Genomic DNA, 72,089 nt, shown 5'->3' with positions numbered 1-72,089 from the left:
AAACACTTGTAACAACAGGAATATATTAGTAATCAAAGGTCCTCAGCCTTTTGTTAACATGCCTAATCTCTTATTGTCTGTCAACAGTGTCCCTTTTTGATATTGCAGTATAGTTATAGATGGGGAACAGCCATCTTAAGTAAAAGAACAAAAATGGCTAAATCTCTGAAGATTAGTTGACATGACAGACAGAGCAACATAGGGTCTTAGTGATCCAGCTATTTTTTCATTTGCTAATTTTCTTTTTCTTGTTTTGAAAGTTATTTCTGTGTAAATGGAAAGCTTCTCCTAGCTACTATATATTGGTCACTCCAGGCAGATGCTGTAATGTCCCTGCTATTGGTAGGGAGATGTAATGATGTCAGCTTTCCATTGGACTGAGTAGCAGGCTGTTGCCATTTTTAACATTGATTGACATTACAAGGATGCCTGATGATATAAACCAAAAATAATAATGATAACAATTATTAGGGAGCAATACAACTAGGGAGCAATACAACTCTGTTCTTTATTTTTTGCTAAAATATACTTTGGACCAAACCCCGGGTATATTTCTCTGGGTATAAATACAAATTTATGCTATGAAAAGTGAGATAGACATGCCATCAAAGAATTTACAAAGGCAAATACCAAACTTTGTTAGGTGTGTGCAAACTTATATATTCCCTCTTGCACGTGGTTATTTTTTTCTTGACTATCTCAAAAATATTGGTATTGTAGGTACGTTTTCTTTTTTAATAAAAGGCTTTCATCTGTCATTGAGTCAGAAAGTTCTGTACAGGACTGATTATCATGGATATTTAAGTATTGGATTCAAATTATTTTTGGTTCAATAATTACCCTCTTCTGGGGACATTTGGTAGAACATGTCATTCGTATAGTTAATGGGCATTTCATACAATCCGGTGAATTTAGTCGTGTTTTTCATGATGATGTACTAATCACTTTTAATCAGTGACTCAGGAATATACTGTCTTATTACGTGCTAAGTGTAGTGAGACACACTACCTCTCACTTAAAAGTAATTATCGTTAATCTTCTATTCAAATCAGAAGGGGAAAGGCCATTGCCATAGAGTTGAGAACATTTAAAATAAAAATGAACAACTGAACTATATTGAACAAAGAACTGTTGAATGTTCATTGTAAGGTGTATTGTTTGGCTTGGTTGCCAGGAAATAAACTCTTGAGAAGTAATACATTACAATTAGCTTGTTAATCCAAGGAGCTCTAATATGCTCTGCTATGATTTATATAATTACATTAATTAAAGCCAAATTTATGTAGAACTAACTGCACTAAGTACCCAATATCATTATTTTAAAGAAGTCTCCTGAAATATCTGCATTCCTCACAACTGAAGACAAACATTTCTATAGTGGAATTTGAACCTGCTATGTGTTCGATAATTGTCAAAGACAAAATTAGAACAAGACTGTTAAGATAAGAAAGGCTAAAGACCTTCCCTCTAAGCATCACCTGCTTTGAAATAGAAAAAAAATCTGTATATTTTTCTAAGGCCAGCTTGAGAAAATAGTACTCCAGGGTCGTGTTTGCAAGGAAATTCTAAATTTTCTTTTCAGACATCTACAATCAAAATGAACAAGGTGGTCTTCTTAACTTGGATGAGATAAAACTCAGTAGGGTATATATGTCCATCCCACTCTCTCACTTCTTTCCAGCTTACCCTTCCCCCTCCCACCCCCGTGTCCTCAAGTCTATCCTCTACATCTGTATCTTTATTCCTGTCCTGCCCCTAGGTTCTTCAGAACCATTTTTTTTTTTTAGATTCCATATATATATGTTAGTATATGGTATTTGTTTTTCTCTTTCTGACTTCCTTCACTCTGTATGACAGTAAAATAGATAGCTAGTAGGAAGCAGCCGCATAGCACAGGGAGATCAGCTCGGTGTTTTGTGACCACCTAGAGGGGTGGGATAGGGAGGGTGGAAGACACAAGAGGGAGGGGATATGGGGATATATGTATAGGTATAGCTGATTCACTTTGTTATACAGCAGAAACTGACACAACAATGTAAAACAATTATACTCCAATAAAGATGTTTGGAAAAAATAAAACGAATATGGGATAAAAAAAAAAACTCAGTAGGAAGATCTTTGTACTTTTGAAACTTACTACATTTGCCTAGTATACATTCTAGGTAAATTTTCTTCACAACATTGAATTTGGAACCAAGTGTTCTTCAAAGAGACATTGTTTTTTGTACTCAGTGTTTTCTAGATGCCTTGTGCATCTTAAAAATTATTATAAAGTGCTTCGATATTTCACTAATGAAAAACCAAAATCCTTCAGCACCTAAAGAGCTTGCTTTCTTTCTTATATTAGGATCTGGTATTTGGCTTAAGTCTCTCTAAATTCTGTGTAAATCTGGATGGGAATCATTAAATCATAAAATCATTAAATCATAAAACAATTCTTGAAGGCATATTGCAAGATGATTGTCTATGATGGTACATTGCATCAAAAAATAAAACACAAGACAACTGTTAACACAAGACAACTGTTAACTGTTAATTGTTTTTTTGTTTTGTTTTTTACTAAATGCTTTGCATTTCATGGAGACATGTTATTAAGAATTATTCATTAAACAAAATTAAAAGTTGATACAATTTGAGGCAGAAAGCTGGTGTTCTCTGTTTTATTAGTAGGATTCAAAACACGTAATACACTGAAATGGCGAAATTGCTAACTGAAATAAATTCAACAGAAAACAATGAAGGAAGCAACAGAAGGAGGGGAAAAAACCCTAAAACTATACGGAAGAAAAGCATCAGGAGTAACTAAATAAAAGAAACACAAATAGTTCATTAGTAGGCAATAATTTTGGAAAAATTTTTCTCATTTGTAGATTATTGAGTACCTCCTTTAATTTATGTCATGCATTTCGCTTTGTGCACATCTTTTCATTCCAGTAGTGTAAGTAGCATTTTAGTACAACAGATATTTTTTTTAAATAACAATCCCTTACATTTTTATAGCAGGTTACATTATACCCAGTTCTTTCATGTGCTTAACTTTATCCAATCCCCACATAGCCATGACTGAAAAAATGATGAACTTTTATTGAAATGTTTGTTATTATTGTTTTTAAATTAATATTCAGTTTTCATCCTGACTGATGACTGTTTTTATCTCCCTAAACACTCAGATCCTACCAATAACAAATACAAAATGACTGATAGGAATAGGAAATTTTTCCTAGCTTCTTGTTCTAATCTTACATTTCTAACTTAGTATATCCATGTATATATAGCGAAGAAATGTCATTATCTCTTCTTTAATTAGAAAATTTCAGAATATGCCTTCCTTAGTTTTCATTAAAACACTGATAAATTATTTATATATTTGGCAGGTAACAAGCACATTATTTTTCTGTTTGTTAATTACCTCATCACATTTTTTCTTTCTCTTTTCATTTTTTTTGCATTTCAGTTCTTATGGTTCTGAACTCTTTGAGTCAGACTTGGATTAATTTAGATGAACAGACAAAGGGTATAGGAAGATTGTAGTATGCAATACACTTCCCTTGCTAATCTGATAATATTTTAGATCTCTGTGCAAAGATTTGTGTTAATGCACAAGCAGTCAACTCCTTTTTACATTTCTCATCAACATTTCTCCCTTATAAACATGAGTAGAACATCATCATAAGGATCAGTTCTTTCTCCTGTTTTAGGTATTAAGAAATAAAACTATTTCTGTTCACAGATGACATGTATGTCTATGTAGAAAATCCCAAAGAATCTACAAAAAACTCCCAGGATTAATAAGTAAATATAGCAAGGTTACAGGATACAAGTTCAATATATAAAAGTCAATTATATTCCTGTATACCTAAATAACTACATTCCTGTATGCCAATGGAGGGCAGTGGCATAAATGTGAGGAAATGCATATTACTCTGTAATTTCTTTTTACTTCATGAAGTATGCCTCGCATAAAAAATTATGGAGACTAATGTGACAAACACTGGTGTAACCCCTCAATTCAGCTCAAGATAAAATATATTACACATTCAGCTGAATTTCAAGGTGTACTCCTCCTATTTTAACCTGTCTCAGAGTTGATCACTATTTTAAATTTAGAGTGTGCCATTCCCACATTTTTAAAAATAATTGTACACATGTTTCTTCACAAATAACTATTTGTGTTATTTTACCTGTTACAAAACATATATAAATAATATAATTTATTCTTTTGAAAATAATTTTTTTAAAATTCACTATTATGTTGATGAGTTTTACTGATATTTATACAGGTGGATTTTGTTCACTTATTTTAATCAGTCTATAGTATTTATTTGTATAAGTACACTACAAGTTGTGTACCTATTCTAGAAATGACCTTTAAGTTTGTTTCCAATTTTTCACTATTGTAAATAGTGCTGCAGTAAACAATCTTTCACATATCTCATTTGTACATAGGTAAGAGTTTCTCTAGAGCAGTGCTTCTCAAAGTGTGGGCCCTGGACCAGCAGCATCAGTAACACCTGGGAACTTTTTAGAAATGGAAATTCTTGGAGCTAACCCCAGCCTTACTGAACTAGAAACACAGGTGGTAGAGACAACAATCTGTGTTTTAGTAAGCCCTTGAATTGATTCCGATGCAGGCTAAAGTTTGCTGACTCCTGCTTGGGAGAATATATCTAGGTATGAAGTTACTTCATCAAGCGTGCGTACTTACTCATTTTATTAAATATATATTCTGTGGTTCTTATCGATATTACATATTTACACTCTAACTAGTTATATATGAAAGCCTCTTTTGCTCCATATCATCTCTAACACTAGCGTTTTCATATTTTAAAAATTACCACTTTTTTTTTTTTTTTTGGTATGTGGGCCTCTCACTGTTGTGGCCTCTCCCTTTGAGGAGCACAGGCTCCGGACGCGCAGGCTTAAGCGGCCATGGCTCACGGGCCCAGCCGCTCCACGGCATGTGGGATCTTCCCGGACCGGGGCACGAACCCGTGTCCCCTGCATCGGCAGGCGGACTCTCAACCACTGTGCCACCAGGGAAGCCCTAAAAATTACCACTTTGATGTGTGTGTGAAATGGCATTCCTTTTAATGTACATATCCCTGGTTATAAGTAAAATAGAGCATTCTCTTATGTATTTGTCATACATGTATGTCACATATTAGTTTATTGATGCTTTCTCTTATGTGAATAATTAGCTCATATTATTTGTCATATATTTTAAAAACTAGGGTTTTTGTGTTTTTCTAATTGATTTGTAAAGATCTCGTATAATTTGGATACTAATGTGTATTCAGTTATTTGTGTTATACATATCTTTTCTTAGTGTGCTGTCTTTTGTCTTTGTTGGTGATTTTCTTTGTTGGTGGTTCTCTTTTCTCATATTTTGCTATTACATTTGGTCTCTTATTCTTCATTATATTACACACATTTCTTTAAGCTAAAATATACAGATCTAGTGCACTTTATGGGTACAGCTATGTTAAAATTTATTGAACCATTTTCTTATTGATAGATGTATCAGTCAAGATCCCAGCTGGAAGTAGATGGCGCACACTCAAGCTGAAGATAATTTAATAAAGGGGCTATTTTTAAAGGTGTTAAGAAAAAAAAATAGGGTGCTAGTAGCAACAGGGAGCTAGAAACACCAGGGAACCACTGACACCAGAGAGCTTGAATGGACAAGAAAAGGGAGCAGATATTAGAATTCAGAGAAATAGCAGGAGGAAGAGTGATTCTTGACAGGAATCACTGGACCTGTGGCCTTTGGTCAAGGGAACTAACCAATCCATGGCAATCTAGTGGGGAATGAATCTGTGAATAAATATTCTGGGTTTATGCTCCTCTTTTCCTTCCCCTCACTATCTAAACCCAACTAGAAACTTCTCTCAGAATGCAAGGGAATTCCTGATGCAATTTGTACACATCAGCCTCCCAGGTCAACAAGCAAGTAAAAAGATTGGTGAAAGGCACTGGTGTTCAAATGACCACCAGTCTTTTATTTCTATTCTTCGTTATACAACCAACGGTGCAATGTGCATTCTTGTTCATTTATACAATGTATTGGTACTCTTATATTGCATGATTGATCCCCAAATTTAGGATTGTGAGGTCAAAATACGTTATTTTTCTCTGTTTCTAAAGACGTAATGCCAAGTTTCTTCCCCAAAATACAGGAATTCATACCCCATAAGCAATGTATGAGAATGTTCTAAATCTTTGTGATATTTCAAATTTTACTAATCTAAATAAAGACTATAGGCACCTCATTTTTAAAATTTATACATGATGTTGACCATAGTTTATTGGCTATTCACATTTCTTCTGTATTTACCATTTCTCCTCTGTAAAGATTCTGCCTAGATACTGTTTTCAGTATTTTTTTTTATTTCTGAGATACACATTTTAAAGTAATAACTAGAATTATGACTTATAACATTATAGCAGAACATGTAAGATTTTTAGAAATTTCACGTAATGTCTGAAACATTTATATCAACATATTTCCATACAAATAACCCAAAGAAAGTTTAGTATTAGTTGTTTTTTGTTTGTTTGTTTGTTTATACTGCAGGTTCTTATTAGTCATCAATTTTATACACATCAGTGTATACATGTCAATCCCAATCGCCCAATTCAGCACACCAGCATCCCCACCCCACCGTGGTTTTCCCCCCTTGGTGTCCATACGTTTGTTCTCTACATCTGTATCTCAATTTCTGCCCTGCAAACCGGTTCATTTGTACCATTTTTCTAGGTTCCATATATATGCGTTAATATACGATATTTGTTTTTCTCTTTCTGACTTACTTCACACTGTATGACAGTCTCTAGATCCATCCACGTCTCAACAAATGACTCAATTTTGTTCCTTTTTATGGCTGAGTAATATTCCATTGTATATATGTACCACATCTTCTTTATCTATTCATCTGTCAATGGGGATTTAGGTTGCTTCCATGACCTGGCTATTGTAAATAGTGCTGCAATGAACATTGGGGTGCATGTGACTTTTTGAATTATGGTTTTCTCTGGGTATATGCCCAGTAGTGGGATTGCTGGATCATATGGTAATTCTATTTTTAGTTTTTTAAGGGACCTGCATACTGTTCTCCATAGTGGCTGTATCAATTTACATTCCCACCCACAGTGCAAGAGCGTTCCCTTTTCTCCACACCCTCTCCAGCATTTGTTGTTTGTAGATTTTCTGATGATGCCCATTCTAACTGGTGTGAGGTGATTCCTCATTGAAGTTTTGATTTCCATTTCTCTAATAATTTGTGATGTTGAGCAGCTTTTCATGTGCTTCTTGGCCATCTGTATGTCTTCTTCGGAGAAATGTCTATTTAGGTCTTCTGCCCATTTTTGGATTGGGTTGTTTGTTTCTTTAATATTGAGCTGCATGAGCTGTTTATATATTTTGGAGATTAATCTTTTGTCCATTGATTCGTTTGCAAATATTTTCTCCCATTCTGAGGGTTGTCTTTTCGTCTTATTTATGGTTTCCTTTGCTGTGCAGAAGCTTTGAAGTTTCATTAGGTCCCATTTGTTTATTTTTGTTTTTATTTCCATTACTCTAGGAGGTGGATCAGAAAAGATCTTGCTGTGATTTATGTCAGAGTGTTCTTCCTATGTTTTCCTCTAAGAGTTTTATAGTGTCTGGTCTTACATTAGGTCTCGAATCCATTTTGAGCTTATTTTTGTGTATGGTGTTAGGGAGTGTTCTACTTTCATTCTTTTACATGAAGCTGTCCAGTTTTCCCAGCACCACTTATTGAAGAGACTGTCTTTTCTCCATTGTATATCTTTGCCTCCTTTGTCATAGATTAGTTGACCTTAGGTGCGTGGGTTTATCTCTGGGCTTTCTATCTTGTTCCATTGATCTATGTTTCTTTTTTTGTGCCAGTACCATATTGTCTTGATTACTGTAGCTTTGTAGTATAGTCTGAAGTCAGGGAGTCTGATTCCTCCAGCTCCGTTTTTTTCCCTCGAGACTGCTTTGGCTATTCGGGGTCTTTTTTGTCTCACTGTTTTCATTTTTACATTGGATTTTTTTCTTATAATTTGGTGGCTATGTCGGTGTATTATTGATAGTAACACAGTTTGATTGCCTTAAGAGGTGCACATATTATCTCCTAGTTTATTGTTTTGCTTTATTTATGGTGATGAATGTGTGGAAGTGCAATATTGAGAAAGAATATTTACTATGAATACTTTAGGTGATTTTTTTATCGCTTGGACTTCATCTATATATACGCTTCAGTGGTTTAGTCCAACTCTGGCCTACATTACTGAGCACAATAAAGCTTTGTAATATTAATGAATGACACCAATTCAAACTTCATTAGTAGTGTAGTCTACTAATGTATAGTGGGCTCCTCTTGAAATGAATAACTGACGTGATAAAGAAACTCACAGAAATTTTCATGTATGTCAAGAGGAAAGCATTATTAGTATACATTTTTTTTTGCATTCTGAGGGCATGAATACCAGAGTAATTTGTTCTATAAATTAGACTTCAAACTAATTCTTTCAAAATGCAATTAACAATTGACAGCTTAATATGGAACTATGAAGAAATTTTATATTATTTGTGGTATATTTCTTGTTTCATTGTCTTACCTGTAATTTTCACTGGTGTCAACAGGAGCTATTAGTTTATTGATGTGGAAAGAGACTTAAATGTCTTCACTCACTAAGTTCTCCAGATCTTGAAATTGTCATTAATTTACTGAATGTATTAATATTTTCCCCTCTCCAAAGCATTGAGTCAGTTTATAACAAAGTATAACAATAAGGTTAGTTTAAATAGAAATTATGCTAAAAATCAGAGGTAGTGCATAGATGTGAATATATTTTGTTGTAGCTAACACACTCCCCTGTATTTTTGCTTTTGAGATTCCTGATAACCAGGGCAAACCAGAAAATACAATTAATGTAAGGCACTTAGCATATGCTTTGGAAAGACAAGGATTTTCCTGTGAGATCATTCTAAATAACTATGAGGTGGACTTTTTCTAGCCAGATTGAACATTTAGCACTGGCCCAAAAAACTATTTCCATTTTAATTTTATGCCTCAATAAAACTGTGGAAATATTTAAAAATCCCAAAGCCCATCTTTTATTTATCTAACAAACATTAGGATGCCATTGGTTTTTTTCCTGAGTTCCTATTAAGCTAGGTCAGTAATACTGAGAAGGAGACAAGATTAGGTAATGTCAGAAATGCATTATGCTTATATAGTTGTTGAGAAGATAGCAGAAGTAGAACAAAGTACAAAACAATTTAATGCTATAAATAAATTTTCAAGTAAAATGTATTTGTCTTAATGAAAATATGTTGCAGTATTATGCTCTTTATTTGAGTCATTTTTCAGCTTTTTACACAATTTCAATGTTTGCATTTATAAAGAGATATTTGGAAGTTCTAATTGGTATTTCTTAACAGACAGCCCAATAAGCATACAGGAAAGCATTAAAAGATTACAGAAGAATGAGTTTAATGTTGAGTTAAATTACATGGCAAGAGGTGAAATGAAAATAAAAAGACAAACACATATGGATGAGGTGGGAAGATTAAGCATTAGTCAGAGTAAAGGTGTTTATAAGCCAAAAACAGAACAGGAACAGAATATTTGTACATAGTAGCAACCTATTCACACTGTATTTTTAGGTGGCATTGTCTTTGATCATTATTTTCATAATACTCCTTAAAATAAGTAAAGAAAGCAATGAATAATAAAGGGTGATATTATCTTAGTTATTATGTGTCAAACACTTTTCTTGGTGATTTACATGCAGTTACCACACAATCTTCAAAAATCCCTATGAACTGGGTGCTATTATTATACTAATTTCATAGAAAAAGAAATTCAGGATCAGAGAGATTAAACCACTTGTTCAAGATTGCACAGATAGTAAGTGGTAGAGCATGAATTTGAACTAAGTATACCTGATTCCAGAGCCTAGGCAGTTACTCACAATGCTATATAGGTTTTGCAAGCAACTTTTCCTGGCCAGAGACTGTACTCCACATTTCAATCATATTATCTTATTCAATGCTCACAACTCTGGCAATTGCACATTTCTTTCAATTTTATAGAAGAGAAAATTGAATATGGGTCATTTCTTTCATGACATAAATCATGCTAGATAAGCTATAAACCCCACTTATATCATAGAATAACTATGAACTATATGTCCATTGTTCTATGCTCACATGGAGATAACAAAATGAAGCAAGATGTAAGAGGGACTTTACTTACTATTTCTAATTTGGACTAAATGACTAAATAGGGAAAGTTGACCCAAGCCAAATAAGTTCTTATTCCTTTGAGCTCCCATAGCAATTCTCTATGTATTACAAATATAGCAATTAAACTGAATTGCAGTGGTTTATTTATGATTCTGGTATCATGTAAAAAAAATAATGGGAAGTACCATACTTTTTCCAGCTGTAAATTCCAGAATACGGTAAAATGCCTTGTATGTATCAGATTCTCTGTAGTGTTGCCTATATACATTCAGCTCAATAAATTAATGAATGACAACCTCTGGGGTAAATATATTGTTGAGAAGCAAAATAAGAGAAAGAAACTGACATTCTCCATGATGTCCCTATTGGATATGTAAGGTTTTTATACTATATTATCAAAAACTAAGACTGGATAAGCTGATGAGACTCTTAGTGGGTAAACTTAATGCAAGCTTTAGTGTTTACAAAGTGTTCCAGTAAGATCAAGAAACAACCTGGGTACATTTTAGGCAATAGAAATTAAAGCAAATTTTAGATAGGAGTTCCCAAGATGACAGAGTAGAACGACCCTGAGTTCACCTCCTCTCAAGACCACACCAAAATTACAAATATTTACAGAACAACTGTGGATGAAAAAGACTGGAGCCTACCAGAAAAGATCTTCTACAACTAATGATATAAAGAAAGAACCACAATGAGATGGGTAGGAAGGGGGTCGCTATATATTCAAGACCCATATGCCCAGGTGGATGACCCACAAATGGGAGAATAATTACAATTGCAGAGGTTCTTCCCAAGAAATGAGGGGTCTGAGCTCCACATGGGACTCCCCACCTGGGGGTCCTGCACCAGGAATATGAGATCCCAGAACATTTGGCTTTGAAGGCCAGTGGAGCTTACTTTTGGGAGTTGCAGAAGGCTGGGAGAAAAAGGGTCTCCACTTTTAAAGGGTACACACAAAATCTCACATGCTCTTGGACCATGGGAAGAAGCAGTAATTTGAAAGGAGCCTGGATCAGACCTACTGGCTGATCTTGGAGAGTCTCTCGGAGAGGCAGAAGGCAACTGGAGCTCAATCTGGGGACATAATACTGGCAGCAACCATTTTGAGAAACTCAGTCTACTGCGTGAACACTGGTGCTGGAAAATGCCATTTTGGAGTCCTCCTTCTAGCTTATTAGCCTCAGGACCCAGCTCTGCCCCCACCCACCAGCCTGTAAGAACCAGTATTGGAATGCCTCAGGCCAAACAACTAACTGGGCAGGGATACAGCTCCACCTACCAGTAGACAGGCTGCCTTAAGAATCCCTGAGCTCACAGCTGCCCTTGGACACAGTCTGGTCCACCAGGGGGCCCAGGACTTGGCCCTACACACCAGTGTATGGGTACTGAACTTGGAACTCCCAAGGCCCTGCAGCCAGAGACCCTGGGACCCAGCTCTCTCCATCAGCAAGCCTACTCTAGCCTTGAGACCAGCTTTCACCCACTGGCCAGCAGACAGCAGCCCCAGGACAACTGTAGCCATGGCAGGGCCCAGTCCACCCACCAGTAGTCCAGCACCAGCCCTATGACTGGCTTGGCCAGCCCCACCCACCAAAAGTCCAATGCCAGCTCTGGGACCCCTGGGCCCTGCAGCCAGACCCCAGGACCAGGCTTTGCCCACCAGTGGGCCAGCATTAGCCTCATGACCTGGCTTGACCCACTGGTGAGTGGGCATCAACCTCAGGATCTGCTGGACACTGACTTCACACCAGTGAGCCAGAAGTAGCCCTGGGACACCGCCCCCTCACAGGGTTACACAGCCAGTCACCTTATGACCTGCCCCACCAACCAGCAGCCAGCAGCCTCCACACAAGGCAGAGCCTCGCAACAAACTGGACCACGGATGAGTCATGCCTACCGGACTGCCCACAGTAATCAGCCTGCCACAACAGAAGAACCCACACAGCCCACATTGGGGCACTACTAGAGCACTGGGGGCACCACTAAAGCATATAGTTCTGGTGACCAGAGGGGAGTATGCTGCTGGGATGCACAGTATGTCTCCTACAAAAGGCCACTTCTCCAAGGGTGGGAAATGAAACCTATCTACCAGATACATAGAAATAAAAACAACAAGTTAGGCAAAATGAAGAAACAGAGGAACATATTCCAAAGGAATAAGATAAAATTCCAGAAGAACTAAGTGAAATGGAGATAAGCAATCTACCCAAGAAAGTGTTCACGGTAATGATAATAAAGATGATCAAAGAACTTGGGAAAAAAATAAATGAACAGAGTGAGAAGTTAGAAGTTTTCAACAAAGAGTTAAAAAATATAAAGAATAACCAAACAGAGATGAATACAATAATGGAAATAAAAAATACACCAGAAGAAATCAATAGTAGACTAAATGATACAGAGGAATGTATAAGGGAGCTGGAAGAGTAGTGGAAATCACTGAAGCTGAACATAAAAAAGGAAAAAGGAATAAAAAGAAATGAGGACAGTTTAAGAGACCTCTGGGACAACATCAACCATACTAACATTTGCCTTTTAAAAGTCCCAGAAGGAAAAGAGAGAGAGAAAGGGACAGAGAACATATTTGAAGACATAATCATTGAAAACTTCCCTAACTTGGGAAAGGAAACAGACATCTAAGTCCGGGAGGTGCAGAGAGATCCAAACACGATCAACCCAAAGAGGACCACACAAGACACATTGTAATTAAAATGTCAAAAATTAAAGATACAGAGAGAATATTAAAAGCAGCAAAGGAAAAGCAACAAGTTACATGCAAGGAAACTCCCATAAGTCTATCAGCTGACTTTTCAGCAGAAACTCTGCAGGCCAGAAGGAAGTGGCATGATATATTTAAAGTGACGAAAGGGAATAACCTACAACCAAGAGTGCTCTACCTGGCAAGGCTCTCATTCAGATTTGATAGAGAAATCAAAAGCTTTACAGATAAGCAAAAGCTAAAAGAGTTCAGCACCATCAAACCAGCTTTACAAGAAAAGTTAAAAGGACTTCTCTAAGGAAAAAAGAAAAGGCCACAACTGGAAACATGAAATTTATGAAAGGAAAAATCTTATTAGTAAAGGCAAATATACAGTAAAGGTGATAAAGCAACCACAGACGATGCTAGTAAATTAAAGATGTTAAAGATGGAAGATATACCGTGTTCATGGATTGGAAGAATTAATATTGTAAAAATGACCATACTACCCAAAGCACTCTACAGATTCAATTCAATCCCTATCAAAATACCAATGGCATTTTTCACAGAACTAGAACAAATAATTTTAAAATTTGTATGGAAACACCCCGAATAGCCAAAACAGTCGTCAGAAAGAAGAGCAGAGCTGGAGGTATCACAAAAAGACAACCTACTGAATTAGAGAAAATATTTGTAAATGATATGACCAATAAGGGGTTTATATCCAAACTATATAAACAGTTCGTACAACTCAATATACATATATAAAAAAAGAGTAAAAAAATGGGCAGGGGTCTTCCCTGGTGGCGCAGTGGTTGAGAGTCTGCCTGCCGATGCAGGGGACGTGGGTTCGTGCCCCGGTCCAGGAAGATCCCATTTGCCGCGAAGCGGCTGGGCCTGTGAGCCATGGCCGCTGAGCCTGCGCGTCCGGAGCCTGTGCTCCGCAACGGGAGAGGCCACAACAGTGTGAGGCCCGCGTACCGCAAAAAAAAAAAAAAAAAAAAAAAAAAATTGGACAGGACCTGAGCAGACATTTTTCCAAAGAAGACATAGAGGTGGCCAACAAGCACATGAAAAGATTCTCAACATCATTAATCATCAGAGAAATACAAATCAAAACTACAATAAGGTATCAGTTCACACCTGTCAGAATTGCTATTATCAAAAAGATCACAAATAACAAAAATCAGAAAGATGTGGATAAAAAGAACCCTTACACACTGTTGGAAGGACTGTAAATTGATGCAGCCACTGTGGAAAACTGTGGAGGTTCCCTAAGAAACTAAAAATAGAACTAAAATATGATCCAGCAATTCCACTCCTGGGTATATATCCAAAGAAAATGAAAACACTAATTTGAAAAGATACATAAACCCCAATATTCCTAGCAGCATTATTTGCAATAGCCAAGATATGGAAGCAACCTACTTGTCCATCATCAGATGAATGGGTAAATAAGATGTGGCATATATATATATATATATCAAAGAATGAAATTTTTCCATTTGCAACAACATAGATGGGTCTGGAGGGTCTTATGCTTAGTGAAAAAAGTCAGACAAAGACAAATACTGTGCTGTATGATATCACTTATGTGGAATCTAAAAAATAAAGCAAACGGGTGAATATAACAAAAAAGAAGCAGACTCACAGATATAGAGAACAAACTAGTGGTTACAAGTGGGAAGAGGGGAGGGAGTGGGTAAGATAAGGGTAAGGAATTAACAGGTACAAACTACTATGTATAAAATACATTAGCTACAAGGATATATTGTACATCATAGGAAATATAGCCAATATTTTACAACTATAAATAGAGTATAATCTATAAAAAATTTGAACCATTATGTTGTGCACCTGAAACTAATATAAGTCAACTATACCGCAATAAAAATAAATAAAGTGTTGTCTCAGAATGAAGGAACTATAAATAAGGGAAAGCAGAGAAAGTGTGCAATTCTCATGATTAAAACAAAAAAATCTTGTTAGCAGACATTTGGTCCAGTTCAATACTTCCAGGTTCTTTTAGCATGAACCAAATATATTATGGACATTTTGGGTAGGACCAACTGTCCTGCAAGGAGAAACAGTCTGCTTACCAGATGGAAGAGGCATTCAGGAAAAATAATGTCCAAGTGAATGCATACCAAATGAGATGATATTGTTTAGTACAATTACTGTGTGGAAATGGATTTGAAATGATCTCATATATAGGATATAAAGGAAGAATTAGATAGAGAGTTATAGCTAATGTGGTTTATAATATAATTTCTGAATGATTATTTTGTTCATTCATTCATTCAATAAACATTTAATTGAAGGACTACTTTGTCCCAGATACTATTCAAAATGTGAGGGATATAACAGTGGACAAAATAGCAAAACAAGAGAATGTCTCATGGTTTTAATTCTAGCAGGGAGAGATGCACAATAAAAACATGTGTAAGGAAAATATTGGTATGTTAGGTCATGATGGATGATATGGAGGGAAATAAAGTAGAAGAAGTAGATAGGGAGTATTGGAAAGGTGATTCTAATATAAATAAGATGTTTAGGAAAGGCTTCAGAGAGGACACTTGTGAACAAACCTGAATAAAAAAGAGAAAACTAGCTGTACAGCTATTTGGGAAGACTTACCAGATAAAAGTTTAGTAAGTGCAAAAGTCCTGAAACAGAAGTTTGGTATCTTTGAGGACAGGAAAGGAGTCTGAGCTGACTGAGGTGGAATGAACTTGGAAAAGATAAGGGGGAGATGAAGCTATCAGAAAAATGAAAGACAAATCCTGTAAAAGCCTGGGAAAAATTGGATAAGAGGCAGGCTTGTTATCCATTCTCTCCTTTTATCAGGGAGCACCTGTGGGGAATAAAAAAGATGAACCAATCAAATATGATTGTAAACCTGCCAATAACAAACTTTCTGGCAAAGAAACTATCTGTATTTGCTGATGGGACAGTCTTTGTTTATGGACTCCTTCAGCAGGATATAACTGGTCTACTTAGGATTGCATATGATAAATTCAGAATTGATGGGTTTATAGGACAGAGGTCTGGGGAAAATGTCATAAACCTGAGAATAAAGAAGAGATATTTCATTACCAAAAACATAAGCCTTTGAGTAAATATTATATTATAGCTACTTATAGTACTTACAGATTTTGTACGTTAATCTGTACCAGATCAAATCCTGATGCAGGGCATTGTATCCTAAACCACCCACTCTTTTCTTTGCCTGTCCCTCATGATTACTTTTATCCTTGAAATTATTAGTAAAGCTTGGTACTAAGAACTTTTATTCACATGAGTCTGATTTGACAATTATCTAAGGACCTTATAGCAGACTACTACTCTTTCTCTGAATGAGATGTGATCACTGGACAGTTTTAAACAATGGCATAATATAATATAACTTGAATTTTAAAATGAATAATAGATTGATTGCAGAGGAGCAAATACAGAAGCAGGAAAAGAATATTGCAGGTGAGAGCCCATAGTGGTTTGGATCAGACTTATAGCAGCGTAGATAAGGTAAGGAGTGGTTGGTTTTTGGATACTATGACATCAAGAATGACAACACTCAAATTATAGCTCCTTAGGAGAAGTCTATAGGAACTGTTATTAGGTGATTCCAGAGAAGCACACAGATGTAATGGTTAGGTAGTTAAATCATTAAGGTATGGATGACAATAGATGATGTCGCTAAAGATAGCTAATTTAAAATATAAGTAAATTCTAAAGCTCTGCATTGGCAAAGCTCAAATAGCATAATTGAGCAGCAGATATGAAGGTAAATTCTGATTCTACGATAGGTTCGCTTTCTCTTTGCCCACTTTCTTTATGTGTGTGTGGAGGGATGGCATAAGGCAGGTTGGTACATGTGAGCTTAAAATTAGAAGAAGCAGAACTATATTTAAGTGAAGGGAATTTCTTTTTATTGCTGAATATGCCATTGTATGGATATACCATAATTTGATTATCCATTCATCTGTTGATAGACATTTATGATACTTTCAGTTTTTAACATTATAAATAAAGCTACTATTAACATTCATGTACAAGGTTTTTCTGTGTGTGTGTGTGTAGACATATAGGATATATATCCCTTTTCAAAATAAGTGTTCTAATCTATGACTCCTTTTTGGTATTTTTTTCACTTAAGGTAGGCTTTCATTGTTGGTAGCTGTTTTAGATCAATCTTAGGCTAAGTCTCCTTTTCTCTCTTCTATGCTTTTTTTCCCTAAGCTGCACTGCCTCTCCATGTGGGAGAGGGTTTCATGCATAATTTGAAAATTCGGTGTTCTCTTTCTCTTAGTTATGCTGTGGGTGTGGGCTTTGCTTCATTTCTTCTTCTTCCTCACGTTTTTAAGGAGTTGTTGGAAGATTTGAATTAAATGGTCAGTATTACTTTGGCTACCATCAAGATGTAAAGAGGAAGAGTGTGACAGGCAAAATAATGCTCCCTCAAAGATATCAGGTCCACATAGAGGAGAAGGTGATGTGAAAATAAAGCCAAAAGAAATTTCAGGATGTTGGCCTGGAAGACTGGAGTCCAGGGAATGTCACAATCCAAGGAATGCCACCAGCCACCAGAAGCTGGAAGAGTAAGGAATAGATTCTTCCCTTAGAGCCTCTGGAGGGACTGTGTTCCTGCTGATACTTTGATTTTGACCCAGTTATACTGATACGGGGTATCTGGCCTCCAGAACTGTGAAAGAATGCATTTCTGTTGTTTTAAGCCACCCAGGTGCAGTAATTTGATACAGCAGCCACAGGAAACTAATACAGATTTTTTTCTTTAACTTTACTGTGGGTTGAAGATAGTAAAGTCTAACTATAAAGCAAAAAAGAAAGACTTAAAACATAACTTCAGATACAGCTCCACTAAATGGCCAGTAGATGTGTCCATTCACAGGGCAGTTATTATTGGCAATTTTTCTCTTTAGTCTATATGTTGAAATTATGTTTCCAGGACCCTGTTCTACCCAACAATAGAAGATCAACATGTATTTGAAGGATGTAAAATGGGTCTGTGCTCTTCTGGTATAGTCTCTAACTTCTATTCCTGCAGTTCAACATTACCTCATTGATTACTCACATTATCAAACTGCACCCCCCAGAAAAAACAAGTTTGCATGATAGTAATCTCTTCAAAGAGATACCATTTTACCAGTGAAGTGAGCTATTAACATCATCATGTAGAATGATGGATTTACTAATCTGAAAAAGCCATACGTGTATTATTTTACTGACTCAGGTCTTCTTCAAGTAATGAGTAATGAGGTGGTATTATTATTTTTTTTTTTTTGGGTTACGTGGGCCTCTCACTGTTGTGGCCTCTCCCATTACGGAGCACAGGCTCCGGACGTGCAGGCTCAGCGGCCGTGGCTCATGGGCCCAGCCGCTCCGCGGCATGTGGGATCTTCCCGGACCGGGGCACGAACCCATGTCCCCTGCATCGGCAGGCGGACTCTCAACCACTGCGCCACCAGGGAAGCCCAGGTGGTATATTTTTAGGCTTAATAATTCAGCCTCCACGAGGATAAAATAAAGAGTCTATTTCAAAGACAAATTTTAGTTCCCACTCTTAGAACTAATAAGAGATCAGGAATGTTCTAGTCTAGCTCCACAAAAATCACAAAAACATAATGAAACATAATGAAAGCAAACAAATTGTAGCTAACATGCAAACAATTGGTCAGTAGTTCCAAATTACTTTAAAAATATGGGAAAATGTAATCATCTGGTATTTAAAAATAATTTCCCTGTAGATAGTGTTTTAAGTTGATCCTTTGATTATCCTGAAAACTATCCAAAGGATACAGGACTGTTCATAGGACAATAATTTCACAGATGGAAAAAAAAATGAAGCTCAGAGTAGTTTGGCCTGAGATCACAGAGTGGTGTAGCTCCCTTAATATTTACATGTCTAATGTTCTTTGCACTTATAACATCTTTTTGTGACAGGTCAAATTTAGCCATACTAACACTATGAACTCACTTGAGAAGAGAGGAAATAATTCTAAAACAATTCAAAATTAGTATCCGTGCATTGACTAATGTATTAAAATTATCAATCATATTTAAATTGGACTAAAACTACCATTTTTGGAAAATCTACAGCTTTCAAATTTTAACATAGCTTCTGAATATTTGATCCTATAAAAAATTATTCAATGTGAACTCATTTTTTTTAATTAATTAATTTATTTATTTATGGCTGTGTTGGGTCTTGGTTGCTGTGCGTGGGCTTTCTCTAGTTGTGGCGAGCGGGGGCTACTCTTCTACTCTTTGTTGCAGTGTGCGGGCTTCTCATTGCAGTGGCTTCTCTTGTTGAGGAGCATGGGCTGTAGGCACGAGGACTTCAGTAGTTGTGGCTTGCCGGCTCTAGAGCGCAGGCTCAGTAGTTGGGGCTCACGGGCTTAGTTGACCAGGGCTTGAACCCGTGTCCCCTGCATTAGCAGGTGGATTCTTAACAACTGCGCCACCAGGGAAGCCCGTGAACTCATTTTAATAAGAGTTCAAGTGTGTCTAATCATGACAATTAGTGGAAGTAGTATTTTCTTTATTAATATTATAAAGCAATATATTTTATGAAATTAATTTTTTCTAGGTCTAATGGCTTTGCTATAAACTAAGTATTCACTTAACTTTTTTTCATCTTTTCTCACAAAATGAATTAAATTCAAAATATAGACTTAAAAAATGGACACTAAGATTTGGTAACCGTAGAGAATCTGCAGAAAACTTTTCTGTTTCTTCTTTGCTTAGGAAACCCAGAAAACCGATATGAGCACTGTGTACGGCCCCGGGCGTCCCCGGGAGTCCCGACCAGCAGGACAAATCCTTGTGAGTCCGAGGAACCTGTGGGGGTTGAAAAAAGGGGGAAGGGCAGGAGACGCGAAAGAATGAAGGCAAGACAGAATCCTGATCAAGCCTCAAACTTTTATTGCTGCGGTAGCTGTATTTATACACTGCAGAGAAAGGGGGGCGGGATTCAGAATGAGGGAAGTACTTGGCTAATCATCATTGGTGCTGCGTGCGCGGGCTTTCATTTTAGGCGCGAACTTCTATCTCATAAATCAGGAAGAGAAGCAGGGTGTCGGCCATCTTCTAATGGCGAAAACTTCTTGGCTCCCAACATTTCCTCCCTTTTTATTTCTTTTAAGGAGGTGGGCATTAACCGAGTGAGGGAGTAGTGACCTGAATCCTCCCGTGGACAAGGTATGTGTGTCCACACTCATCGGCTCTTGGTATCTTTTGGGGAGGAGAGGCAGAGCCAAAGATAATCTTAGCTACTAAAAGCCAAAAACAATGTTTAGATACCAACCTCTATCATAATTCAGGTATACTCACAGGGAATAACAGAGATTACCTTGTATATACATATATACACGTTTTCCCTTGTGCATGCTTTGCTGCCACACTCAACTCGGTACCCATACCCTCCATCAAAGAGGGGGGTAGGCATGTCTCTGTTTCATGCCGCTCCAGTGGAGGGGCAGCCAGAATCATCCTTTGGTTCTGCTTCTGTAATGGTGAGGCGATGGTAATGTATGAGGTTAAATTTTGAGGTAAGTGGGGAGTGCTTTCAGCCTGTCCAACAACCAGCAAAGATGACAGGATCAGGGTCACAACGGATAGCTCATGTCGTCTCTGCCGCTCTTTCAATATTAGGAGGGTCTCCATCTTTTTCTGAAAAAGAAAAAGAAATACAATCTCAGGGAAAAGGGCCCTGGATAAAATTTATTACTTTATAGAACTTATAGGTTTAATAAGGCGCTCAGGCAACCAGCGTGCTCCACCTTCTTTGGTATTATATACACATGCGGATCCCCTCCCCCAGATGAGGAGTGGATCGGGTCCATGCCATTTAAAGGTCAAAGGGTCTTTCCACATAACTTGTGCATATTGATTTTTAGTTTCTTGATGCCAAAGGCGATCGGCGGCAGATCTACCATTATTATCTAATTGTAAAAAATTAATTACAAACAGGGCATGACTAAGAATATTTTTTGGGGAATTTTTTGTAGCAGTTAAATCATTATTTTTAAGCTTGGAAATGGTATTTTTAAGGGTTTGATGGGCTCTTTCTACTATGCCTTGACCCTGGGGGTTATATGGAATTCCCGTAAGATGTTTTATTTGAAGCCGGGTGCAAAAATCTTGGAAAGCCTGGGAGGTATACCCAGGCCCATTATCTGTTTTAATTATTTGAGGCTTGCCTAAAACTGTAAAACATTGGAGCACATGTGAAATAATGTTTTTTGTGGCTTCTCCTCCCTGAAGGGAGGCATATATAAAGCCGCTAAAGGTATCAATGGACACATGAATAAATTTTAATTTTCCAAATTTAGCAAGATGGGTAACATCCATCTGCCAGATTTCATTAGGTAATAGACCTCTTGGGTTTACCCCAAGATGTGGAAGAGGTAAAAATGTAACGCACCCTGGACAATTTTTTACAATTTGTCTTGATTGTTCTCGAGTAAGCTTAAACATTAAGCGAAGAGTATGTGCATTAACATGATGTAGCTGATGAAATTGAGTAGCTTGAGAAACAGAATCAGAGGTTACGGTGCACATCAGGCGGGCATTTTTATCAGCTAAATCATTGCCCTGAGAGAGGGGTCCAGGAAGATCTGTATGAGCCCTAAGATGATCAATAAAAAAAGGCGCTTGTCTTCGAAGTATAAGACTTTGAAGTTGTTGAAAAAGGGGAACAGCATTGGAAGAGGGTTTAATATATGGAACAGTTTCTAAAAGGGGGACGGACAAAGCTATATATGAGCTGTCCGTATATAAATTAAAGGGGATATTCTGTAACATCTCAAAAACCTGAAGAATGGCAAAAAGCTCAACAAGTTGTGCTGATAAAAAGGGGGACTGTACCCTATAGGGCTGATTATTTATAACAAATACAGCAACACCGGATGATGATCCATCAGTGAATACTAGGGCAGCATCTCCCAGAGGAACAGCAGAAGTGATTTTGGGAAATATAAACAGATGTTTTCTAGCAAACTGAAGGAGCTTATCAGGTGGATAATGATTATCAATATTACCCTGAAAGGAGGATAAGGAAACAAGCCATTTATCATCAGTTTGTAATAACCAACTAAGCTCTTCTTTGGTATAGGGGAGAATCAAATGATCAGGATCTCTGCCAAAAAATTGACGGCTTTTTTCTCTGCCCAAAGTAAGAACCTGTGCTACTAAGGAAGGGTAGGTCTTAAGCACTTTATTAGGAGATACGGACAAATGTATCCACAAGAGGGAATGATCTTGCCATAGGACTCCAGTGGGTGTATGTGCAGTGGCACAAATAATCAAACTAAAGGGACGACCATAATCTAAAAAGGTAATCTGTTGACATCTAATGGCCTTTTCTACTAATTGAAGAGAATTTTTAGCCTCCTTAGTCAGCCTACGGGGTGACAAGGGATCTGATGGCCCTTGTAAAATTTCGAATAAGGGTTTTAACTCTCCCGTAGTAAGTTTAAGATACGGTCGTAGCCAATTAATATCTCCCAAAAATTTTTGAAAATCATTGAGGGTTTGCAAATGTGATACTTGTATGTGTATCTTTTGAGTGGTAATTATTTTTTTGTTTAATTCGAAACCAAGATAATAGTATGGATCTTTTAATTGTACCTTATTTGAAGCAATTTGAAGGCCAGAGGAAGCAAGATTATCTTTTAAATCTTGATAACACTTAAGGAGTTCATCAGTTGATTTTCCAGCCAAAAGAATATCATCCATATAATGAATGATATAGATACCAGGCCAACGAGCCGTAAGAGGGTCTACAGCTTGTGCAACAAATTTTTGACATAAGGTGGGGCTATTGGCCATACCCTGCGGGAGGACCTTCCATTGAAAACGTGGCATTGGGCCTTTAAAATTAATTACTGGGAGACTAAATGCAAAACGCTCTCTATCCTGAGGATGGAGAGGGATAGTAAAAAAGCAATCTTTAAGATCAATAATGATTTTAAAATAGCCAGCTGGAATGGCAATAGGAGAAGGCAAGCCAGGCTGTAAAGCTCCCATGGTAAACATTGTTTTATTAATTTCCCTAAGATCTTGGAGAAGTCGCCATGAGCCAGATCTCTTTTTTATCACAAATATAGGGGTATTCCATGGCGAAGTAGTGGCTTCTAAATGTCCAGCGGCCAATTGTTCCTGCACTAACTTTGTGGCAGCTGTAAGTTTTTCTTCTGTTAGAGGCCATTGGTCCACCCAAACGGGATCATTAGTTTTCCATCGTATTTTGTCCGCATGGGGCACAGGAAGGTCAATGGCTGCTAAGAAAAAGGCGAACTGCCTAGGCCCTGGCGATTTATGTTAGATACCAGGGAAATAGGTCGTGTAATACCCTGATTATTTTTTCCTAAGCCTAAGCCTGGTAGAAACCCTTGGTTTAGCATTTGTTGGGTCACCACCTCATTGGGGCTGGCCATGATTAACTTTAATTGTGACAGGATGTCATGTCCCCAAAGATTCAACGGGATATGTGGCAAAATATAAGGTTGTACCTGTCCAGTATTACCTTCAGTATCTATCCATGTAAGAACTTTAGAACTCCGTTTAGGATTGGTAGAATGTCCTATGCCTTGTAAATGAGTTATAGACACTGTACAAGGCCAAGAGGAGGGCCAATATTTTTCCGAAATAATTGTTGCATCGGCTCCTGTATCGACTAAACCCTCAAATTTCTTTCCATCTAACCACAGGGTTAGGAGTGGCCTTTCAGGAGTAATTTGTTGGACCCAATAAACATCGGAGGAGCCAAAAGCAGCATCTGCTCTAGGACAATTAGTATGGCTCTTATTTAAAGAATTTAGGGGCAACAATACTAACTGTGCTATCCTTTGACCTTTAGGGATTGATATAGGGCCTTGTAAAGCAGATGCCAAAAGGGTAATTTGACCTGAATAATCATTATCAATAACACCAGGTATAATTTGGAGGCCAGCCAAAGCGGAACTACCTCTTCCTAAAATTAAACCAAAAGTATTTGGGGGCAGGGGGCCATAAACTTCTGTGGGAATTGGTTGTACTCCTTGTTCTGGGACTAATATTGAGTCGGTGGAGGCACAGAGGTCCAATCCTGCGCTTCCGGGTGTGGCTCGACAGAGGGAGCCAACATCTGGGTGCAGGGAACTTGTCCAGATTTTTGAGGAACAAACCGAATTGCCCCTTGGTTTGGTTCCAAGGAAGGGGCCAGGGGCTGGCCCCGTGAAAAGTTTCCCTGTTTTTTGGGGAGCAATTGGCCATTTATATCCGTTTTTGAAAAACATTCTGAAGACCAATGTTTGCCTCTTTTACAACGAGGGCAAACGGTGGTGGGAGGAGCCCGGGATTGATATTGGGGTTGTTGTGGGTTAGCCTTTAATGACTGTCCTTGTCTATGTAATGAACAATTCCGGGCAAAATGTCCAGGTTGTTTGCAATTATAGCAAGTTTTTTGTTGTTTATCTAGGACGGATGTATCTTTAATAAAATCTTTTAGAGCAGCTCCAATCGCAAGACCAACAAAATGGGAGGGACCAATTCTGGAGCACAACTTAATGTAATCAGCCAGGCTACCACCACGATGAGCCCGAAGGGCAGCTTGGCAGGCCGGATTGGATTGGCATTTTCATAAGCTAAATGTTTAACAAAGGCATTATCAGTTTCACTATCACCCACTACACGCTCGGCGGCGTCCGTGAGGCGGCTAATAAACTCACAATAAGGCTCTTCTGGTCCCTGGCGAATTTTTGCCAAGGAAGTTGTGGGCGAACCCTTAGGCGGAAGACGGCGCCAGGCCTTAAGGCCAGCATGTTGTATTTGAGCCAACAAACCAGGGGGAAAAGCAGCCTGAGACTCATTGGATTCATAGGGGGGACGGCCAAGTAATTTATCTCGGGTCCATGATCGGGAAGTTCTGTTTTCAGCATTTCTTTGGGCAGTTTCTCTACAATTTTCTGCAAATTCAGTGCGCCATAAAACAAAATCTCCCCCAGAAAGGGTGGCCCGAGCCAGGGTAAGCCAATCATTTGGGGTCAGCCAGCGATCGCTTAATCCCTCCAAGATTGCCAATGTATAAGGGGCTGTGGGCCCATAATTATTGACAGCAGATTTTAAATCTTTTATATGTTTTAAATTGAGGCGGCGATATTTATGTTCAAAAGGGCCGCCCCCAGAAGAATTATGAATATCTGGTCCCTCATCAGGTTCAGGAGATTCTTCTCCCTCTTCCTCTTCCCCTTCCTCACTATCTTCAGCTTAAATTTCACCTTGAGTGGGTAAATTTTGACTGCGAGTAACAGGGAAGGCTAACTTAATGGATCCTGGTTTTTGTCGAAGCGGGGGTTTATTGGGACCGTTCGAGACATTAAAAGAAGTAAGCTCCACCTCAAGGGCCTTAAGCTCCTTTAGGAGATCCAAGCGTTCCCGTTTTTGTTGTAAAACGTCTCTCAAAGAGGAAATTTCCTGGGTTAAGGCCATCTTAGCCTGTCGAAGGGGATCAATCAGGGGGGCAATGGGAGCAGGGGCGCTAAAGGCAGGCATCTGATGAGGAGTATTATAAGATGGTGGAGGCTTCAAAAAAGGGGGAATCCCCAGGGATCATCATTGCGATGATAACGAGCAGCCTGCTCATCGAGAGTTTCCTGATCTTGGGGGGAAAGCTGGTCATCATTGGGATCACCCTTAATAGCAGTAAGGGAAGGATAAATCTTTGGGATAACTTTATCATCTGTGGGATAATGATGACCGGTTTCTGGAATTTTTGGGAACTCTTCATTTGAACCCATATCAATGGTAACGGATGGACAAGCTGAATGGAGACGAGAGGCTGCTTTAAGAATTGTTTCCCCGGTCTCTACAACCTTTTGGACATCGGGGTCAAAAAAATGACCCATGAGAATCTCCCTAATTAAATTCCAATACGAAAATGCAGTCACAGGCACTTTAGAAGGCCCAAAGGTTTGATAATAATCATTTAAACAATTTCCTACACGATTCCAGCATTTTTTATCTATTGTCCCTTCCTGTGGGAACCATGGGCAAACATCAGACAAGAACATAAAAAATTCACGCAAATCTTTTTTTCTAGCCTTAATCTTCCGCATCTTGAGGGAATCCTCGATCCCCTGAAGAAAGAGTTCATGGGAACTCAATTCCTGTCCCATATTTATAGCTCCGCTTACCTTATCCTCAGGTCACGACTGCCGAAGGGCGGCCAGTCCTCCGGGGACCTAATCAAGCTGCACTTTCGAGTAAGTCTCGCGGCGGCTCAGTGGGTGCCTGGCCAGGCGTTCGTAAGCGTGCTACCTCCGTCAGGATCCGTTCCTCGAGCCCCACGTTGGGCGCCAATTGTGTACGGCCCGGGCGTCCCCGGGAGTCCCGACCAGCAGGACAAATCCTTGTGAGTCCGAGGAGGAACCTGTGGGGGTTGAAAAAAGGGGGAAGGGCAGGAGACGCGAAAGAATGGAGGCAAGACAGAATCCTGATCAAGCCTCAAACTTTTATTGCTGCGGTAGCTGTATTTATACACTGCAGAGAAAGGGGGGCGGGATTCAGAATGAGGGAAGTACTTGGCTAATCATCATTGGTGCTGCGTGCGCGGGCTTTCATTTTAGGCGCGAACTTCTATCTCATAAATCAGGAAGAGAAGCAGGGTGTCGGCCATCTTCTAATGGCGAAAACTTCTTGGCTCCCAACAGAGCACTATCTACTCTGTGATTTACATTCATACAGCAGTGCAATGACTTTAACTGTTAATTGAAGTTTCTCTTCCTGAGCTATAGAATAGTAGACTGGAAAGATGTCTTTTGCCAATTGTATTGTGTAATGCAGAGTTGCTCTTGAATGCAATAGTACACGTTTTACTCCTTGGCGTTTCTCCTATTTTTTTCTTTAGCATTTCTAAACAAATAAGAAAGAATATCATAGCAGCTATTGTATGCATAAATGGGATATATGTTCTGAATATTCTTGATGCCAACAATGGAAAGGTCTATTTATTCATTTAGTTTCTTTTTTTGTTTCATTTTTGTGTGGTCTGGCATGAAATCAAATGAATCTATATCTTCACTGAATATGAGAATATTCATCCACTTATTTATTCAATAATTCACTTATTTCCAATATTTTATTCAATTACCAGTTAGTGATTGCCTACAAGTACCAAGCAGCCTTCAAAGTGCTAGAAATATAAATGAACAATTTACAGCCCCAGTTCTCAGGAGACTGAGTTTATTAGGCAGATAAGGGTACCTAATTCTATCACATAGAGTGCCACGTCAGAGGCATGTTTTGTTTGATAAAAGGGCGCTGAGGAGAAGCTTCCAACTTAACCTGAGTGTTTCAGGAAAAGTCTCTGAGAAGTAGTGTTTGACAATTCCTTAATGGTATTGATTTTGACATCAACACCACCTGAGGCTTATTTTATAGGCAATCTCATTTCATGAAATTCTTCCGTAAACAAAGAGCTGATATCCTTTGAATGCTCTTTCCGGAGGATATTTTTCTTGTTCTATGTTCATGCTTTAGGATGATATGTGAGAAACGAGAATTGAGAGGTGGAATTACTAACAGAATGAATACCTGTCTACCTGTGTTCCCAGATGGGCTTAACAGATGAAGACAGGGGAGGGCCCCATGTAAGTGACTATACAGTTCAAGCATTTTTTTTTAATTATAAGGTAAATATGTTTATATATATGGTCAATGGAAAAGGTAGCTCAGTGATGACAGTGTTCATCATAAAATATCATCATATTTAAACCCCAAAAGCACTGCCAAATAATTGATTTTAGAAACTGAAATCTAACACTTGAATTAATCATTATAATTTGGAAAGTTCATACCAATTATTGTCCTTGGCTTTTAGGTAAAAATAGATAATTTTCAGTACTCTGTATAGATCTTTTTATTTGTCCTTGGTTACAGTGTTTTGGTGCCCTCAATGACCATTCTATACATGCATTTTCCAGCACCTTGTTCAGTATCTTTGTTTGTTTCTTCTAGAGAAGATAGAGGAAATTGGGTATGAACTATCTCACCTTTCTGCTATCCGTGCATACAGACATTGATGCTGGAGCTCCCTACTTCCTTTCCTCCAGTCTCTGATGATAATGTTTCCTTCATGTCCTATTCAAGTTAACCCACCACCAATTTGGATGTTGATTCCACTCCTCTCCTACTCCTCAGACTTTGCTATGTCAGTTATCTCTTCCTCCTGCAGAATCTTTAAGCTCCCTTTTTTTCTCTTCTGACTTTTTCCCTTTGGCACTTGAACCACCTTTTTCATCCTAACAAAAATCAACAATAAAAATCACTTAACCCTAAATAAATACCTCTGGCTAAGATCCAGGTATTTTTCTTTTTTCATTACATGATCAGAAATCTTGTCTACTTTTGCAGTCTCTGTTTCCTCACTTCTCATCATGCTTAACGCCCCCCCTCCACCCGCGGTATGGCTAAAGTCCCTGTTGATTGTCATATTGCCAAACTCCATATTATGAAAATGAAGCTCTCTCTTGTATTTGGCAACCTTGCTCATTCTCTCCATTAACTGTATTTTCTGTCCTTGAAACTTTACTTACTTTGTTTCCAAGACAACTTTGTATTAACCATAAACACTGCTATAGTAGCCTCTCAACTCTTCTCTAATTTTTAAGGCCCATACATGTCATCTCCTGAGCTACAGGAGTAATCTAACTGAAATGCAAAGCTTACCAAATCACTCCCCTGATTAAATCAATCAGAGACTTCCCATCACCTAAAGAGTAAAATTCTTATACCTTAAAAGGTAAAAGTCAAGTCCCTCTGGATTTTACTTTGACTCTCTCTCCAGCTTCAGCTCCTTGTTTTTCTTATATTTCTGACTCCTAACTTTTGGTGCTCCAAGAATTTCATCCTTTATTTCCTATTTTCCTTAGTCAACCACTTTCCTGAATGACCTTATCTACTCTTACAATTTTTACCTTTTTGATAATCACTTCATAATTATTTAAAATTCACCATGTCAAACTGAAATGATCCTTTTCCATCTAAATATGTTCATTGTGGTTCATTTTTTCACTTATGTAAGTTATGTAAGTTAATTACTGTTATTAAAAACAAACAACTAATTAAACATAATAAAGTTCAATACAGGTCAGTAGTGAAGCTTTGCTTCTTAGGGTAATTCAGGGATGCAGTCTCCTTCTATCAAGTGCTGGGGTCTTGGAATACTTTCTCAGAAACCTATGCATCCAAAAGAGTGAGAGAAATAACAGCAAGATTACAAAAGGTTTGGATGAGCCAGGACCAGAAGTAGCAAATAGCAATTCTAGCTATAGTCCACTGGTCAGTACCAAGTCATAAGGCCACCTTAACTGCAGTAAGGGCTGGAAAATGTAGTCTGTCCATAAGCCTAGGAGGAAAAGTAAAGGGGTATGCTGAACACACAGCATCTTCTCTGCCATAATGGCTGCCTGCCAAATTTTTTTTTTTTCCTCCTTTACTTCTTGAATAAATTTCAAGTCTGCTACCACCTCTATCTTTAACCCAACTAAACCCATTCTCATGGGTCTGACCTCATCATTTCTCAAAAGAACTACTGCAGTAGCCTTCAAACTGCCTTCTGGTTGAACCCTTCCTATGTATCATCTACACAGCTACAGGAATAATCAAGTAAAATGAAAATTTTACCTATAAAACTCCCCTAATTAAATCCCCTTAGTGACTTCCCATTATGTACAGAGTAGAAATATCATAGAATAGAAAAATAATGTCCTCCTGACTTGGAATCTGCCTATTTCACCAGCTTCAACTCCAGATACTCATTGACTTTTACTTTACACTTGGCCAAGACTGAAACATTTCTTGTACGCTGAGCGCTCTATTTAGTGTCTTTGCTCATTCTACTTTCTAATCTGGAACACCTTTCACCTCCCTACTCCATAATCCCTCAGGATTAATTAGCTGCCTCTCATCAAAACCTGCATAATCCTGGTACCTTTATCAATCAATAATGTACTTCATTATACACAACCATCTGTGCAAGTGCCTAAATAATTCATTAAACTATGAGATACTTGAGAACAGGGGCTGTGTCTGACTTTTCATTCCCAGATCTAGCAGATACTTGGCTAATAGTAATCATCTATAAATATGTCTCAAATGAACAAACTGCTTGCGTTGAAGTAAGAGAGACTTACCTTGAAACTCAGTTCCTTTTCCTGTATCCCTTGAACGCTACTTATGTCTTGCCATTCACTTGCATAAGACTAGTTCCAGACCTTCCCTAGGCTGCTGACTGGAGTTTGGTTTTGTATGACCAGATGATACAAGATAATAATTATCACTCTATTAAATTCCCCACTCTTGTACCCTGCTCATATTATTGGATATCCTGGCACTACATAAACATATGACACTTGGGCAATATGTTATAAGCTGAGGGAAGCCCATCAACCTATTTGGAATTGGTCCCTCAAACCAAATCACTTCTTTTAGCCCATAATTATTTTGAACAATAGATTCCTGCTTGTAACCCCAGCAACCACTCTGCTCATTCAAGTAACAAATGATGTCTCACAACCAAGGCTGTTTCATATTCTAACGATAGACACTTAAAAGATGTGCATTTCTATTACACAGTGGGATCAAGAGTGTAACTATGATAATAGTGCAAAACAATACAAAGCAATTCAATTGGAGAAACAGAAGAATGTGGGCAGCAATCTAAGTGGAATTTCCTTTTCTTCTCTGAATTCTAAAATCATTGGCACCAATTGTGAATTGTATTTTACAAAGACAAAACTGAGTGGAAAGTGCTCTCCACTCAATCTTCCTCCATTAAGTTTTAGTCTCATTTCAAAATGGTAGTGCCAAGGCTGCTTCCTCCAGTACCTTGATTGATAGCTTTCAAATTATGATTCAGGACCAAGTACATTAGTAGTATTTGTACCTCATAAATAGTACATCATTTTTCATTAATTAATGCCATTGAATTAACTTGAATTATTGGAAAAAAGGAACACAAGTACATGGCTTAAAATGTCCATATGTTTAAATAAATACTGTTTAGAGGTTAAGTATCTAGAATTCTTGAATTTGAAGTAAATTTGATACCTTTTCTGATATGTAAAGAATGGATAGAAATTATTAAAATATCTAAATTTAGGAATATTTTGGGAAAATATTATTTACTTCGTGATTCACTTTTAAAGGAATGTTTATACAGTTCAGCTGAGGTATTTTTCATAATAGACAACAAAATAAAACAAAAGAATGTGTATATATGTACATACATATATATAATATATATGATATTATACAGATATTTGATATATATTATACCTATACTACTTCATATATGTCTTTGGAGACTTGAAAATATTTTTTCTTAATCCTTTTTGATTATTTAAGAATACATATGGATATAATTATACTTTTCTTTTTCAAATTATGAATTTAATAATTCAATATTTGTTAAGATATAATAAATAACTCTACACTGGGGCAAACAAATAGTATGTGCTTCATATCAAAGACCAACAAATCCATTTCCCAGGCTATGCATCACACTTTGGTCAGTTCTGCTACAGATTCTAACATTGGCCATTAATCTTCTGTCAATTATTTTTATAAATACCGTCTCTTCCGGGATTTATAAACAAATCATTTAAAACCAAAATAACCCAAGATTCATTAATTCTGTCTTGTACATTATAAACTACCAAAGGTAAATAATCATTCTTGAATTAACTCAGAAAAATAGAATATAAGAAAAAACATACTGTTTGATTCTACAGGAAAAGATCTTGCTTAATGATAACTCCGAGTATTAGGAAATAATTTGTCAATGTCAGTGTTTTTAAATCTCAAATTCCCCTAAGAATTTAGAAAATGTTCCATCATGTTTATTTTTGTACCCTCTAAACACACACAACCCCCCCACACACACACAAACACACCCTAAATTATTCAAGGCAGTTAGTCAGAACTCAGAAGACATATACTCATGCAAATCGTTCTAGACTGCCCAACACAAGATCATTTTATCCATACAATAACTAAACAAGAATTAGTTGAGAGCCATAGAGCCACTTTGAGCTCTGTGAGTTCTTGGGAAATGGAAGGAAGATGGAAGCAGTGCTGAACCTCCAGAAATTTTATCCTGAAGAGGAGGGAAAGAGGATGGGGAGGCCCCAGAGTGTCTGGTTGTTTCCATAACAAAGGGAAGGAGTAGTTTCAAAAAAAGGAAGCATCAGAAAACTGTGAACATTGTTATTATTTTTACAGACATTAAATACTTACTTATAAGGCTTCATAAAATTCTTCAGAGTGTAGTCCAGGTGTCATCTCCTCTGTCAAAGGGCCCTAAATCTCCCAACCTGAGTATGAATTGACATTGATCTCCTGTGTATTTCTATAACAATAATATTTTAGGAACATGCTGCTTTAGAACACTTATCACTTCACTGAATTAAAATTCTGTGAAATCTGTCTTCAGAGATTCTGGGATCCTTGAGAGTAGGAACTGTGCTTTTTTCACCCTTTTATCACCTTTACTGGTGCCACCACCACTATTGCAGTTTATAGCACCATGACTGGCATTCAATAAAACAGACACTAAATGAATGACTGAGACACAATCAGAGGACATTAAACGCATGTCAGGCTGAGTAATTTAATCATGGACTGTGAATAATGGGAAGCCAAAAAAGCAGGTGTCACAAATTCAGATTCCTAGTAGGTTCCCAAGAAGGTGACAAAAGTGTTACAAATTTTAAAAAAGAAAAGAAAATTTTTTCTAGTATTAAAAAGTGCTACAAGATAAACTATAAGGTTGATGACAAACCCCAATCAATAGTTGGTCCCAGTATCAGGGACACAAGAGGGAATAATGTGTACTGTGGGAATGCATTCCCTGGATCAAGAATATGTCTCTCTCATTTCCAACCTATTGTGGCAACAAGGAAATCTGGGTTCAGTATTGCTAGATGTACCAATTTATAAGAAAAGCCAGAAATTAAGTGTTTATATTTACTATTATATGACATATCACAGTATTAACATGTTGGCTTTTTTTTTTTTAAAAGATAAAGTGTGAGCCAAACCAAACACACTCTGTGAATGTGAAACAGAGACCACCAGAGTTTTAATGCCCTCTAAGTGCTCTTTGCAGGATTGACAAGTCTCCAAAAGTATTTTAGGAAGTTTGTTACATGCCAGGCTGTCTCAGCAGTCCAGGCTAACACATAAGCATATTCAAATCCGGTTCCCAAGGTGGTGAGTCCAGAAGCATGGTGACAATAGCTTATATAAAATAATTTTATAATCTTCCACTTTGTTTCCTGTATTTGACTCTCCTGAGTGAGCACAACAATGGCACAGCCAAATCAGTTTAGATACTAGAATCTCTACATTTCACATGTTATTGTCCCTTCCTTTTTTCTTTTATTTCTGGTATTGAATTACTATTTCCTACTACATTTCCCATAATTCTTCAGCACGTTCATTCTACCCAGCCAGCTCTTTTTTTTCAAACTTCCTAGATTCTGACAAGCCACAGAAATACCTGATTTCAAAGAGATGCTTGCATTCTATACTGATACCATCTAGGAGTGTAAATGCCTAATGTCACACTGCTGAGAAAGGTAAGAAAAATCATTACAGGTCTTTATATCTTCTAATCTTTTAACATTTTTTTTGAAGAGACAGAAATGTTTTATTTTTCAACCAGTATCTTAGTTACTTATTTTTGTTACATCTGTGCAAATCAAAATGCAATAAAATTTTTGAACGATAGAGCTGGAATGTGGACTCAAAATGTGACCCAATAAGATTGCAAGGACTATTTAAAGAAGTCTTCCATAAATCTGACAATGACTCTGACTCCAACAGCGTGGATTTGAATATAAATTTTGCACAAATAAATGAACTAAGAAAACAATTAAGCTGCTATCCTGTCTGATTGATATGCCATTATAGCAATGCAAGGACAAATTCATTTAAGTTAGGCTAGAGGCTTAATTAATTTTTTCACAACTATCATCAGAAACACATATTAAGTTTCTACTCTCAAATCATTTCATGATATGATTTTTTTCTCAAATTTTGCAAATAGGGAGTCAACATTTAAGTCAAAAATAAACCCCAGAATATACAAAGAAAATTTGAATTGGCTAAAGCAAAATTTAGTTACTCTGGTAGTAATAGGATTTTTTTTTTTTAACTAAATGTGAGTGTAATCTGATAAGCCTGTTTTCCAACTAGTGGATATCATGGTTCTGTATTAAATGTATGCAGTTGAAGAATATGTTTGATTGTTTACTGCCTGGGATTTATATAAAACTGGTATATTACAATATGCCATGTGTGTGGTTAACCCAGTTGCAAATCATTAAACCATTATGTAGTAATTAGCAGTGTTATAAAAAGAATGAGATATACGCATCATTTATTTTCAATACAGCTTTGCATAATTGGAATAATATGCAATTTGATCTATTAAGATACTAATTAAATTCAAAACACTTAATATGTACCAGAATGTAGTGCTCTGAAATTGCATAATTGTCCATTGTGTGGTCATTTTCTTCACTATCCCTTTCTCCAAAGCATGTGAGAGTAATCCATAAATTACATTCAGGGAAAAGGTAATATTAAGAAACAATGAGAACCACAAAGAAGTCTTGGTCAAAAGTGTTATACTTCTCCAGGCAAGTAGAAAAATCTAATTTGTTTTATACCTCCATTCTAAGCCCCTATTCTGTGCCTTTGAAGATGTGTATACTTAATAAAATGGCCCCAAAAAGAAAAAAGGGGAGCAGTTTAAGTGCATAAGTAATTGAAAAATTGGAAATTTTAAATAAAGTATTTCTGAAAAACCAAGAGGTGGTTTTTCTGCAACTTCTAATTAAGGAGTCTGTCTTTATGAAGATTCACATCCTGGCAAGATATCAAAGTCATATATTCTTATTATTCTTTTTCAATTTAGCTTCAGTGTACTATCAGATGAAATCTTATCACTGTATTCAGAATTTATCACTTAGCTGAAGAATTTAGCACTGTCTACAATATCAAATCCAACCTCAAACATTTCCCAAGGCCTTCACATATTAGCCCTTGCTACTTTTAGAATAGTAAGGATGATGGTGACAAAAATAAAAGCTAATATTTTTCCTAGGTATTGTGCTAAAAATGTGCCACATTATCTCATTTAATTCATAGAGGATAAAATATATGAGCAAACTCAGGCTGTGAGAGGTAACTTAAACTTGGTTTGAGTCTTACTGTTTCTGTGTTCCAAAGTTGAGTGAAATCTGAGGTTGTGTGATTCAGAAGCATTGTTCTTAACCTTTCACTATGCTACAAACTTCACAATATTCCAACACTCCTCAAAACCTCTTCTGTACTTGCTCTAAATGAATCAGACCAGACTCTTCCACGTACTTAGTATTGCCTTATTCTTTTCTCAATGCCTTAGTTTATGCTGTTTCCTCTCTTAAAGTGTGTACTTTGTCACTTAGCCAAGCATCCCTCCTCTTTCAAGGCATGAATCACATGCCTCCTCCTCCATAGCTCTTTCACCTCAAATGCATACCTCAGATCTCATTTGTATTCCCATAGTGCCTAGTATAGAGATACAAAGGTGATTATCTCTCAATAAATATATTTTCTGAAAGCATTAATAGCAAAGACATAAATAATCCATTATAAAACAAAGAATGTTGTCATGCACATTTGATTCCTTGTTATAAAAGATAGATTTGCTGCCAGACGTATTTCCTGTGCCAGATTTTCCATCATCAACAAAATTTTCAAAAAGATTTTCATTCACTTTCTGACTGCCCTTGGCCTGTGTCCAATTTTTTTTTTTTAGAGCTTCCAAATTTAATTTTAAATTCAAGTGCTACTGCTGAATACAAGCAGTATAGAGCCAGAGAAGGAGTTTTCCTTGAAGAGAAATGGGATCCATTTTAATTTAGAGGCAAATAAGGGAAGTATCCTGAGGTTGCCCCCGTTACCAGGAATGGTCAGCTCCATTCCTCTGCTTTTTCACCCTGGTTTTCCTGCTCCCTTTACCCTTAGACTCAGGTCCATTCACACTCTTGGGGTAAGTCCTGCCTTGCCCGTGATAATAAAGGAGAGCTCTTCTTGAGAATGTGGTGGATTCATTAAAGCTCCAGCCAATTTTATCACATGTTATTCTGATGTCTTTACCAAAATCCTAACCTCATGATGGCCAAACCTCCTTTTGTCTCTCTGGTATTATTGGCAGGGCATGGATGTCTGCCAAATCGTCAGGCTAGTGGCAGGAAGGGCGGCTGCTTTGGACCCTAGGCTGGCAGGACCAGGAGGCACAGTTGCCATTTCTTTAAGCTAGCCAACATTAGGCATATAGGTATCATTTCAAGGGTGATAAATTAGATTTGTGACGTAACTCTACTTACAGAAAAGGCAGTATGGTGTAGTGATTGAATGACTCTGGAGCCAAACTGCTTAAGGTCAAGTTCTAATTCCGACACTTGTAAGTTGTGTGTGACCTTGAACAACCTTGGACAACTTATTTGATCTCTTAATAACTCAGCTTTTTTCAACTGTAAAACAGGGATAATGATAAGTCCTACATAACAGTGTGTTTGTGAGGATTAAAAATAATTAATACATGTCAAACATATAGAGCAATGATAACACTCAACAGTGTTAGCTATTATTGTTTAATATTTCTTCAGTAAGTAAATGAATAAAAATAATAACTTTATTGTATAGTAAAGTTTTTTTGCTTGTCTCTTTCTTCCTCAAGACCAAAAACTCCTGGAGGGCAGAGAGCAGTTATTAATCATCTTTGTACAGCCTCAGCATTTTCCAGGAGGATGATTCATTATTTGCCCACAATGACTATTTGTTGAATGAATGCAAGTTGTAGTCATTAGAGAGAAAATGTAAAGTGAAGTAGAGCTTACCATTGTAAGAGTCCAAATTATTTAGGAATAATGAGACTATGATGTTTGTAGTTTTGTCCCCTTCAGTGTTGAAGTCACACCCATAGTAATGGCAATAAAGTGGAGAGGGGAATTGTGAATCAGATGTCAAAGTTCTCAAGAGAGAAAAAAGTATGAACCTACCTATAGAAGGAAAGGAGAACTGTAAGGCTATGAATCAGATATGAGACTGAGGTTTTAAACTGGAAAAAGCTAACATTTAATAAACAATATTTACCGGAGAAATATGGAATCTTCCCAAGAAAGGATTAATTTACAAAAAACAAATTCAGCAGAAAGCAGATAAGAAAAATATTCATATTTTTATACCATACATTTGATATTTTTAATACACTAGTTACAGCTTATTAGTTTAATGTGTGTGATCCACGTACTCGTGTGTTATCTCTGTATCCACAATGCTTACAACAGTATCTTTAATAGAGTACAGATGACTGTGGGACTCTGCATTTTGGGTGGTAGTTGAGAATAATGAAATGAAAAGAATAGAGGAAGAAGCTAACTTTGATGTTATAGGCATATTCAGGCTGAAAATCAAGTATTCAGACACCTGGTATGATTAATCTATACAGCAGTCCACTCAAAGTCCTAAAAGAGGTTTTTCAGAGAAGTTCTTCTGCCCAAGAGTTCTTAGGATAAACATTTGAATAACTGACTAGCACTGAGGATGCTTCTTTCCAGTGGAGTCAACAGTGAGAGGCCTCCAATGCTAAAACTGTATTGTGATCAGGGGTAAATGAGCCTTGAAGACAACTCTGCTCAGGTGATTGAAGGGAGAGTTGTACCAAGAAGCTCCCTCCTCAGAATAATTGACAGTGAAGCTTTCTGAAAAAGGACCAACCAAGATGCTGTATAAAACGTAAAGCTCAAACCATATGTGAGGCAGTAATAAGTGTATATTATCATTTTGGTGCCTCCTTTACCTTCCATGCTGCCCTTTAGCGGCAATATGAACTGATTTCTCCTGTGTGGAAATGTGAGGGGAAAGAAGACAAGGGTAGATAGATGAAGTAGTGATAAAGACTGAGGGTCATCTCAAGGGAGTGACCCTCACAAGTGCTTACAGGAGCCAGTGACCATTCACCTGCTGCATAGAGCTACCCATGGCCAATCACGGTTACCAGCAGTAACACCAACAATCAACAGAGAACTATACCAATGGCCAGTTAAGCAAAGAGATGCCTGCCTCTCCCCACATTGATTTTCCTCAGATTCTTCTGCTCTTCAATAGAAATGTTTCTGACTAGTGAAAACAGAGAGGGAAGATGATGAGGGATGCACCTGTGAACACAATTGATCTTTCACTCAAACACCTTTTCTATTCAAAGTCTTTTGATTTAAAAAAATCCCGTTTCACAGTGCCAACTTTTCTAATATACAAAGACTAACTACAAACTTTGATGTCTCCAGTTGAAATGTATAGCATAACTTTTTTCTTTATTTTTAATAGCTTTCAGTGGTCTCATTTTTTTTCAGCAATCCCTTTTATGTGTTACATAGAAATACAGCCAGATAAATGAAAGGCAACTTTTCCCCCAGAGACATAACAGGAAGGCTCTAATTTAAAGAGAATGTTAGGGTATGTACTCATGTAATTGACAAACAGAGAACCTACTCTAAGATGTGGCTTTTAGTATAAAGTCTATTAGGCAGCATCATGGAGGAAAATGTTTTCATCTGTGATATCGGAGATTTCCATTCTAATCCCAGCTGAGCTGACTATTTTTTTACATAAATTCTGGCATGTATTATATCTTCTCTGGGCCTAAGACATATAGAATGAGGAGGTTCATCTAGAAAATATTTAACATCCTTTCCAAATATGAATGTCTATGACCACTTAGTGTTGGGAATGACCCCAGACTATTAACAGAAGTAAAGAGCCCTCTGACCATTGGGCAATTTCTTAGTCCATTGTGAAATCCCTCTAAAGGCATTTCATGTCAGATTGAAATATAAAAATGTTTCAAGATAGAACAAGCATCAACCTAAAAGGAGTATTTTAAACTTTTATTCCATATAGGAAAATACATTACAGAGAAAGGGCAAGGACTAAGTCTGTCTTATTTATTGCTCTCTTTCCAGTGCCTGGCTCAGAGCAACATGTAAGCAGCAATCAAATAACTATTGGTTGAATGAATGAATGCAGATAATTTGCTACAGTGAAAAAAAAGTGTTTTTTAAAAAAAAGGAAAAAAAAAGGATAAAATACTTCACTAGCTTCCTTTGATCCCATGTCATCTCTACCCTGTGAGGATGTAAGCCAGTGCAGTTATAAGGCAGAATGGATGTACCAATGTAGTCTCTACCTCAAAATCTCGACAGCCCAAGGCACTACGTCCATGAGTGACCACTGCATTCCTACATTGGATCCCCAGTCATTGAGTAGGGGCATTTAATCCCTGTGCTGACTACTAGGTTTCTGCATTAGCCAAAGCTTAGCCTCTTTTGCTGATAATTCCCTCTAATGCCTTATTTCAGAGCCCGAGTCTTCTATCTTCCTATTATTATGAGCATCACTCAGATTCAGATTTCTGCCTTGGTCACTGCTATAAATTCTGATTTCAGTAAGTTGCCAGCTTCCACCATGTCCCAGTTGTAATTGGGGACAGGAGTAGCATTTTCAGATTCCTATAACTGTGTATAGAAGCCCATCACTTAAATTCCAATTCAAAGCAAGGCCCTGTTATCCATGGTCATCAGTTTCTTCCTTCTAATATTTATCTTATCTACCTAGAATTCTGAATATTACATACCTGCCTTTTCCATCCTGTGGCTGTTTTTGGAACTCCTTCCTATACATCTCCACTTATAGATAGGCCTGACATGAAAACCAGCTTAAAACTTCCACAGCTTGGTATAAATAAATCATCACATCTGCCAAGTTGTCCTGAGCTGTAACATTGGTTTCACCTACTGAAGCAATTAACAATGCTTTCCATTTTTGGATCTATGAGAACATGATCTAACAAGAATAATAAATTAATAAATAATAAACAAGACCCTAAATTTTGAAATTAACAACACTGAGGAAAATGTTATTAGAGCTTCTGATTTTACCACAGAGAAGTTTTGCGTCATACTATTTTTGAAACAAAAAAAGAAAGGAAAATAAAATTCATCCATGATCTCCTTCTTTAAAATGGTGTGAAAAAGAACTGAAAGTTTTTCCCTCTACTATTGGCTATTGCCTGGAGAAAGTGATTGTTAGTATTTATCAAGCACCTATCATGTGCTAGGAACTGTTTTAAGCCCTGAAGATATAGAAGTAAAAAAACAAACAACAAAAACACTGCCTCTTCATGAAGCTTATATTTTGATTGGGAAAAAATACAAATAAAAAAAGTGAAAAAAATAATGACAAGTGGTAAGAAGAAAAATAACGTTAGGATGGAGTATAGGAAGTGTTAGGGAAGTACATACTGAAATTTTAGATTGTGTAGCTGGGAAAATTTGACAGAGGAATTGATATGTAAAACCATGCAAACCTCTGGAAAAGAACATTCCAGGCAGATGAAGTAGCAAGAATGAAGGCTTTGAGTTGAGAGTGTGACTTTAATTTTTGAGGACAGCAAGAAGACCTGTGTGGATGGAGTGGAGGGTAAAGGTAAAACAGAAATGTTATTATAAGCAGGTGGGAGTGGGGTGGGGGAGGACAAAGGATATATGTCAAAGTACTTTTGAGTTTTATCTGAGGCTGGTGAAAGATATTTTGGAAGACTTTGAAAAAAGAGTGACATAATCTCAGTCTAGTTTTAAAGGGTCATGATGGCTGTGTTGAAAAAATACTAAATGAGGCAAAGGGTGAATGAGAGAGACAACAAAAATTTACAGTAATTAAGGCCAGAAATGGGTTCAGACTAGTGTAGTCCTAGGAATCCTACTCACTGAATTTATTTTTTAATAGATCTTTATTGGAGTATAATTGCTTCACAATCTGTGTTAGTTTCTGTTGTACAATAAAGTGAGTCAGCCATATGCATACATATATCCCCATATCCCCTCCCTCTTCAGCCTCCCTCCTACCCTCCCTATCCCACCCCTCTAGGTCATCGCAAAGCACCGAACTGATCTCCCTGTGCTATATGCTGCTTCCCACTAGCTAACTATTTTACATTTGGTAGTGTATATATGTCAATGCTACTCTCACTTCACCCCAGCTTCCCCCTCTTGCCCCCCCATGTCCTCAAGTCCATTCTCTATGTCTATGCCTTTATTCCTGCCCTGCCACTAGGTTCATCAGTACCATTTTTCTTTCTTTCTTTTTTTTTTTTTAGATTCCATATATATGTGTTAGCATACAGTATTTTTCTCTTTCTGACTTACTTCACTCTGTATGACAGACTCTAGGTCCATCCAACTCCTTACAAATAACTCAATTTCATTTCTTTTTATGGTTGAGTAATATTCCTATGTGCCTCGTCTTCTTTATCCTTTCATCTGTCGATGGACATTTAGGTTACTTCCATGTCCTGGCTATTACAAATAGTGCTGCAATGAACATTGTGGTACATGTCTCTTTTTTTTTTTTTTTTTTTTTTTTTGCGATACGCGGGCCTCTCACCACTGTGGCCTCTCCCGTCGTGGAGCACAGGCTCCGGACGCACAGGCTCAGCAGCCATGGCTAACAGGCCCAGCCACCCCGCGGCACATGGGATCCTCCTGGACCGGGGCACAAACCCGCGTCCCCTGCATCGACAGGCGGACTCCCAACCACTGCACCACCAGGGAAGCCCCATATCTCTTTTTGAATTATGGTTTTCTCAGGGTATATGCCCAGTAGTGGGATTGCTGGGTCATACGGTAGTTTTATTTTAGTTTTTTAAGGAACCTCCATACTGTTCTCCATAGTGGTTGTATCAATTTACATTCCCATCAACAATGCAAGAGGGTTCCCTTTTCACCACATCCTTTCCAGAATTCATTGTTTGTAGAGTTTTTGATGATGGCCATTCTGACAGGTGTGAGGTGATACCTCACTGTAGTTTTGATTTGCATTTCTCTAATAATTAGTGATGCTAATCATCTTTTCACGTGCCTCTTGGCCATCTGTATGTGTTCTTTGGATAAAAGTCTATTTAGGTCTTCCACCCATTTTTTAATTGGGTTGTTTGTTTTTTTGATATTGAGCTCCATGAGCTGTTTGTATATATTGGAGATTAATCCTTTGTCTGTTGTTTCATTTGCAAATATTTTCTCCCATTCTGAGGATTGTCTTTTCATCTTGTTTATGGTTTCCTTTTTTGTGCAAAAGCTTTTAAGTTTAATTAGGTCCCATTTGTTTAATTTTGTTTTTACTTTCATTACTCTAGGAGGTAGGTCAAAAAAGATCTTGCTGTGGTTTATGTTATACAGTGTTTTCCTATGTTTTCCTCTAAGAGTTTTATAGTGTCTGGTCTTACATTTAGGTCTTTAATCCATTTTGAGTTTATTTTTGTGTATGGTGTTAGGGAGTGTTCTACTTTCATTGTTTTACATGTAGCTGTCCAGTTTTCCCAGTACCACTTATTGAAGATGCTGTCTTTTCTCCATTGTATGTTCTTGCCTCCTTTGTCATAAATTCAGTGACCTTATGTGCGTGGGTTTATCTCTGGGTTTTCTACCCTGTTCCATTGATCTATATTTCTATTTTTGTGTTAGTAACATACTGTCTTGATTACTGTAGCTTTGTAGTATTTGCACATTTAAGTATACTTTGTAGCATGTAGTCTGAAGTCAGGGAGCCTGATTCTTCCAACTCCATTTTTCTTTCTCAAGATTGCTTTGGCTATTTGGGGTCTTTGTGTTTCTGTACGAATTGTAAAATTTTTTGTTCTAATTCTGTGAAGAATGCCATTGGTAGTTTGATAGGGATTGCATTGAATCTGTAGATGCTTTGTGTAGTATAGTCATTTGCACAATATTGATTCTTCCAATCCAAGAACATGGTATATTTCTCCATCTATTTATATCATTTTTTAATTTCTTTTATCAGTGTTTTATAGTTTTCTGAGTACAAGTCTTTCACCTCCTTAGGTAGGTTTATTCCTTGGTATTTTATTCTGTTTGTTGTGATGGAAATTTGAAGGTAAAGCCAGCAGGATTTGTTAATAGTTTAGATGTGGGGTATGGAACAAATAGGGGATTCAAGGATGCCCCCAAATTTTTGAGTCTAAAGAACTGGAAAGACAGAGTTGTCATAAAGTGAGATGGGAAGACTGTTAGAGCAAGGTTGGGATGGTTTAAGAATCAGAAATTCAATTTTAGACATATTAACTTTGAGATGATTATTGTTGTTCAAGTGGGGATGTAAGTAAGCAGTTGGATATGAGTTTTGAGTCAGGGAAGAAGAGATTCAGAATGGAGCTACAGGTCTGGGTGTCATAAGAATTTAGATGGTATTTAAAGATAGAGAGTGGACTCAGTCACCAAGGAAGTGATTGTAGATGACATGAGAATTGATTTAAGGACAGACTTTGAAGTTTAGATAACTGGAAGGAGTAGAGAAACTAAGAAAGGAAAACAAGAATAGCAACCAGAGATTTAAGAACAATACTAGGTGAATATGGTAGCCTGTAAGTTAAGAGTAAAAAGTGATTTAAGGAATTGATCCTATAATTATATAGATCATATATGTGTAATCAAATATATATAGTTTTATATATGCATATGTCTGTGTCTACATGGGAGGTGGTTTTTATTTCATAAAATGAGATCATGCTGTACCTAATCATCCAAAATCTGCTTTTTTAAAAATGAATTCATTATGGAACAATTTTTTTGTATCATCTTTACTCTGAAGATTAAAGATGTTTTATTTTCAAATGTTTGACTTTCCAGCATTATTAAAACAGAATATCATGATGAACTTTAAAAATAGACATATACACAGTACAGTGAAAATATTAGCTGTGAATTTTTAAAGTAACACTTGTTCTTTTCTGTTTAGCAAAAATTCCCTTTGTAAAATTGAGAAACCAAAGGGAAAAAAAAAAAAAAACAAGGATAAGGGAGTAGGAGCCAAATGGGAAAAATGTCAAATTGTTCTTATTTCTTCCAATTTCTATTAGTTCATATCAGTGCATGCTGATTCTCTCTTATTAGAATGAGGAAGTAAGCTTTGAATAGAGCAGAAAGTTTCATGAAAAAAAAAAAAAAACAACGAAACAGCTGTTTCCGCTCATTCTTACCAGAGATAAAAGTAATGTTTTTTCTAAGATTCTAACATCATTTGGTTTCACAAACTCTATGGCAAATCACCTATGTAGGGGCAGCATGATTTTCATTAGACAGGAGAGATGAAAAAGGAGTAAATTAACAGTAGTTACAATGTGTTACTATTTGCACATTTAAGACAGGAACAATATGGTGCATTATGTCACTCCATCTGGAAAACAATGAATGAGTTGAAGACATTCTATTAGAAGATCTGAATAGAGTAATCCCTCAAAGACTTCTCAATAACACCCAGATTTCCCCCATATGAGGGCAGTTTTCAAAAATGAATTGACTATGTCACAAGATATTTCGTCTACTAAAACACAAGTGATAATTAAACAAACAATTATTGATCATTGACTACATACCAGAAACTGTGGTGGGTACTTAATATTCTGTATAATATTTCAAATAATTCACTGTTGCTCAGAGAGTGGTGTATAGAAATATTCATTTTAAAGTAATTCTCTCAAAGAGAAAACAGAAATCTTATAGTACATATTTTGACTTTGTTAGTTGGAAGTAAGTACACTGGCCAATACAGTTTTTCAATCAACAGTTCTTATGATTCAAGTGTTATAATGAATTAGACATGTCATTTACAAATTTCTGAGTATTTACAGTAGACGTAAGAACAACGTTAAATTTTCCGGTATGTAAAACTATCACTGAATAAAAGCCACCAAGGTGGGAAAAGTTCGTCTTTTTGTTCTTTATCAACCGCCTACTAAATGCAGTTCTCCTTCTTCTTCATTTATATTTTTTATTTTGGGAAAATCAGCTGGGTTAAAGTAGATTTCATATCCAAAATTGTTTGTTGAACAGATTTGGAATAAACAAGTAAGAAAGGATTGCATACTGTGGAAAAATTTATGAACGAACATTCATTTGGACCAGACATATAATCTCTGCTCTGCTTCTAATTGACTATTTAAACTTGTCATTTAGGTATGCCCTCTGTTCCACTCTTCGTAAAATAAAGAAAGCAAACCATGACTATGCTTTCACTCATGAGAACAAGGCAATGGGATGCTGAGATGCAACTTCTAGATTAGAAGCCAATTCAATTAGAGAATCCTATTGTGTGTAAATACAGAATATTTTTCAGTAGCCTTAAAATTAAGAAAGAAAGTTATCAGGATATGTGAGCCTTGTTTCTGTTTTTAGGAATTATAGTTACTGTGCATAGACTTTTTTTTTCTTTTTTTTCCCTACAGAAGTAGTTTTTCTTTTTTTTTCTGTTTCATCTAAGGATTTATGTTTGTTTTCTGATTATACTTTGCAAATATTTGAATTAAGATTGCTATTAGTTTCCATTCTCTTTCCTTGCTTTTATTTTTTTGTCCTTTCCCTTTATACTTCCTTGGAATTGACTCTCTGCAGCATCAATTGTGCCCTTTAGCAACAATTACATATTTTAATTTCTTATATTATTTTTGGAAATAACTCTGAAATTTTTGGAATCAAGTTGTGTGTGTGTGTATCTCCTACATCACAATAAATATTTGTTGAATATTTATTCAACTTTCAGCCCTGTCTCCACTGGTTGACTTATGTTTCTTTTCTATAGATGCCAATCTTTCCCATGCAATTGATATTCTAAATTGTCATTCTAAATGTCCTTTTCCTTTCAGAAAACAATTTTCAACATTAAGCTCTTACTCTAATTATTCATGAGAGTTCTTGCCTTTTCTAGGGCCTCATTTCATTTGTGTGCTTGGTTTTTTTTGCTTGTTTGTTGAATATTTAGAAACCCTTGGATGGGTTGTGATGAGTTTGGATCTAGAATTTGGGGGAGCTAAGAATTTCAGCCCCTTCACTGTGTACTTATTCTGCTCTAGGGTACTACAAATGTCCCCACTCAGATCTAGACCAGGAGGCCAGGTTGATGCAGAAGGATCCTAACTCACTTTGTGATATCCAGTAGAGATTTATTGAAAGTGGTGCCGGTAGACTGAGGTTCAATCTCATGCTGGTTTTTCTGACCTGGGAGATTTCCTGTTCTTTTCTATTGAATTATTTTGTGCTGGTCTCAGCCTGTCTATAGCTAATGTTGTGGCTGAACCAGCCCTTGTGGTTCTTACTATGATTGCAAGATGCCCTCAGTGATAGCCATTAGGAAACTTTGAAAGAGACAAGCTTTATTGCTTACAAGTCCTGAAATTACATGGTACACCTGGGGCCACATAGTGAGATTGTGGGGAGAGAGAGTGAGAAAGTGTGCCTATGGGCCTGGGGTTCTGCGTTTATTAGAGTCAAGGATGAGGGCCTAGGTTTTCAACGGCTCACTCTTTGTTGATGAATTTAAAACATAAGAACGGGAATTTAAAGTGCAAGAAGAGAAACAACAAGTGGTCCAAATGGTCAGCTATTGAAATCAACAAAGATCTCTCAAATAAAGGTGCTTGTAGGGGATGGTGTGGGATTGTGGCTGACTCTTTATCTAGACATGCGGCTGGCAATGTATTTATTCAAGATAGACATTTCTGAAGTGGATGCCTCTTTGAAGTGGATGCCTTAGTAATTAAAGCTTAAGTTAGGCACTTTTATGAAAACAATACAACTGTTAGAGCATACACTACAAGAATAAAGATATGAAAACACTATACCCCAAGCCGTTGCAGTGCTTCTGATGCTCTTCCTATCTGTCTTTCCTGACAACAGTTACTTCTTTGGCAATTAAGTATCACATGTTACGATGTGTTTCTATGTCTTATATCCTAATTCCCATCATGTCACCCTACTAGCTGTTATATCATTGAAGGAGTCCAGGCAGAAAACGGCTAATAGAAATGGATGAAAGTGACTGGCTCTGTCTGCAAAGATATGTGAACAAAAAAGGAACAAAGAGGGTTGCTCATTATTCAGTTCTACAAGGGTTAAGTTGCAACCTACTGCAGTTGCCCACAACAGTGTACCTAAAGGAGAATTCAGGAGGAAAAAAACAAGAGGAGGTACTCTGTGCTTTGTATAAAACATCCCTAGATAGTTAGATGCATATCTCAGGAAGAATTTCAATGATCTCAGATTCTTGCATCTTCCCATACGTAGAAAAGCACTAAAATCATTAACTTGAAATATGTGTTCTTTGTGATTAGCTGTAATCTTTTGCCAAAATGTGTGCTTGACTACATGTATTTCCTATCCCTCAAAATTCGTATGTATACTGGCTCCTCCCCTACCTCTTCAGAGCAGTTCCTCAGAGCTGTCTCACTGGCTATTGTCCTCAGTAAGACCCTGAATAAAATAAAATCACAGCACTTAGGTTTTGTATTTTTCTTTAGATCGACAGTTTGTCCCCTCCTGTTTGGGAGTATGAACAATTTTGTGTGTCATAGAACTAGAGGGGTCAACAGGCAAATATCAGCAAATTGTGCTGAGATCAATATCTTTTTCAGTCTCTCTATTTTTAGGTTTCGGGAGACGGGTTGGGGTGAGAAGAGAGGTGCTTCTCTGTTGTGTTCTATTTCAGGGGATGGTGGTGTGGTGAGTATTCCAAGGATATTTTTCTCAACACATAACCATTGATATGCACTAAATAGGAATAGATCCCTAGACTTTGCCAAATTGTTTTCTTTTACATTTAGTTTACTCTGCTGTTTTCAGTTCTTGACATTTTAGTCTTTTTGTATATTTTCACAAATATTTACTGTGAAGTTGCGAGAAGGCTCATCATGCACTACATAATGTTTACATGTGAACAAAAGAGCATTTGAAGCTCATCTGAAATCAAAGCCACTATTACAGTTTGCTGGTTATATATGCCCATATTTCCTCTAAGCTTTCTGTGACAGTTATTAGATTGGGCTGTAAAAATTTGAGAGTATATTGAAAAACACATAAAAGAAGCACTTTCATAGAGAAATGCAAGGTCATAGCTATAAAGAATCCAGGTTTCAACTTTTATACTAGTCTACTTCTAAGTTCTTAAACAAAAATATACCATTCCTTCTCTATAAAAGTTAAAAGACAATGAGAATTAGAGAAATTCCTTATTTAAATTTTCAAGGAATGATTTCCACATTTTCACATAATCACGTTATGTTCTGAATCCAACTATAAATAAAGCCTTATATTATTATAAATAAATACATAAATATACTAGGCAGAGAAAAGAACTTTGAGCTTGAAATCAAGAATTTTCCAACTCCATCACCAACTACATTGTGATACTGATCATGATCATTAATTACAAAACTATAGAACTTTAAAAGTTCCTTAAAAATCAGTTAGAATAGGGGACTTCTCTGGAAGTCCCGCTGCAGGGAAGACTCCACACTTCCACTGCAGGGGGCACGGGTTCAATCCCTGGTTAGGTCCCTCATGCCGTGAGGTGCAGCCAAAAAAAAAAAAAAATCAGTTAGAATAATGGTTCAGTGTACTATAAGCTTTGTCTTCTTTTGATGAATTTGAAAATGTGATATTCTCTCACAGAGTATGATAACTCTTCAATGGGATATTTCCTGCTTTATATTGATAATTACTGGAATATATTTTCCTATTTAAACTACTGTAGAGGTAGTCAAGTTTTAATACACATAATTTATCTTTGGAACTGTGAGAACATAATATTGAACATACAATATAAAACTACAATCTAGAAATTTTGACATTCCATCCTCTCAGTTAAAAATATATTGTTTAGATTAACCTCTTGATGTTAGACATAATAAAAGTTGTGGCTTGATGCACAAAATTATAAAACTGATTATAAAAATGATATATGATGAACTATGAATTATGGATCCACACAGTGTTTTGTAGGAAGATTTCTAAATTCTGGGAAACAGTCATTTCTCCCAATATTTAAAATTGTTTCATGAAAGAGATGCCCAAAATAGTATGGAGGATGAGCTATAGTTTGCTAGAATAAATCTGATGAACTGATGTTCAAACTGACAGACCATGATACCCTTCAATTCAGTAATCACAGTGGTTGCAATAGGAAAGAAGAAACTATAGTAATTTTTTTACCAACATTAGTATACTTATACAGATATATAGTAAATTTATATGATATATTGCATATGACCAATAAAATTTTAAATAAAAATAAAGTGAAAAAATAAAATTCAATTTCTAGAATAGCAATATTTTCTAGGATGGGTAAAGTATATAAGAACACAGACTCAAAACTTCGATTACACATATTCAACTCCAGCTTCTTTCTCTTACTAGCTGTCATCTGGTAAGGCTGCTTGTGTAATACCAGAGGATAAAATTTACATTCTATTGAATATTGTATTCTTAGGAATGTGAATGTCACTTCCAGGCATTGTAAATAACTGATGCTTACGTGTTCTGTGTCTCGGTATTGTCAACTGTAAAATGGGTGTAATCATAATACTTTATCTTATGAGTTTGTTGTGAGGATTAAATGACATAATACATGTGAGGAGTTTATTAAAGTACCTGGTATATAGTATGTGTTTACTTATTAAGTGGTATTAGTAAGTGCTTCCTCCATTAGTAAAATAAATATAAACTGCTAGGTTCAACATTTCCCAATTTGTTTCCATACTATCTCTAGCCTTTCCTTCATCTTTTTTTATTCAAGCTTTCATAGGAAAAACTTTTCTCTGAATTTCCATTTGAGACCAGACATGAATCCATTATAAATATCATTTTATGTGGTATTATAAACCACCCTCCTCTATTTTATGGAACTTCCATTTTAACTATATCTGCCATGAAAAGTCAAAAGTTATGGCAACCTGTTTTGGTATACATGAAATACTTGGGAACACCTAAACCCCAACCTAAATCCTTGACGCTTGTAGGTAAAGCACACACACACACACACACACACACACACATACACACACACAGCTGCACGTGCACACATACAGGTATGTATACACACATACACACTGCTGGGAAAACACTTTTAACAAAAAAATAAATTAAGTTGACAGAAAATAGTAGCAGATGGCTCGTGTGCAGTAAAAATGGGTCATGCTATCAATACTATAAGTGTACTCCACCTAAATTGTACTGGTTAAACAGGTAAAGAGTTTGCCTGCTAAAATTTTAACCTAAAATTAAGATTTTTAGTATCCTACTAATATCCCCCCAAATAATCCAATCTTTACTCCACGGCTTCAGCTATATGCTATACATCTAGTTCTTCTAGGCTACCCCTAAAACTGGTCCATTTTTTAGTCAAATGTTAGGATATCAAATGAACAGATTGGTGAAAAATAGGAACATATAAAATGGGCTCTTATATTTGTTAAGTTTTGACAATTACCTTTCTTAAATGTAACTATTAAATAATTTCAGAGAATTAAGAGCTGTTTTCTATGTATAAAATTATATTTATATATATTATGTATACAATATCTATACATAAAGATTGTGAAAAAAACATAGCTGAAAAAATTAATTTTCTTCATGTGCTTTATTATTATCTCAGAAAAATGACAATTTTATCTATTGTATTCACACAATCTCAGAAAAGAGAGCAATGCAGCCATTGGGATATTTGAGCATTAATTTTTCATTGCATGCAGTAATGAAGTAATACAATAATGCAATTGTGCAATGTCTTAATGTAATTTTTCATTACATTATTGACATCATTTTTCCTATTCACACTTAACTATAAAAACTTGAATTTCATTGCTCTGACAAAATATTGATTTCATATATTAAATTAACAGTAGCTGGTATTAATCAAGAGCACATACATTTTCTGATCATTTTTAATGGTGATTCTTTTAACTACAGAAAGAATGTCAATATTTTCATCAATGTTTTAGAGATGCTAGAAATATTATAAATGAATGGCTCTTAAAATTCTTAAATTCTTTCTCCAAAATAACTGAAACAGCTTTAGCAAACTACATTTCTTGAAGTTGTGCATCACTACTTAGAGTAGAAGGGAAATAAGGAAACCTAATCTTAAATTGGTAGTAAGAAAGTTAATGAACCTCTTTTCTTTTCTAAATTATGCTGATAGTATGAATTAAAATTAGTTTAATAGTCTGTGCAGAATATGTAGATACAAACTCATAAAATCTATTATTAAAAATCCTATAGCTCATTAAAATTAGTCATTGAATAAAGAAACCAGGGTTTACAAATCTGGCAGTGGTCAAAAACAACAAAGATGAGCATATAATGCAATTGTTATTAGTGCTCCAAAATACTAAAATGTGTGTGGAGGGACCTTGACCTAATGCTAGATCATCCAACCAATTCAAGAAATCTCACATCAATAGATGTAGTAGGCATATCATATCTCTTTAGAATAGTTGTTGTAACTATAAACAATTTTTATATATCAAATCATATACTGTTTTAAACATTTTTAATCAAAAAAACCTTTTTCAGTAAATCTAAGAATATTAAGCCCAACATTTTTTCAACAATTTCAAAAATATAAAGCATAAGTTAAATCTGTTTTTCTCACATAATGTTTGCTGACAATAATATAAAATATTAAAATAACCTGATTAAAAATAGAATTTTCCAACTAATTATTTGGTTTTCAACTAATCATACCATTTAGGAATGACTCAGTGTGGGAAAAGCAAATGTTAAATACCTAATGTGGAAAAAGGAATGTGCTGATGCAATAAATAACTACACATGGAATGAGAGAGATGCAATTTTTTTGTTTGCATGAAACAGTATTTTAAAATACAATGTATTCTATCAGTACTGAGAGTTTGGTCCTGGTGTTAAATTAATTACTTAAATGTCATGGCTCTAAAACCAGTATTTTCATCTAAAAGGCAAACTGATTTAAGTGAATACATATTCCTGAGTACTGTTCTAAATTATCAGTTTTATTTTTCCTGTTATACAATCCAATATGCTACTGAAAATGAAGCATGAAGTATAGCTGATCAAAAAGTTACTCTTAAAGTTAGAAATAAGACTTGATTCTTGAGTGCTAAAGAGCAAGGAAAGAAGGAAATGAGGCATATAAATGAGCTCATATGCCAAGTTCTTTCTCAGACATTGCAAAGCCTCTATTGAATAACTGGGCACCTAAGCATAATAACATCACCACTAAAATCTTTATTAAAATTGAATGGCATTCTGTTCTTCTGAAAAATAGGACACCACCAAAGTTCAATTCTATCTGCTGTACTGAACAGAGAAACCATTTACAGGATATAATGAAGCAAGAACCTCTTTAAAAATACATGAAGGGCAAATGTGTTTTCTTTATGAGCTTCACAAATTTGATGCACGTTCTAATTTCTTTCTGTTGTAGCTCCCAGGGTTCCATTGATCTTGTGGCGTGGGAGGACTGTTGCGGTATGAGTCTGTTACCAGGAGCTATATGACAGCATTAATTAAGTTGTGCTTTGGGAAAATGAAAGCAAGCAAGATGAATATTTGCCTTTCTGCCAATAAATGCTTAAGTATAGCAATATGCAGGAATTCCTGGTACGTTAATCAATTTGATTTTTCTTCTTTTGTTGTGTCTTTTATTCTTTCTTTTTCTTCCCCCCTCTCTTTCTTCCTTCTTTACTTCTTTTACTTTAGTGATGGCTTGTACTTTTGTAATACAAGGGCAGTTAGAGGGGATATATATTAGACACAGATGTGCTACAATTCTAAATTCATAGAGAATTTTAAGAAAAACACATATAATAAAGTTGAGTTTCAAGAACCACTGGGTCCAGGAGAAACTTTCTTAAATACTCTGAATTTGTTATATGTGTATGGTGTTTTGTTTGCTTGTGTTTTGTTGGAAGGAGAGAAGCTGTTCTTTATACAGGAGTATGTCTTTATGAAGGATCATTTAGAGTCACTATTTTGAGGAAGGTGATCCCTCTTATGATCATCTGTCTAAATGTCTTTCTTCTATTCTTACTTTTATTTCAATGAGAGCTTTAACTTCATTTGCCAAGTTGCTGTTCTTTGGGAATATCTTCCACAATCTTTTTTTTTTTTTATAAGTTCAGAGGTTTTTAGAAAGAACTATATTTGTGCAGAGGGACAAAGCATAAGGTTTAAACTTCTTCTGTGTGCTGGCTTAGTCCTCATTTAACCCCCTTCCCAATTTTGTGTCCAGCCCTTCCTCTACACGAATTACTTATATACTGTGCTGTTTACCTGTGATGTTCCTCTTGATATGCTGTTTTCTTTGCCACATTCCATCCTCAACCTCCTTGGGGAGTCTTTTTCAAGTCTTATTTTCAAGTTTTATTACATGGGTCTCTCTTCCTCAGCCAACTCAGCCTCTCTCAAGTGAATTAACCTTTCCTTTTATTTTTGGCTATTATAATTTGTTAATGCCAGCATCATAGAACTTATCATATTTTATTTTTTCAATTATTAATATATGTCTCTAGTTGGGCTGTGAGTTGCATAAGGATAGGGTCCATGTTCTGTTTAACTTTTAAAATAGATATTCTTGTTGTAATTGTTGTCATTTTACCACGGAATACTTGCAAAAGGTTATTTCCTACATTTTTCTCCATCTCCCTTGCCTTATACTTCTATCAAAGGGAAAAACAGACGTGTTCTGTCCTATGATTATATCAAGAAATATTTATTGAGTGCCTATTGTTTGTCAGGGCAGGCACTGCTCTTGGTGATATCCACAGAGCAGTGAAAGAGACTTTCTGTCCTCCAAGAACTTCCAATTTGGTGGGGTAAGTCTTCCTCACTTGGGGATAAGTTAACTATTAAGTATGAAAATAGTTTTTGCAATATCGGGTATATCCAATATTGAACTTCTGCACAACTAGTGGAGTGCATTTGAAGAGAAGAGAAATCTCCCTTGATATATCTATGTCACTTAAATGAGATACTTTAGTTATTAAAACCAAATGCATTATATTTTCCTATATTTAATCAATTTGCTAAAAATAATGATACTTTTTTTTACTTCTTATTTGGATCATGACTTTCTAAAATAGTTGTTTATTTTTCCTGGAATTACTAATTCCCCTTGGTTTTCTTTTGTTTCCTGATTGTTTATAGAATAAGAAATAATTACCTTCAATAAATCACTAAGTTGACCCATTGCTTAATAATATATTTGTTTAAAAGTACAATAATAGGAAGACTTATTAGGCTTCAGTAAGTCTATAATCCAGAAATTTTCTTTAATTGCAGTTTTGAGACCTTTCCAAAATTTATTGATCACTTGAGTTATTTTTAGCTTTGCTAAAGTGTTTCTTCAAATAATTTTTAGAAGTGTGCAGACTTTCTTATTCTTCAAATTCTAAAACTGTTGTTATTTTGCTCAAACTTGATAGTATAGCTGGGAATGGAATTCAAGATTCAAAGCAGTTTCAGTGAAGACACTGAATGTATTTCTGCATTTTCTTTAAGTGTTCAGTTTTGCTGGAGAGAAATCTGTTGCCCTTTTCTCCCATACCTGCCTAAATATTAATTAAATCCCCCCACATATTCTTACCTCTAGGAAAGAAGGAATTATATAGCTCATACATTTTTTCTTAATGGTGCCTATCATGGTATTTGTGTTGGAATAGGTGCTCCAAAGAGTGTTATTGATAAGAAGATGATGATAGTAATATGTATGATTTCTTACCAGTGTTTAAGATATAACCACAAACCTTTTCCTCATCCACTCCTCCCTAATTTAAAAATTGCATCCACTCAGAAACCTGTTAATCATTCTACATCTTGCTTACACATGTATCAGTTCACTTAATTTGTTAACATTGATTAAGTACCTTCTCTTGTGTGTCAGGCACAATCTAAGAGCTGGGAATAAAGTGGGTAAAGGAAAAACTCCTTACCTCATTTGAGCTTACTTTCCAGTATCCTAGCAATAATAATGCAAAAGTATCTTGAATTATATACTTCTCTGCATCTCTATAGCTGCTATGGGCTTAATGTTTGTGTCCCTCCCTCCCAAATTCATATAATGAGCCCCTAACCCCCAAAGTGATAGTATTTAGAGGTGGGGGCTTTTGCAAGGTAATTATATCATGAGGGTAGAGCCATCGTGAATGGGATTAGTGACCTTATAAGAAGAGACAGACAGACAGACATGATCTCTTTTATTGCCTCATGAAGAAAAAGCAAAAAGTCATCCATCTACCAACCAGGAAGAGCGCTCTCACCAAAAATTAACCTTGCTGGCACCCAGATCTTGGGCTTCTAGTCTCCAGAACTCTGGGAAATAAATATCTGTTAAGTCACCCTTTCTATGGTATTTGTTATAACAGCCCGAGCTGATTAAGACAATAGCCGTTGTCATCTCTCACCGATAGTACTAAAGTAGCCTTCCTACATATTCCCTCCAACAATCTTCAGATCTCACTAGAACTTACAACTCATTAATCTTACCATCCTCTCACTATTCCTCTTTTACCTCTCTACCTCCATTATTCATAGTTCTTAGTTTGCTTAATTTCAGTGGTGATCCTGTTACTAACCCAAAGCGTATATCCTCTTCTCCTGATGTGACAAACTTCTGGCTAAGTCACAACTCTGGTTAAAGTTCACCTATCCACAATTCTCCTGGTACACCCATGCAGCTGAGCATGGCCAGAGACTAACACACAACTCTCGACCTTGCCACACTCATTGTCTTTCTCTACTGCCCATAACTTTCACTGTATTTTCTTACTGTTTTGGGATCTTTGTCCTATTCCCTTGACCTGGCATCTCTTCCCTCACTTTTTTATACTACTCATTGCTCTTCATTCTATAGCTCTCAGTTCAAATATCCACTTCCTGCTCAGCCCCTCTCTGGCTGACATTTTAAAAATAATATATATATATATTCCTTTATATTGATATATTTTCATTTCATATAACCATTCTCTTTCATTTTATTCTTTGATTTCACAAAATGAAAGACATGGGATTATAAAGGAAACAAAGTATATCAAAATGATTTTATTATGGTATTTAAAGGAATGTTGATGGAGTAATATATGTGATTCTTTATTAATGCGTTTAATGGAATGATCTTGCTATGGATCTAATAATTATCATAATTGCTTGGGAGTAAATGACAGCTTGAAATATCCATAACAACTACTATATAATACAAAAATACCTGTGATTTTTATTGGTGAAAAACTCAGAGGTAGTGCTGATATGATTATCAGTTTATTCACAACTGAAGGAAAAGCTAAAATTCAATTTATTTTGGAACATAAAGATAATTTTTCTCATTTAATTTCATAATTTCCATGAAATTTTCCTGAAGACTCTGTAGGATTCTATGGTGCCCTGGTTAAAAACCCTGACATGTCCAAATCCCTCATTTTGTGGATAAAAAACACTTTTTACATCCTATGGATTTGTCTATGTAAGTTAGGTGAGAAGGGAAACGTACTCTCCCTACCCTTATTCCAGTGCTGAAAGGCCAAAACACAGTCTCTGAAGAAAGTCACACAGTAGGTACAGGAAGGGCTATACATTGAAATACTGTTGGACAACATCACATATAGCAGTGCTTTATTAGGTCCTTAAAGGAATCTAAAAATTGCAAGTATTACCTATTAAATTAAGTAACAAAACTACTTGTACCTGCTCCCACCACTGTTATACTCCATCCCTCTCCTTCTACTTATCTCCTTGGGCCACTTATCACTAACTGAAAAAAATGTAGTATCTCTAATATACTAAATATCTTATTTCGTGTTTTTGTTAACTGTTTTTACTGTGTACCCTACTAGACTATAGGCTTCATAAAAGCAAGGACTTTCAGTCTCTCATACCATTGTATTTCTTGCACAAACAATGTTGCCTGGCACTTAGTAGGTGCCAAAAACTGCTTGTTGAATAAATTAATGACTGAATTGACCAGAGTATAAAATCCACTTTATACAAAATGTCCTTTAATTTGCATTAAAACTGTTTTAGGGCTTCCCTGGTGATGCAGTGGTTGGGAGTCTGCCTGCCGATGCAGGGGACACGGGTTCGTGCCCTGGTCCGGGAGGATCCCACGTGCTGCAGAGCGGCTGGGCCCGTGGGCCGTGGCCGCTGGACCTGCGCGTCCGGAGCCTGTGCTCTGCAGCGGGAGAGGCCACAGCAGTGAGAGGCCCGCGTACCGCAAAAAAAAAAATGTTTTAGAAATTCAAAAATAATATAGAATGACATATCAATGAGTAAAATTTAAGGATTTTTCATTGCTAGCTAATAAGGGGGTAATGCAAAAATCGTGAACTATCCTAAAGCTACTAATACAAAAATACGGTAGTAGAATTTTTATTCTTAATTATAAAGGATGAAGATTAAACTAACAAATCATCATTATATTAAATGATAAGAAGAGTTTCATGATTTATTAACACTCAATTAGGAAGTGTATTCATTTATTACTTGCATTTAGAAGAATATATATAGAATATTGGTCTTGACTGGAAAAGCAAACTTACCACTTTTCAGAGTAAGTTGGCCTGGGAAAAAATATATCTATTTATGTACTAGTAGTTAGAATTCTCTAAGGGAATTTTCAAATCTTCATGGAGGTAGGTGGAAGATGCACTTGTTTAAAATGAAGGGAGACATTAGAAAAGCATGTAGGAGGAATGAGTGAAATGACACAGGCAGGAGCAAAAGCACAGCAGTGGGAAAGAGAGATACTCGACCTTGATGTGGGTGGTGAGGAGTAGGCAGTGAAATGTGTTATGGGAATTAAAAATAAGAGGTACTTGGAAGAAAACTGAGTTTTAAAAGACCCAGGAATGTCAAACACATGAGGAAACGACACTAGTCATTGTTCCCAGCTCTGTGAGAAGTGCTGCACACCCGTTGACCTCATAACAGGCATGAAGAATTTGTCTGCCATTGTAATTTAGGGCAATGAGTTCATGGACCTCTCCTTCCATGATGGGCACTTTATGAAATGTAGAATTATTTGATAAAGACTAAAAAACCATGCTATAGAAAAAAACTCTCTTCCTTCTATTGTTTCTTATTAAAGCTCCCTCTTGATTCTAATGATAATGATTAGAGTGGTTAAAAGAATAGACACTGACCTATATGGGAAAAGAATTTGAAAAAGAATTGATATATGTATATGTATAATTGAATCACTATGTTGTACACCTAAAACTAACACAACATTGTAAATCAACTATACTCCAATATAAAATAAAAATAATAAAAAAAGAATAGACGTCGAAATTAGATAATCTTGGCTCCAGTTGTAGGTGTCCCATTTACCAGCTATGTATCACTGTCCAAGTACTTAGCTTCCCTGAATCTCAGTTTTTGCTGGGATAAAATGAGTCAATGTAAAAGCAAGCAGGGCTAGCATCAGGCCCAGCACATAGATATAATCCCCCAATAAACATTGTGAATTATTATTCTTTTTATTTTTATTATTTTTATTATTATTCTGTGCCAGATGCAAATCTACTTGATTTGATTTGGTACAGTTTTTCTATTTTATTCTAAAAAATATTTGCATAAACTCCATGATTTTTTTGTTCAAATACCAAGAAACTAATATTTTATATAATGCTATTTTACTTCATAACTTGTATTTAAGTCAGAATGGCCAAATATGTCTTTATTTACCTGAAATTCAATAATATAGAGGTTGAAATTAGTGTACTAAATATGTAGAAACAGGGCTTCCCTGGTGGCACAGTGGTTGAGAGTCCACCTGCCGATGCAGGGGACACGGGTTCGTGACCCGGTCTGGGAAGATGCCACATGCCGCGGAGCGGCTGGGCCCGTAAGCCATAGCCACTGAGCCTGCGTGTCCGGAGCCTGTGCTCTGCAACAGGAGAGGCCACAACAGTGAGAGGCCCACGTACCGCAAAAAAAAAAAAAAAAAAAAAAAAAAAAATGTAGAAACAATATTACTGAATATACAGTGATTCAGGCATGTAAAATGACAGTTAAGCAATTAAGTTGGCTGAATTTTCCCTATACGTAATCAATTACTGGTAGTTTCTTCCTAATCTCCATTATATTTCTAACATGACTCTTAGACACAGAAATATCTTGAAGATGCAGACTTAATTTCCAGGACTTGATTTTCCAAAAACTTCATGTGATTTCAAGCAAGTAATTTCATATTTTAAAGAGATAAGTATGCTAAAATAATGATAAAGTATAATATCAAAACAACTGATCCCATTCCAAATAAAAATCCCTGCTGCTCAAAAGATGAAAGAAACAATCTCTGAATCATGAATTAATCTCAGGTGTCCAATATCCAATCTATTTTGTGTAAGAGTACCTACTTTTTTCCTGAAGATGCTCTATAAAGGGTTAGAAACTACGATTTAGTTGTTCCACCTAAATTATTGTAGGCCTTGCAGAAAAAGTATAATCAACATTTTTCAGACAGCTTGTTTGTATGACTAATTTATTTATTTATAAGTCACCTTGTTCCAAAAGAGCAAAGTCTATAATTAGGTGGAACCAAAATACTATCACTGAGATTTACACTGATAGATAGGGTTTTTTTCTGCAAAACTATGAAAACAATAAATTAAAGATTGACTGAGAATCAATTGAAGATTGAGGGTGCTCCTGAAATGGCCTCTCAACTATCAGGTGACTGCCAATTGATACCATGTATATATGAGCAGAAAATAAAATAAGTGAATACATGGATGTGTGTAAAAACAAATTCATGGTAGAAGAGGCTACAATAAAAAGTGTAAAATGTTTATCAGTATACTCAAGGCATTAAACTGCCCTGTTTAATCTGGTGGGGAAAAGAAGTTCCTTTTAAAAGGACTTAATTTATTTAAAATAACTTTTTAAAATAAAATGAGGTTTTGAAAGTCTACATTAGGAAAATGCATAAATTCCTAAAAGACAGGTACAAAATTTTTCATAGTCTTACACACAATGTCCCCAAACTAGAAACAGCCTAATGTCATCAAGAGTAGTGTTTTAAAGAATGGGGTTGTGATTTGCGTCCTCTCCCTTTTTTTCTTGATGAGTCTGGCTAAAGGTTTATCAATTTTGTTTATCTTCTCAAAGAACCAGGTTTTAGTTTTATTGATCTTTGCTATTGTTTTCTTCATTTCTGTTTCACTTATTTCTGCCGTGATCTTTATGATTTCTTTCCTTCTACTGACTTTGGGTTTTCTTTCTTCTTCTTTCTCTAGTTGCTTTAGATGTAAGGTTAGATTGTTTATTTGAGATTTTTCTTGTTTCTTGAGGTGAGAATGAATTGCCATAAACTTCCGTCTTAGAACAGCTTTTGCTGCGTCACATAGGTTTTGAGTCTTTGTGTTTTCACTGTCCTTTGTTTCTAAGTATTTTTTTATTTCCTCTTTGTTTTCTTCAGTGTTCTGTTGGCTATTTAGTAGCACACTGTTTAGCCTCCATGTATTTGTGTTTTTTACAGTTTTTTTCCTGTAATTGATTTCGAATCTCATAGCATTGTGGTTAAAAAGATGCTTGGTACGATTTCAATTTTCTTAAATTTTCTGAGGCTTGATTTGTGACTGAAGACATGATCTATCCTGGAGAATGTTCTGTGTGCACTTGAGAAGAAAGTGTATCTGCCACTTTCAGGTGGAATCTCCTATAATATCAATTAAATCTATCTGGTCTATTGTGTCATTTAAAGCTTATGTTTCCTTATTTATTTTCTGTTTGGATGATCTGTCCATTGGTGTAAGTGGGGTGTTAAAGTCCCCTACTATTATTGTGTTGCTGTCAATTTCCCCTTTTATGGTTGTTAGCATTTGCCTTATGTATTGAGGTGCTCCTATGTTGAGTGCATAAATATTTATAATTGTTACATCATCTTCTTGGATTGATACCTTGATCATTATGTAGTGTCCTTCCTTATCTCTTGTAACAGTCTTTATTTTAAAGTCTATTTTATCTGGTACGAGTATTGGTACTCCAGCTTTCTTTCGATTTCCATTTGCATGGAATATCTTTTTCCATCCCCTCACTTTCAGTCTGTATGTATCCCTAGGTCTGAAGTGGGTCTCTTGCAGACAGCATATATATGGGTCTTGTTTTTATATCCATTCAGCCAGTCTGTGTCTTTTGGGTGGGGCATTTAATGCATTTAGCCAGACTCATCAAGAAAAAAAAGGAGAGGATGTAAATCAATAAAATTAGAAATGAAAAAGGAGAAGTCACAACTGACACCGCAGAAATACAAAGGATTATAAGAGAGTACTGCAAACAACTATATGCCAATAAAATGGACAACCTCAAAGAAATGGACAAATTCTTGGAAAGGTACAATTTTCCAAGATTGAACCAGGACGAATTAGAAAATATAAGCAGACATATCACAAGTAATGAAATTGAAACTGTAACTGAAAATCTTCCAAAAAACAAAAGTCCAGGACCAGATGGCTTCACAGGCAAACTCTATCAAACATTTAGAGAAGAGCTAAAACACTTATCCTTCTCAAACTTCCAAAAAATTGCAGAGGGAGGAATGCTCCCAAATTCATTCTATGAGGGCACCATCACTCTGATACCAAAACTAGATAAAGATATCACAAGAAAAGAAAATTATAGACCAATATCACTGATGAACATAGACGTAAAAATTCTCAACAAAAAAATAGGAAACAGAAACCAACAACACATTAAAAGGATTATACACCATGATCAAGTGGGATTTATCCCAGGAATGCAAGGATTCTTCAATATATGCAAATCAATCAATGTGGTATACCATATTAACAGATTAAGGAATAAAAAACATATGATTATCTCAATAGATGCAGAAAAGGCTTTGGACAAAATTCAACACCTATTTATGATAAAAGCTCTCCAGAAAATGGACATAGAGGGAACCTACCTCAACATAATAAAGGGCATATATGACAAACCCTCAGCAAACATCATTCTCAATGGTGAAAACTGAAAGCATTTCCACTAAGATCAGGAACAAGACAAGGATGTCCACACTTTCCGTTTTTATTCAACATAGTGTTGGAAGTCCTAGCCACGGGAATCAGAGAAGGAAAAGAAATAAAAGGAATACAAATTGGAAATAAAGAAGTAAAACTATCACTGTTTGCAGATGACATGATGCTATACATAGAAAATCCTAAAGATGCCACCAGAAAACTATTAGAACTAATCAATGAATTTGGTACGGTTCCAGGATACAAAATTAATGCACAGAAATCTCTTGCATTCCTATACACTAATAACAAAAAATTAGAAAGAGAGATTAAGGAAACAATCCCATTTACCATCGCAATAAAAAATAAAATACCTATGAATAAACCTACCTAAGGAGGCAAAAACCTGTACTCAGAAAACTATAAAACACTGATGAAAGAAATCAAAGATGACACAAACATGTGGAAAGATATACCATGTTCTTGGATTAGAAGAATCAACATTGTGAAAATGGCTATACTACCCAAAGCAATCTACAGATTCAATGCAATCCCTATCAAATTACCAATGGCATTCTTCATAGAATTAGAACAAAAATTTTTACAATTTGTATAGAAATGCAAAAGACCCTGAATAGCCAAAGTAATCTTGAGAAAGAAAAACGGAGCTGGAGGAATCAGGCTCCCCAACTTCAGACTACAGTACAAAGCTACAGTAATCAAGACAGTATGTTAGTAACATAAAAACAGAAATATAGATTAATGGAACAGGGTAGAAAGCCCAGAGATAAACCCATGCACATATGGTCACCAAATTTATGACAAAGGAGGCAAGCACATACAATGGAGAAAAGACAACATCTTCAATAAGTGTTCCTGGGAAAACTGGACAGCTACATGTAAAAGAATGAAGTTAGAACACTACCTAACACCATACACAAAAATAAACTCAAAATGGATTAAAGACCTAAATGTAAGACCAGACACTATAAAACTCTTAGAGGAAAACATAGTAAACACATACTTTAACATAAACCACAGCAAGATCTTTTTTGACCCACCTCCTAGAGTAATGAAAAGAAAAAGAAACAAATGGGCCCTAAATTAAACTAAAATCTTTTGCACAGCAAACGAAACTATAAACAAGGCGAAAAGACCACCCTCAGAATGGGAGAAAATATTTGCAAATGAAGCAATAGACAAAGGATTAATCTCCAAAATATACAAACAGCTCATGGAGCTCAATATCAAAAAAACAAACAACCCAATTAAAAAATGGATGGAAGACCTAAATAGACATTTCACCGAAGAAGACATACAGATGGCTAAGAGGCACATGAAAAGATGCTCAGCATCATTAATTATTAGAGAAATGCAAATAGACATCACCTCACACCAGTCAGAATGGCCATCATCAAAAAATCTACAAACAATAAATGCTGGAGAGGGTGTGAAGAACAGGGAACCCTCTTGCACTGTTGGTGAGAATGTAAATTGATACAGCCACTGTGAAGAGCAGTATGGAGGTTCCTTAAAAAACTAAAATAGAACTACCATATGACCCAGCAATCCCACTACTGAACATATACCCTGAGAAAACCATAATTCAAAAGGACACATGTACCACCGTGTTCACTGCAGCACTATTTACAATAGCCAGGACATGGAAACAACCTAAATGTCCAACAACAGATGAATGGATAAAGAAGAAGTGGTAAGTGTATACAATGTAATATTACTCAGCCATAAAAAGGAACGAAACTGGGTCATTTGTAGAGATGTAGATGGACCTAGAATCTGTCATACAGAGTGAAGTAAGCCAGAAAGAGAGAAGCAAATATCATATATTAACGCATATATGTGGAATCTAGAAAAATGGTACACATGAACCTATTTGCAGGGCAGGAATAGAGATGTAGACGTAGAGAATGGACATGTGGACATGGGGGTGGGGAAGGGGAGGGTGGGACAAATTGGGGGATCAGGATTGACATATATACACTACTGTGTGTAAAATAGCTAGCTAGTGGGAACATGCTATAAAACACAGGAAGCTCAGCTCAGTATTCTGTGATGACGTAAACGAGTGGGATGTGGGGTTGGGAGGGAGGTCCAAGAAGGAGGGGCTATAGGTATACATATAGCTGATTCACTTCATTGTACAGCAGAAACTAACACGTCATTGTAAAGCAATTATACTCCAAAAAATATATGTATGCAAAACAAACAAAAACCAAAAAATGGAGTTTTGAAATTTACACAATTTAAAGAAGAGTAGTATAGATAAGTGAATTGTAGTTTATTTTTACAATGGAATACATACAGGATTGAGAATATATACTAATACTCAAAACAATGTGAATAAATCTCATGAAAATAAGATTTAATGAAATAAATAGGTTGCAAAAAGCATGTGTGATTTATATAAAGCTCAGAAACCTGCACATGATAACATGCATTTAGAAAATCTGTGTTCTCAGAAGTTACACCATAGGTTACCCATTACCCTGAGGGTAAGAATGTAGTAGCTGACAGGGGACAGGAGAGGGCTTCCAGGTTGTTGCTTATGTTTTGTTTATAATCTGGGTTACATAGATCTGTCCACTTTGTAAAAATTCACATAGCTACACTTACAATTTGTGCATTTTTCTATATGTGCATAATAAAAAGTACTTCAACATGAAAAAGGCAGTGTAGGGTTATTAATGCTTCCCACTGAAACACCCACCAGTGTAATATGCATTATTGCCTGTGGAAAAACTGAAGGGCTCCAGACTTCTAAATGTCTAGCCTGTTCAGAGTAGGATGACCAGATCATCTAAACTAGGACTGGTTGACATCCTAAACAAAATTGGCATCTTCAATTGACTCCTTTCTGATGATTATAATATTTTAATTGACAAAATTACTTCCTCTATAGGTGCTGAGATAACTAGCAATATCAGAACAAATTCTGTGAAATGAAAGTTCTTTTCAATTCTTAATTGTTTTCTTTTCAGTTGAATGGGTGAACATTCTAGCTCATGAGTTTTCATAGGTACTGTATTTTTGACTCACTGAGTGCCTTTCTTAGACAAATAATTTTGCAAGATAAAGTTCATCAGATAATATCTCTATTATGTTTATTTTAATTAGTTTGCCAAATTTAGGTGCTGTGAAATTGTAAGGCTTCTTAATTTCAGTTCCTCCCTTTACAGTATATAAATTTATCAAATTAAAAATAGGAATGCAATCAAAAGAGACTTGTACAAGTGGAACTATTCTAAAGTACAATTCTGAAATTAAATCTTAAGCACCGTGTAAGCTCTCATCATCTAATTTGTTCAGTTTCTCCCTTGATATTTTGGATATACATTTTAATGTTTGCCTGTTTTATTTTAAATAAAGTTTTGATTGAATAAAAGCTTTAAAAGCCAAAGTTATTTGGTGCTCCATTTGTTAAATATTTTGATTAAATATTTCAAAGAACTTTTATACACAATGTAGAGGCCTGATATACCAAGAAAATTAAAAATTATTACAGTACATGTAGGTTGATTTACAAAGTCAATTTCAAAAGCTCATATATGTTTAAAACCAAATTGATGAAAGGAATTTAAGTCAGAAAGCATACAACATAAAGCTGAAGTATTCTTTTGTGTTCAACATCAATTTCACTTCAAAAAAGTTACTTTCACCCTGTATAGATAAAAATTGTTGTATATTTTGTCACTTCAACTTCTTTTTGGATTGGTATATTACAGATAGTTTCTACACAATTACAAATTAGGTGTTCATCAACATCAATTTTAAGTGCATTCCTAATTTTTAGATTTTTCTTAATTAATAAGAACCTGGTTTTGCTTTACAATGTACTCCACCCAAAATTGTATCCACACTGTCACCTCAAAAAGAAAAAATCATTTTTGATTTCGAGCATTAATTGAGTTTATGTTAGCATTCAAAATAATGTCATATTTTACCTTTGAACTAATGAATACCCTAAAACTTTACTTAGATTACATGAATTGTGTGAAACAATATCACATTTATCAAAATTAATTTTTTTGACATTCTGTTTGAAGTATCTGATGACACGTAAAAATTATATTTTTTGAGTGTTTGTGAAATTCTGTTACTGGAACTAACATAATAACAGCTATTGCTTCAGTTTCCATATGTGCACAAGAAAACTTGGAATTGAAAGCAAGAAATTTGACCTAAATTCAAAATCAACCTTCACAAAATAAATTGTAAACATACTTGCTGAAGTTGTCTGGGTTTTTAAAATAACTCCTAACTTTTGAAGTAGAATGCTGAGGCTTTACAGCAGTTTCTGGTCTTCATATGTTCAGCAATATCACTGTGGGTCCCATAGTAATTGGTCAACATCAGCAAACATTTTGTGAAAGTTACATTTTTATTATCAACTTTCTGGAAAATTAAAATGCAGTAGACATTTCACTAGACATTGACTTTTGTTTGCTTCACATTCATTGTTGCCAGAAGAGTTTACTGTAAAATAAAGATATGAGTGTTGCCAAACCAAAAATGAATAAGTATTTGTAAATTAAGAAAAATTGAGAAAATCACTGCAGCAAGGGCATCAAGCTTTTTCTCTATAGACTGTAGGACAGGACTGCTCAACCTCTAACCTCTACATATATTCAATATACAATTCAAAAGTATAGTTTTCGCATATTTCCCATTGGCTTCACTGACTAGTGACCAAGTGACTTAGTGAATCTCATAGGGTACAACAGAAGCCACAGCTAAACTGGTTTGTATACAGCAGGGGCAATGGAGTCAAGAATTCCTAATCCTACCTAGACTGGAAGGAATTAGTTTTATCTGGCTGCTTAATTTTGAGAGCACTTCATTTATCAGCTCGCACCCTAAACACTGTTCTTAAAAAGATGTTAGCTACTTCACTTTTCCCTAACTTAGAAAAGTTTCTCTGGTCATCATTCAGGTTTACCTAGTTAAAATAAAAACTGTTCACTGTACATGTATCTCATGCCACTATCAGACCATGACCGAAGCTGCAGATACGTATTGTTGATCTATACAACACATCCTGTCTTATCTTAATACAACAACTAATAATAATATTTCATTGAAAAATAAAAACTCTGGGACAGATGCTAAAGTGCATGGGATCCTGGAACACCAAATATCAAGTTAAGATCTCTTTAAAGTTCTTATGTTGGAATACACATAGTCATTTCTTAAAGAATGAAATTTTCTTGATAAGAGCCTTTATACACCAAAATGTATCCCAATGGTCTCTATCAATCTCATTTTTTAGCCATTGTAGCAAATTTTTACTGTTTCACAGTTCTACTCAACATGAAAGTGAAAGAAAATAAGACACTTGAAAAGATAAATAGCAGTCCCTGAAGAAACATATGCAGATCAATCTTAAAGTCAGCCAAAATTTCTAAGTGGGTGGTAGGATAATTAGAAGGCTAATGAACTTATAATACTTTTTTTCTATTGGATGATAGATGCCATATTGCTTTATTCTATTAAAATTGACAGAAATTAATATCTTTACTATTTGATAAATGGTTCTCCAGACTGCTTTCATGGATAATTCAATGATTCTTTGGTCTCCACTTGGATCTGGTAGCTTTTCCATTGATTTAATACTTGGTGTTCAGTTATACAGACTTATGTTCCTTAGGGAGATTCTATAGTGTAATATCCTATGTCTCTTGTACCTTTGACTTGTAGGGTCAGCATAACCAACCACCTGTTGACATCTTACTTAATCTGACTGTCTGTATAGTAAAATAGACATATGGCAAAGCTAATTGTCTTCTAATAGAATGGCTCAACTATCAGTTATGATTTTTCCCCTGTGACCTCAACAATCTTATTAGTAATAAAAGCCTTTTTCTCGGCAGTGGTTTTGAGACCAATAAAAAATGCCCTATAGTATTCTAAAATATTACAAATAAACAAAAATCATAGTCTTATATTGTCTTCTGTAGAAAGAACAAACCTGATTCCCAAACTAGACAACCCTTCAAAATATATTAAGACAGTTTTTACATTTTCAGAGAGCCATTGCTTATTACTCTCATTTCCTCAGCCTGGTCCCCTCCATATATGTTCCCTACTGAAATTTAATTTAAGCACTTAAACCAATACATATCCTGTGTCTACCTTTATTTTTCAAAATGATTTTTATTTCACGGCTGTCATTATAACATGTGCGAATTAAACTGTGAATAATTGAGCATTTTGTATTATAAAAATGGCAATAATATTGGCTGATCATCACATAATCATTTGGCTTGTTCAGTGAAGTCTAACTATTAAGATGGGGAAAATAATTCACAAAATCAGTTAATTATTATTTTTTCCAGCAACCTAGAAAACTAACTAGGGCCAAGTATTTTTAAATTACTGCTTTAAACATATATTTTAAATAAAGTTTTAGTATGCTTTTTCAACATGTAAGTTGCTTAAGGTTTCTATAGGAATTGATGGAGGAGTCATGCAGTAGGGATTTACTGGGAAACTTCAGGGGAATAGATGGTCACAAGAGCCTTGGGTCAATGTTCTGATTATGCAGTTAATTTATTCTATCATTTGAGGTAAGTCATGTCAAGACTGAGTCTCAACCATAAAATGAGGTGTTGACTACGCTCTCCAAGGTACATTCCAGATTGACATTTATCAACTGAGGTCTGAATGAGAAATTGATGTATAACTGAAGAAACTCTTAAAGTCTTAGAGTGCTCTTTCCACCCAATATAATTCCTCTTTAACTGACTAATTCTTTCTCAACCTCCAGATCTTAGCTAAAATACTATGTCCTCCCCTTTGCCTCCTCTGTTACTTCCAAATGAGATTGGTGTTCCTCCTATGTGCTCCTATAGCCTTCTGTGCTTACTCCCATCACAGAAATCATCGGTCTCAATTAACTGCCTTTTTACTTATATATTGTCTTGAGGACAGGACCACGCCACGTCTTATTCATATTGTGTCTCCAACATCTAGCATAATGTTCAGCATTAATAACTGCACAATATATGTGGTGAACGAATGAAATATTAAAGTCTTTATTTGTAAAAGCAGTTTTTACAAGTTCTACTTTATTTTTATTTTATTTTTTATTTTTTTAACATCTTTATTGGGGTATAATTGCTTTACAATGGTGTGTTAGTTTCTGCTTTATAACAAAGTGAATCAGTTATACAACAAGTTCTACTTTAGAATGAGTACCAAGTGCAATCCAAGTAAAGTGAGTAACTTTGTACCAAATGCAAATGAAAAATTTGAATGTTACTCTTATACAGTAAAATAAAACTAGTAAATGTTGCTACTTAAGTATGCTTTCCTTCAGTTTTTTGGTTGTTTATATTGAATATATGTGGCAAAGATAAGTGAGCAGAAATTTTGTTATATTTGGGTATATCGAATGGATGCTTTCTTAGGATATTTCAAATGAACAAAACATATTATCAAAAATGACTTGTGTAAGGTCGGATCTTAACAAACGGCACCGCGAAACAGAGGAAAGCTTCAAGTGAGCTTTATTAGGGAGCGCTCCCGGGCAAGGTTCACTGGTTCAAGAGAAAGGGGCCAGAGAAGTCGCACCCGGGCGAGGGTTGGGCAAGATTTTATAGGGGAAGAAGAGAAAGGGGTGTGTTGAATCTGGGAGGGCGCAGGGTATTCCTTATTTGGTGGTCTTTTTGGGTATCCTGGGGGACCGTTAGCCCCGCCCCTCGAAAGGCGGGAAGGCTGGTCTGGGTTCAAAGTCCCCAGGTCAGTTCCTGGAACTGGGTGGTCCGGAGAATTTCGTTCTGATGCAACCTGTGAATCTGATTGTGTTCCCCTGCCTCGGGCCAGTTGGCCTTACAACTTGAAGTTATTTTCAATTAGGAGATTTAAATGCATACATGCAATGCTTATATATTCAGCCTGAAGAATAAACTAAATACATTAGAAGTACGTAGCAAGAAAGTTACTTGTTTAATTATTCTTATCTTCTGAATAATAATTAAGATGACCAGAAGAATATATAAAAACAATAAGAATGAAAAATCATGCTATTTATCTTTGTAGTAATCTAAAAATTACATAAGGCATTGACTGTAATCTATCCATAAATAAATCTGCTGGGAAGAAGATGTGCTATGAACCTAAATATATATTTTGTTCAATTGTATGCATGCTCACAATGTTTCTAAAAATCTTTTTTCAATGTATAAAAGATGACAAGGCACCATAATTTCCCTTGCTTGATCTTTCTTGAAGTACATTCTTTATATATCAAAGGTCAAATTCACTGGCTTGCTCAGCACAGGAAATGAAAAGCAAGTTCTAAGAAAATAGGTTACCAATGTTAAATGCCTCAGGACATGAGGCATGCCCCAAAGGAATTTCCTAACAAGATTCAAGTACAGAAACAAAGAAGGAGACAATGTAAATAAAGTAATCTTAATCAGAAACATTTCTGAAGGAGGCTTCCCTTGTATGATATAAAAACCTCACATCTAGAATTACAATAAATTCCTTTTTTTCTGAGAACAAAATATAAGAAAATAATATCCTCCTTATACCCTATATTTAATCTATATCTACTTTCTCAGGCTCGAATCAAATATATAATTTGCCAAAATTTGAAAAAACTTTGTATTACTATAAAGCAGACCTAGTTATTGAGTTTTCCATATTATCTGAACTTGTTATCAAATAATACTAGGAAATTCTGCTGTGCAACTCCACTATAACAAGACTCGTAAGCAATTTCTATTCTTAAACTGTCTTCAAAAGGTAAAGATAGTTATTCTAAGTGAAATGTGTAGTCAAAGTCTTAATGCCAGCCTAGTTTAAACCATTTAAGACAATTTAAATTTATTAATTAATAACCATATACTTTCTTAATCTTTAAGAAACGTAATATGCAAAGAGGAGCTAAAGACTTTTAACTCCTGACTACTCAAACACACCCCTGTAACATAGGTGAAAGCATTGAAACAAATTTGAGTTTCTTTTGGAAAACAAGCACAGTCATTGACTTTTGAGAGTAACTGCTGTATAATGGAAGGAGATTGGTATTGGGAAGCAATTCCTGAGTTTGCATCGCAGTCCTTCAATTTACTAGTTGTGTGATCCTGAACAAGTTACAAGATGTTCTTTTCTAAATATTCCCTATCTGAAAATGAGGATAAAACAAATGAAGCAATATATAGCAAAAGTCCTCATTCAATTTCCTTTCTTTCCTTTCATGTGCAAAAACACTACATGATTTAAATTTCTATTACTGAGGCATTAAACCAAAGAGTATTATAAATTTTAGTGTTGTAAATGTTTTTAAAGTTCTATGAATCCAACTCCATCCTTTCATATATGGCATAATACAAACCCAGGATAATTAAGTGGCTTGGCTAAGGTCACAAGTAGTGTAACCAGGAATAAAACTTGTTTCACTAAACTTACAGTCCCATGTGTTTCCCAGTTGCACCTTCTTCTGAGTTTGTATTGTCTTTGTAAAATTCCTGCATACAGCTTCCTACTTAAGCAATTAGTCTATCTAACAACACTGTCTTGAAAATACTGTTTGGATTTTTATTTTCATCCTCTCACTGGTTTATCCAGCAATCAAGTTCAGTCAAAATTATTTATGACCATCTCTTCTTCTCTAACATAGAAATAAAAATGTTGGCTTTTATAAGAATTCATTCAAGTTTTGTATTCTAGAGCTATGCACCGCATGCATCCCCAACATGGTAATGACTGGGAAAAAAATGAAAAGAGAATAAATGAACTTCAAGATTGAAATTAGAAATGTCAATGGACTGAAAAAGGACACATTAAGGAAATTCTTTTGGATGAAAGAGAAAAAATAAAATAGAAAATATTATGCAGCCAACCTAAGAACTTTTTTCTTAAAATCCCAAAGGCATTGACAGCACCCTGACATTAAGCTCTTTTTGCCTAAAATCCAGTTTTGAACTGCTGCTTTGAAACTACTTATTAGAATATTGAGTATTATGTAGGACACAGCATGCAGTCTTTTTATTTTTCATGCAACTTGGAGATAAATTCTCTTCAAGCTGATTTATAGAGTCTACTAGATTAAAACTTTCCCTAAATTAAAAAAAGAAATATTTTAGAAAATTCTATCAATTATAACACACATGGTAAAGTTTCCATGGGGTATTTCTTTGTGCAAGATCGCCTCAGTTTTTCCTATATAGAAT

The sequence above is a fragment of the Lagenorhynchus albirostris genome, chromosome 11 (assembly GCF_949774975.1).
Source record: "Lagenorhynchus albirostris chromosome 11, mLagAlb1.1, whole genome shotgun sequence".
In the NCBI taxonomy this organism is placed as follows: Eukaryota; Metazoa; Chordata; class Mammalia; order Artiodactyla; family Delphinidae; genus Lagenorhynchus; species Lagenorhynchus albirostris.
Note: the sequence above shows the minus strand (reverse complement) of the source record.